Here is a 72,089-nt window from a genome sequence, read left to right as displayed (position 1 = left end):
CACCCATCACCTGAGCAGTGTACACTGTACCCGGTGGGTGGTCTTTTATACCTCAGCACCTGCCACTCTCTCCTCTGAGTCCCCAAAGTCCAATTTATCATTCTTATGCCTTTGCATCCTCACAGCTTAGCTCCCACATATGAGTGACAACATACGATGTTTAGTTTTCCATTCCTGAGTTTTTTCACTTAGAAAAATAGTCTCCAATTCCATCGCGGTTGCTGCAAATGCAACTATTTTGTTCCTTTTTATGGCAGAGTAGTATTCCATGGTGTGTGTGTGTGTGCGTGTATACATAAAATATATATATATGTGTAATATAGTTTACCACATTTTCTTTATTCACTTGTTGATTGATGGCATTGGGGCTGGTTCCATATTTTTGCAATTGCAAATTATGCTGCTATAAACATGTGTGTGCAAGTATCTTTTCTGTATAATGACTTCTTTTCCTCTGGGTAAATACCTAGTAGTAAGATTGCTGAATCAAATGAAAAATGTACTTTTAGTTTTTTAAGGAATCTCCACACAGTTTTCCATAGTGGTAGTACTAGTTTACATTCCCACCCACAGTGTAGAAGTGTTATCTTTTCATCGCTTCCATGTCAACATCTATTATTTTTTGAATTTTTGATTATGGCCATTATTGCAGGAGTGAAGTGGTTTTGCATTGTGGTTTTGATTTGCATTTCCCTGATAATTCGTGATGTTGAGCATTTTTTCATATGCTTATTTTCCATTTGTATATCTTGTTTTGAGAAATGTCTGTTTATGTCCTTAGCACACTTTTTGTTGGGATTGTTTGTTTTATTCTTGATGATTTGTTTGAGTTCTTTGTAGATTCTGGATATTAGCCCTTTGGCTAATGTATACATTGTCAAAATTTTCTCCCACTCTGTGCATTGCCTTTTAACTCTGCTTATTATTTCTTTTGCTGTGTAGAAGCTTTTCAGTTTAATTAAGTCCCATCTATTTATCTTTGCTTTTGTTGAATTTGCTTTGGAGATCTTGGTCATGAACTCTTTGTCTATGTCAACGTCTAGAAGGGTTTTTGTGATGTTATCTTCTAGAATCTTTATGGTTTCAGGCCTTAAATTTAAGTCTTTTATCCATCTTGAGCTGATTTTTTTGTAAAGTGAGAGATGAGGATCCAGTTTCATTCTTCTACATGGTGCTTGCCAATTATCCCAGCACCAGTTGTTGAGTAGGGTGTCCTTTCCCCACTTTATGTTTTTGTTTGCTTTGTCAAAGATACCCAAAATATCAAAAGCTGAGAGAGGTGGTTGCCACTAGACTAACCTGTGAGAAATGCTCAAGGTAGTCCTATAGAGTAAAATGAAAGGAAACTAGATAGTCACTCAAAGCAAAATAATTAAAAATCTCAATAAAGGTAAATACATGGACAATTATAAAAACTATTATTTTAACAGTGGTTTGTAACTCTACTTTTTGCTATGTACATGATTTAACTAAATAACACATTAAAAATATTTATCTGAAAGTTAGTATTATTGTATCTTTGGTTTATAACTTTGCAATTTGTTTTCCACATAATTTAAGAGACTAATGCATTTTAAATGATTATTAATTTATTGTTTTGGCTACACAGTGTGTAAAGATAAAATTTCATGACATCAACGGACAAAAGATTTGCAGATGGAACTGTTAAAGGAGCAGAGTTTTTGTATGTTATTGAAATTAAGCTGATATAGATTCAAATTAGAGTGTTATAACTTTAGGGCATTAAATGTAATCCCCATGGTAGCCACATATCTCAGAGATATTGTGGGTTTGATTTCAGACCACTGCAGTAAAGCAAATATCACAATAAAGTGAGTCACACAAATTTTTGGCTTCTCAATGAATATAAAAGTTATGTTAAACTATACTGTAGTTTATTAAGTGTGTAATAGAATTATGTCTTAAAGACAATGTATAGACTTCAATTTTAAAATACATTACTGTTTTAAAAAATGCTAACAATCATCTGAAACTTCAGCGAATATTTGTGCTAGTAGAAGATTTTGCCTCAATGTTGATGGCTGTTACTGAGCAGAGTGGTGGTTGCTGAAGATTGGGTTTGCTGTGCCAATTTATTAAAATGAGGCAACAATAAAGATTACCACATCAATTGATTTTTTTTTAGAGACAAGGTCTTGCTCTGTCATCCAAGCTGGAGTACAGTGCTGTGATCATAGATCACTATAGCTTTAAAGTTCTGAGCTCAAGAGATCCTCCCACCTCAGCCTCTTAAAAAACTGGGACTACTGGTGTGAGACACCACACCTGGCCAATTTTATTTATTTATTTGTAGAAATGGGGTCTCATTACATCGCCCTAGCTGGTCTTGAACTTCTGGCTATAAGCTATCTTCCTGCCTCCACCTCCCAAAGTGCTGGGATTACAGGTGTGAATCACCTCGTCCAGGCTTAATTGACTCACAAAAGATTTCTCTGTAGCAGGCAATGCTGTTTGATATCACTTGACCCACAATAGAATGTCTTTCAAATTGGAAGTTAATTCTCTCAAACCCTGCCATTTGTTTAACAACTAAGTTTTAGGGAATATTTTAAATCATTTGTTGTTGTTTTAATAATGTTCACAACCTCTTCACTAGGAGGAGATTCTATCTCAAGAAACTACTTTATTTGCTTATCCATAAGAAGCAACTCCTCATTTGTTAAAGTTTGATTATGAGAAGGCAGCAATTCAGTTATATATTCGAACTCCACTTCTAATTCTAGTTTTCTTCCTATTTCCACCACATCTACACCATGAGAATTGAAATAAACTTCCTCTAAACTCCTGTTAATGCTAATATTGTGACCTTTTCTCATAAATCATGAATGTTCATAATGACATATAGAATGGCAATTTCTTTTCAGAAGGTTTTCAATTTGCCTCACCCAGATCCATCAGAGGAATCATTATCTATGGCAGCTATTACCTTATGAAATGTATTTTTGAATAATAAAGCTTGAAAGTCAAAATCACTTCTTGATAGATGGGCTGAAGAATGAATATTGTGTTAACAGGCATGAAAACATTATTCTCCTACCACGACTACACCAGAACTCTTGGGTGACTAGGTGCATTGTCAATATTTTGAAAGGTATCTTTTTTTTTTTTCCTGAGCAGTAGATCTTAAGAGAGACTTACCATATTCAGCAAACCATGGTTTAAACAGATGTGTTGTAATTCAGGCTTTGTTCTTCCATTTATAGAGCATAGGCAGAGTAGATTTAGCATAACTCTTAAGGGTGTTAGAATTTTCAGAGTGGTAAATAACCATTGGCTTCAACTTAAAGTCAACAGCTGCATTCATCCCCTAATAAGAGAGTCAGTTGTACCTTGAAGCTTTGAAGCCAAGCATTGACTTCTCCTCTGTAGCTATGGAAGTCCTAGACAGCACTGTCTTCCAATGGAAGGCTATTTTTAAAATATGTTATTTAATGTAGCCAACTTCATCAATTATCTTAGCTATATTTTCTGGATCATTTGCTCTAATTTTTGCATCAGCACTCCTGAATTACCGTGAACTTTTATGTTATGGAGACAACTTATTTCCTTAAATTTTATAAAAGAAATTCTGCTAGCTTAAAATCTTCTTCTGCAGTCTCTTCACCTCTCTTACCCTTCATAGAATTAAACAGACTTAGGGTCTTATTCTTAATTAGGCTATAGCTTAAGGGAATGTTGTGACTGGTTTGCTCTCCTATACTGACTTCTAAAAGTTTCTTCATATCAGTAATAAGGCATTTTCACTTTCTTATTTGTGTGTTAACTGAAGTAGCAAATTTAATTTCCCTCAAGAATATTTTTCTTTGCATGCACATCTTGGCTAACCATTTAACACAAGAGGCCTAGATTTTGGCCTATCTCAGCTTTTGACCAGGCTTCCTCACTAAGCTTAATGATTTCTAGCTTTTGATTTAAAGTGAAACACACTCAACTCTTTCACTTAAACACTTAAAGTTGACTGTAGGTTTACTAATTCATCAATTTTCAATATTGTTATGTCTTAGTGAATAGGGAAGCCTGAGGAGAAGCAGAAAGATGGGAAAATGGCCAGTCAGTGGAGCAGTCAGAACACACACAACATTTATCAATTAAGTTTGCTGTCTTATATAGGTACAAACAAAAGAATTATAATAGTAACATCAAAGATCACTTATCAAAGATCACTATAGCAGATATAATAATATGAAAAAGTTTAAAATATTGTCAGAATTACCCAAATGTGATACAGAGACATGAAGTGAACACATGCTGTTGAAAAAGATGGAGCTAATAGCCTTGCTCAATACAAGATTCACAAAATTTCAATTTATAAAAAACACAATATCTGTGAAGTACCATAAAGCAAAGTGCAGTAAAATAAATTATGCCTGTAGTATAGAATATATACACAAATAAATGAGAAAAGAGTTTAATCATTTCACTATAAAAAGTTATCTAAACACAAAAGAAGACTGCAGTGCAGGAAATGAGGAACAAAAAACCTATAAGGCATATAGTAAACAAATAAGAAATGACAGGAGTAAGTTCCTCTTTATCAGCAATTACTTTAAATGTAAATGAATTAAACTCCCTAATCAAAAGATCAGATTGGTAGAATGGATTAAGAAAATATGCTCCAATTGTATGCTGTCTACAAAACACTCTCTTTAGATCCAAAGGCAAATATACATTAAAAATAAAATGAGAGAAAAAATATTTTATGCAAATAGTAACCAGAAGAGAGCAAATATGGTTGTACTAATTTCAGATGAAATAGGCTCTAAGCAAAAAAAAAATTACAAGAGACAAAGAAGGACATTATATATTAACAAAAGATTTAATGCAACAAGAAGATGTAACAATTATAAACATTTAAGCACCTAATGACATTTAAGCACCTAATATATATAAATATATATGTATGAAAAGCTGATGGAATTGAAGGGAGAAATAGGCAGTTCTACAATAATAGTTGGAGACTTCACTATCCCACTGTCAAAAATAGATAGAAAAACCAGACAAAAGATAAGTCAGAAAATAGAATACTTGAACAGCACAATGAACCAACTAGATCTATCAGACATTTACGTAACACTGTACTCAACAATAACAGCATACAGATTATTCTCAAGTGCAAGTGGGACATTTTCCAGATTAGACCACAAACTAAGTCTCAGTAGATTTAAAAATATAGATATCATACAATGTATCTGCTCTGCCCACAACAGGATGAAATTAGATATCAATAACAAAAGTAAAATTGGAAAGTGCATAAATTTGTGGATATTAAAAAACATGCTCTTAAACAATCAATGGATTAAAGAAGAAATAGGAAAGAAAATTTGAAATTACATAGCAACAATTGAAAATGGAAACAAAACATACCAAAGTTCATGGAATGGAGCTAAAGCAGTGTTAAGGAGAAAACTTCTACCTATAAACACATTAAAAAACAAGAAAAATCTCAATCAACAGTCTAACTTTACAACTTAAGGAACTAGAAAAAGAAAAACAAACAAAACTCCAAGTGAGCAGAGGAAGAAAATAATAAAGATTAGAACAGAGATCAGTGAAACAAACAATAGAAAACAATAGAGAAAATCAATAAAATTAAAAGTTGGCTTTTTGGAAATTCAACAAAATTGACACACCTTTAGCTAGATGGACTAAGAAAAAAGGAAGAAGACTCAAGTTACTAAAAATCAAACGAAAGTGGAGACATTACTACTCATTCTATAGAAATAAAAAGGATTAGAGGTACTATAAACAATTGTACATCAACAAATTGGATAACTTAAATGAAACGGTTTGTGAACACAAAATCTATCACAACTAAATTAAAAGGAAACAGAAAATCTTATTAAAGTAAGGATATTGAAGCAGTAATCAAAGATCACCCAACACAGAAAAGCTCTGGACTTGAGGCCTTCACTACATTGGTAACTTTTTAAAGAAGAACTAAAACAAATTCTTCTCAAACCTTTTCAAGAATTTGAAAAGGAGAAAACTCTTCCTACCTCCTTCTCTAAGTCCAATTTTACCCTGATAGCAAAGCCAGACAAAGACAGCAGAATAAAAGAAAACTACAAACCAATATCCTTTATTAACATTGATGCAAAAATCCTCAATAAAGTGCTTACAGACTGAAATCAGCACCATGTTATAAAGATTATACAATATGACCATGTGAGATTTGTTTCTGGAATGTATAAATGGTTTAATATGTAAAAATTGATCAACATAATACAACACATTAACAAATGAACGGAAGGAAACACAAACACCTCAATTGATGAAGAAAAAGCATTTGGTAAAATTCAACACTCTTTCATAATAAAAACTTAACAAACTATTAGCAGAAGGAAACTATCTCAACTTAATAAAATTTGTATGTAAAAAATCCACTGTAAACATTATCAATGGTAAAAGAGTGAAAACTTTTTCTCAAAGATCAGAAACAATGCAAGAATACCCACTTTTGACATATCAATTTAACATAGTACTAGAAGCCCTAGTCAGAGAAATTAAGCAACAAACAGAAACACAAGGCATCCAAATTGGAAAGAGAGAAGTAAAATTATCTCTATTCACAGACTATATAATTGTATATGTGTAAAACACTGTAGATTCCACGGAAAGCTGTCAGAACTATTAAATAAATTCTGCAAAGTAGCAGGATACAAAATCAACACAAAAAAATCAGTTACATTTCTATATACTAACAATGAATAATCTGAAAAGACAATTATAAAAACAATTTCATTTACAATACCTCAAAAAGAAAAAAATACTTAGAAATTAATTTAGCCATGGAAGTGAAAGACTTGTACAATTAAACTACATAATTTTCCTGAAAGAAATTAAGGACAGCATAAGTAAATGGAAACATATTCCATATTCACGAATTGGGAGACTTACTATTTTTAAGATGTCAGTATACCCAATGCCATCTACAGATTAAATGCATTTCCTACCAAAATTTCAATGGCATTTTTTGAAAAAGTAACAAAAATTCATTCTAAAATTTATATGAAATACTAAGGAACCCCAAATAACCTAACAATTTTGAAACAGAAGAACAAAGCTGGAGGATTTACACATACTGATTTGGAAACTATACTACAAAGCTATAATAAAGCACTGTGGTATTGACATAATTATAGGCATACAGGCAAATGGAAGAGAATAAAGAATTCAGAGAACAGCTCCAGCATATGTAGTTGAATTTTTATAAAGAGGCCAAGACCATTCATTGGGAAAAGGACAGTCTTTCCAACAGTGCCGGGAAAACTGAATTTCCACAAGCAAAACAATGAAGCTGAACCTTTACCTAACATTATATACAAAAATTAACGCAAAATGGATCAAAGACTTAAAGGCTTGGTGGCAGAAATTTCTAAGCAGCAAAGTATTCAGGAAGTAGCATGGCTGCTTCTAACAGCCTATGCTCAGATGTGGGAGCAAAAAAAGTAAGTTGGAAATTATATTTAAAGGGAAGCAGAGAGTAAAATTTGAAAAATTTGCAGCCTAGCCATGTGGCAGAGAAATAAAAAGCTTTTTCAGGAAAGGAGTTCAAACGGGCTCTAGAGAAACGACATTTTAGAGATATTTGCATAAATAAGAAGAAGCCAAGTGCTGATAGCCAAGAAAATGGGTTAAAGGACTTGAAAGGATTTTTGAAACCTTCACATCAACTCCTGCCATGAAAGACTCAGAGGCCTAGAGGGGAAAATGGTTTCATACACCAGACCCAGAGCCCTGCTGCCCTGTGCAGCCTCAAGAAACTGCTCTCCAAATCCCAGTTGCACTGTCTTCAGCATTGACTCAAAGGGCCCCAGATACAGACCCAGCTGCTGCTTTGGAGCATGAAAGCCATAAGCCTTGGCAGTTTCTATGTGGTGTTAAGCCTTTGGGTTTACAGAGTGCAAGAGTTGAGGCTTGGGAGTCTCTGCCTAGGTTTTAGAGTATGTATGAAAAAGCCTGGGTGTCCAGGCAGAAATCTGCTGCAGGGAGCCCTCATGGAGAACCTTTACCAAAACAGTGCAGAGGGGAAATGTGGGGTTGAAGCTCCCACATAGAGTTCCCACTGGGGCACTGCCTAGTGGAGGTGTGAGAAGAGGGCCATCATCTTCCAAATCCGAGAATGGTGGATACACTCACAGCTCACACCCTTCACCTGGAAAAGCCACAGGTGCTCACCTCCAGCTCATAAGAGCAGCAGTGAGGGCTGAACCTTGCAAAGATACAGGGATAAAGTTGTCCAATGCCTTAGGAGCCCATCTTATTCACCAGTGTGCCCTGGATGTGGAACATAGAGTCAAAGAAGATTATTTTGGAGCTTTAAGATTTAGTGACTGTGCTGATGGGTTTTGAACACACATAGGGCCTGTAGCCCCTTTCTTTTTTCTAATTTCTCCCTTTTGGAATGGGAATATTTACCTAATGCTTATACTTCCATTATACCTTGGAAGTAACTAACTTATTTTTTATTTTACAAGCTCATAGGTAGAAGGAACTTGCCTTGTCTAAAATAACACTTTGAATTTTTGATTTTTGAGTTAATGCTGAAATGGTTTAAGACTTTGAGGGGCTATTGGTAAAGCAATGCATTAGTCTATTCTCACACTGCTAATAAAGACATACCTGAGACTGGGTAATTTATAAAGAAAAGAGGCTTAATTGACTCACAGTTCAGCATGGCTGGGGAAGCCTCAGGAAACTTACAATTATGGTGGAAGTGGAAGCAAACATGTTCTTCTTCACATGCCAGCAGGAAGGAGAATGAGAACTGAGCAAAGTGGGAAGTCCCTTACAAAACCATCAGATCTTGTGATTTCCACCTCATTCCACACTTGATATGTGGGGATTATTACAATTCAAGATGAGATTTTGGGTGGGTACACAGCCAACTATATCAGGCAATGACTGTATTCTGAAATGTAAGGAGAACATGAGATTTGGGAGGGGTCAGGGGTGGTATGATATAGTCTGGATATTTATCAATGGCCAAATCTCATGTTGGATTGTAATCCCTAATGTTGAAGGTGGGGCTGGATAGGAAATAATTGGATCATGGATGGGTGGATTTCTCATGAATGGTTTAGTACCATCTTCTTGGTGCTCTCATTGTGATAGTGAATAAGTTCTCACAAGATCTCATTGTTTAAAAGTGTGTGGTGTCTTCTTTCTCTTTCTCTGTGTATGTGTGTGTGTGTGTGTGTATCTCTCTTGCTCCTGCCACATGGGACACCTGCTTCCCCTTCATCTTCTTCCATGATTTTAAGTGTCCTGAGGCCTCCCTAGAAGCAGATGTCTGTGTTATGCTTCCTGTACAGCCTGTGGAACCATAAGCCAATTAATGCTCTTTTCTTTATAAAATACTGAGTCTCAGGTATTTCTTTATAGCAATGGGAGAACAGCCTAATACACTCAACATCACTAAACTTTATGGAAATGCAAATAAAAACTTCAATGAGATACTATCTCACACCATTAGAATGACTATTACAAAAAAACAGAAAATAACAAATATTGGCAAAGATATAGAGAAATAGGACAATTTAGCACAGCTGGTGAGAATGTGATATGAGACACCTGTTGTAGAAAGCAGTATTAAATTTTCTTAAAATTTAAAGATAGAGTTACCATATGACACAGCAATTCCACTTCAAATTATATAACCAAAAGAATTGAAAGTAGAATCCCAAAAAAACAAATGTGCATCCATGTTTACAGCAGCATTATTCACAATAAATAAAACACTGAAGCAATAAAGTGTCCATTGGTGCATGAATGGATAAACAAAATGTGTTATAGGCATATGATGAAATATCATTCAGCCTTTAAAAGGAAGGAATTCCTCTTAAAGGAATTCCTTTAAAAGGAAATTATTATTTCCTTTTATTATTAAATTATTTTCTATTATTATTAAAATATTAATAACATGGATGAACCTTGAGGACATTAATGCTTAGTAACATAAGTAAGCCACAAAAAGGCAAATATTGTACAACTCCACTTATGTGAGGTACTTAGAGTAGTCAAAATCATTGAAACAGGAGTGGTGGTTCCCAGGAACTAGGGAAAGGAAGAAATGGAGTCATGTGGTTTGGCTGTGTCTCCACCCAAATCTCATCTTGAATTGTAGTTCCCATAATCTCCACATCCCATGGGAGGGACCCAGTAGGAGGTAATTGAATCACAGTGGAGGTCACCCTCATGCTGCTGTTCTCATGACAGTGAGTGAGTTCTCATGAGATCTGATGGTTTTATAAGGAGATTTCTCCCTTTTGCCTGGCACTTCTTTTTTGCCTGCTACCATGTAAGATGTGCCTTTGCTCCTCCTTCACCTTCAACCATGATTGTGTGGCCTCCCCAGCCATGTGGAATTGTGAATTCATTAAACCTCTTTTCCTTTATAAATTACCCAGTCTCAGGTATGTCTTTATTAGCAGTGTGAGAACAGACTAATACAGTAAATTGGTGCCAGTAGATTGGGGTGCTGCTGTAAAGATACCCAAAAATGTGGAAGCAACTTTGAAACTGGGTAACAAGCAGAGGTTGGGACAGTTTGGAGGTCTCAGGAGAAGGTAGAAAAATGTGGAAAAGTTTGGAACTTCCTAAAGACTTGTTGAATGGCTTTGACCAAAATGCTGATAGTGATATGGACAATAATATCCAGGCTGAGATGGTCTCAGATGGGGATGAGGAACTTGTTGGGAACTGCAGTAAAGGTCACTCTTGGTATGCAAAGAGACTGATGGCATTTTTTCCTTGCTCTAGAGATCTGTGGAACTTTGAGCGTGAAAGAGATGATATAAGGTGTCTGGCAGAAAAAAAAATTCTAAGCAGCAGGACATTCAAAAGAAAGCAAAAGTTTGAAAAATTTGCAACCTGACAATGCAACAAAAAATAAGAAACCATTTTCTGGGGAGAAATTCAAGCCTGCTGCAGAAATTTGCATAAAATTTGCATAAGTAACAAGGAGCCAAATGTTAGTCACCAAGACAATGGGGAAAATGTCTCCAGGGCATGTCAGAGAGCTCCATGGGAGCCCCCTCCATCACAGGCCTAGAGGCCTAGGAGGAAAAATGGTTTTGTGGGCTGGGCCCAGGACCCCTCAGCTGTGTGGAGCCTAGGGAATTGGTGGCCTTGCATCCCAGCTGCTACTGTTGTGGCTAAAAGATGCCGAGGTACAGCTCAGACCATAGCTTCGGAGGGTGCAAGCCCCAAGCCGTGGCAGCTTCCATGTGGTGTTGAGCCTGTAAATGCACAGAAGTCAAGAACTGAGGCTTGGAAACCTCTGCCTAGATTTCAGAGGATGTGTGGAAACAAGTAAATGTCCAGGCAAAAGTTTGCTGCAGGGTTGGAGACCTCATAGAGAACCTCTGCTAGGACAGTGTGAAAAAGAAATGTGGGGTTGGAGTCCCCACACAGAATCCCCACTGGGGCACTGCCTAGCGGATCTGTGAGAAGAGGCCACTGTCCTCCAGACCCCAGAATGGTAGATCCGCCAACAGCTTTTGCCACGTGTCTGGAAAAGTGCAGACACTCAAGGCCAGCCCATGAAAGCAGCCAGAAAAGAAGCTGCACCCTGCAAAGCCACAGGGGAGGAGCTGCCCAAAGCTGTGGGAGCCCACCACTTGCATCAGCACATTTTGGATGTGAGACATGAAGTCAAAGGAGATCATTTTGGAACTTTATGGTTTAATGACTGCCCTATTGGATTCTGGACTTGCATGAGGCCTGTAGTCCCTTCATTTTAGCCAATTTCTCCAATTTGGAATGAGTGTATTTACCCCATGCCTGTACCCCCATTGTGTCTAGGAAGTAACTAACTTGCTTTTGATTTTACATGCTCATAGGCAGAAGGGACTTTTATTGACTCAGATGAGACTTTGGACTTGGACTTTTGAGTTAATGCTGGAATGAGTGAAGACTTTGGGGGACTGTTGGGAAGGCATGATGGTGTTGTGAAATGTGAGGACATAGGATTTTGGAGGGGCCAGTGGTGGAATGATATGATTTGGCTCTGTGTTCCCACCTAATTATCATCTTGAATTGTAGTGTCCATAATCCGCAAGTGTTGTGGGAGGCACATGGGAGGCATAATGTGACGTAATTAAATCATGGGAGAGGTTACCCCATGCTGCTGTTCTTGTGATAGTGAGTTCTCATGAGATCTGATGGTTTTATAAGGGGTTTTTCCTCCTTCTGCTCAGCACTTCTTTGTTGCCTGCTGCCATATAAGACATGCCTTTGCTCCTCCTTCACCTTAAGCCATGATTGTGAGGCCTCCCCAGCCATGGGAAACTGTGAGTTCTTTAAACCTTTTTTTCTTTATAAATTAATCAGTCTTGAGTATGTCTTTATTAGCAGCATGTGAACAGACTAATACATGAAGAGTTATTGTTCAATGGATATAGAGATTCATTTATACAAGATGAAAAGAGTTATGGAAACAAACGATGTTTGAAAGTTACACATTTGACAATGAGTTACTATCCAAAATGTGTAGAAAACTCAAACAACTCAATAGCAAATAATAATAATGGTAATTTTTAAATGGGCAGTCTTGAATAGACATTTCTCAAAAGAATACATAAAAATGTCCAACGGGTATATGAAAAAAATGCTAATTATCACTAATCATCAGGAAAATGCAAATCAAAATCACAGTAAGATGTTATCTTATTATATTAAAATGGTTGCTATTTAAAAAGTCAGAAATGACAAGTGCTGGCAAGGATACGGAAAACAGGAAACCCTTATACACTGAGGGTGGGAATGTAAATTAGTCTGTACAACCATTAGGGAAAATAGTAGAAAGGTTCCTCAAAAAATCAAAAATAGAACTATCATGTGATACAGCAATCCCACTACTGGGCATATAATCAAAGAAAATGAAATTAGTATGTTGAAGAGATAGCTACACTACCATGTTTATTGTAGCCCTGTTCACAATAGCCAAGATATGGAATCAACTAAGTGTCCATCAATGGATAAATGGATAAAGAAAATGTGGCATATATACACAATGGAGTAGTATTCATCCATTAAAAAAAAGGAAATCCTGTTATTTGCAGCAATACAGCTGAACGTGGAAGACATTACGTTAACTAAAATGAGCCAGGTACAGAAAGACAAATGCCATATAATCATTTCTGGAATCTAAAAAAATTGATCTCACAGAAGTGGAGTGTAGAGTAGTGGCTTCCAGAGGCTGGGGAAGGTGAGCTTGAAGGGAAGATGGGTAGAGTTTGGGCAAAGGATACATAAATACAGTTAGACAGGAGGAATACATTTTAAAGATCTATTGTACAGCAAGGCAACTATAGTAATGACAATTTATTATATTCTTATATAATGCAATGAGAGAGAATGTTAAGTGTTCTCAGCACAGAAAGGATAACTGTGAGGCAATGCAACTGTTCATTAACTAAAATTACCCATTACACATGTACATATAGTTCAAAACATCATGTACAAGACAAATGCCTGCAATCTACCTGTCAAATAAAAATATTTTTAAAATTTTTAAAATTTAAACAAAAAGAGGACGTAGAAAAAGAACAAAATAAACCCAAGGTAAAATGAAATAAGATGATAATAACATGAACATTAATTTAATAAATAAATAAAAATTAAATAAACATACCTTAAAATAATCTAATAAAAATTACAACAAAAATAGGTCATGAAAAGATTATTGAAATTTAACCTTCGGTAGGTATGATGAAGAGCAAATGGCAAAAGGACCACTTACAATAAAAATAAATACTTCCCAAAAATGACATAATTAATAATACAAATAAAATTTAAAAAATTGTAAGATAATAGCATGGGAAGCTTTAAATCAATAAATTTGAAATTGTAGATTAAGGGGTTGTTTGTTTTTTTCTTGTAAATTTGTTGGAGTTCACTGTAGATTCTGGACATTAGCCCTTTGTCAGATGAGTAGATTGCAAAAATTTTCTCCCATTCTGTAGGTTGCCTGTTCACTCTGATGGTAGTTCCTTTTGCTGTGCAGAAGCTCTTTAGTTTAATTAGATCCCATTTGTCAATTTTGGCTTTTGTTGCCATTGCTTTTGGTGTTTTAGACATGAAATCCTTGCCTATGCCTATGTCCTGAATGGTAATGCCTAGGTTTTCTTCTAGGGTTTTTACGGTTTTAGGTCTAACATGTAAGTCTTTAATCCATCTTGAATTAATTTTTGTATAAGGTGTAAGGAAGGGATCCAGTTTCAGCTTTCTACATATGGCTAGCCAGTTTTCCCAGCACCATTTATTAAATAGGGAATCCTTTCCCCATTGCTTGTTTTTGTCAAGTTTGTCAAAGATCAGATAGTTGTAGATATGTGGCATTATTTCTGAGGGCTCTGTTCTGTTCCATTGATGTATATCTCTGTTTTGGTACCAGTACCATGCTGTTTTGGTTACTGTAGCTTTGTAGTATAGTTTGAAGTCAGGTAGCATGATACCTCCGGTTTTGTTCTTTTGGCTTAGGATTGACTTGGTGATGCAGGCTCTTTTTTGGTTGCATATGAACTTTAAAGTAGGTTTTTCCAATTCTATGAAGAAAGTCATTGGTAGCTTGATGGGGATGGCATTGAATCTATAAATTACCTTGGGCTGTATGGCCATTTTCATGATATTGATTCTTCCTACCCATGAGCATGGAATGTTCTTCCATTTCTTTGTATCCTCTTCTATTTCATTGAGCAGTGGTTTGTAGTTCTCCTTGAAGAGGTCCTTCACATCCCTTGTAAGTTGTATTCCTAGGTATTTTATTCTCTTTGAAGCAATTGTGAATGGGAGTTCACTCATGATTTGGCTCTCTGTTTGTCTGTTATTGGTGTATAAGAATGCTTGTGATTTTTGTACATTGATTTTGTATCCTGAGACTTTGCTAAAGTTGCCTATCAGCTTAAGGAGATTTTGGGCTGAGATGATGGGGTTTTCTAGATATACAATCATGTCATCAACAAGTAGGCAAAGGATATGAACAGACACTTCTCAAAAGAAGACATTTATGCAGCCAAAAGACACATGAAAAAATGCTCATCATCACTGGCCATCAGAGAAATGCAAATCGAAACCACAGTGAGATACCATCTCACACCAGTTAGAATGGCGACCATTAAAAAGTCAGGAAACAACAGGTGCTGGAGAGGATGTGGAGAAATAGGAACACTTTTACACTGTTGGTGGGACTGTAAACTAGTTCAACCATTGTGGAAGTCAGTGTGGCCATTCCTCAGGGATCTAGAACTAGAAATACCATTTGACCCAGCCATCCCATTACTGGGTATATACCCAAAGGATTATAAATCATGCTGCTATAAAGACACATGCACATGTATGTTTATTGTGGCACTATTCACAATAGCAAAGACTTGGAACAAACCCAAATGTCCAACAATGATAGACTGGATTAAGAAAACATGGCACATATACACCATGGAATACTATGCAGCCATAAAAAATGATGAGTTCATGTCCTTTGTAGGGACATGGCTGAAGCTGGAAACCATCATTCTCAGCAAACTATCGCAAGGACAAAAAACCAAACACCACATGTTCTCACTCATAAGTGGGAATTGAACAATGAGAACACATGGACACAGGAAGGGGAACATCACACACCAGAGCCTGTTGTGGGGTAGGGGGAGGGGGGAGGGATAGCATTAGGAGATATACCTAATGCTAAATGATGAGTTACTGGGTGCAGCACACCAACATGGCACATGTGTACATATGTAACAAACCTGCACATTGTGCACATGTACCCTAAAACTTAAAGTATAATAAAAAAAAGAAAATATAGATGAAATGTACGATTTATTTAAAATATAAATTTACTACATTGACTTGAGAATAATTAGAAAATGAACACACCAATAACCCGAAACAAATAAAAATAATAGTTAAAACATACTTTGCATACCCACTCAAGAGAAAGACACGGGAACAGATGGTTTTTCAGGCTAGTTTATCAAACCTTTCAAGAGAAAGATATGCAAATTATTTCAGGTTACACAAAAAGAGAATAATCTCCCTAACTCAAATCATAGGGACACTAGCCTCAAAAAACCTTATATTTTACCAGAAATAGGCAGTTAAAAATAAGAAATTAAATCCTATGTCACTTATAGATTGGAGCAAATATTCTAAATAAAATTTTAACTGAAGTAATCTATAGTTAAATTAAGCATGTCCAAATGTGTTTAAGCTAGAAAGACAAGGGTGACTCAACATTTAAAAATATATTAACATAATTTACTATATCAAAAATCAAAGAATAAAACACACGATTATCTCAAATGATGAAGAAACATAAAAATATTATAAACTCAACACACAATTGATTTCAAACATTTTTACCAAACAGAGACTAGAAAGGGATTTTCTTTACCTGTGAGTAGCTATCAGAAATCTAGGCCAAATATCATACTTCATGACAAAACATTTTGAGCATTCCAACTAAAGTCAGAAAAAGACAAAAATATATATATATACATGGGTAAAAAAAGACAGTATAATTTTTTTGCTACTCTTTTCTTCTATTTGATTAAAAATACAACTGCATAAAGAAATAACTACAAAGATGTGTTGATAAATTTGTATAAAGATGTTATATGTATGACAATAATTGTGCAAAGAAAGATGAGAGAATGGAGTCATATTTGAGCAGTTTTTGTACACTAAGCAAATTAATAGGAATAGGAATAAGAAATAGATTATTGTAAGGTAAAAAGTTAATTATAATCCTTGGAGCAACCACTAAGAAAATATTTAAATATTTAAATCTAGTAAAAAAGTTACTTAAAATGTGAAACTAGAAAATATCTTTTTAAATGTAAAAAAGACAATAATGGAAGACTAGAGGAGCAAAAAGGTATGACATATAGAAAACAAATGATAAAATGGTAAATGTAAATTCTACCTGTTCAGTAACTACATTAAAGAGAAATAAGTTAAATCATCCAATTAATAGGCAGAGATTGACAGAATAGATTTAAAAATATGACTCAACTGTATGTCTGTCTACAAGAGACAGACTACAGATTCAAAGACATAAACAGGTTATAAGTAAAAGGGTGGAATAAAATATGTCATGTAAACAGTCACTTAAAAAGATCTATGGCTATGTATTAATATCAGACAAAATAGATTTCAAGGCCAAAATGTTATAAGAGAAAAGAAAGATACTTTATAGTTGTAAAAGTTCAATTCATCAGGAAGACTTAACGCTTGTAAATTAAATATGCACCTAAAAATAGAGCATCAAAATACGTGAAACAAAAACTGACAGATTTGGGCTGGGCGGGATGGCTCATGCCTGTAATCCCAGCACTTTGGGAGGCTGAGGCGGGCAGATCACTTGAGGCCAGGAGTTCAAGACCAGCGTGGCCAACATGGCGAAACCCCGTCTCTACCAAAAATACAAAAATTAACTGGGGGTGGTGGCATGCACTTGTAATCCCAGCTACTCAGGAGGCTGAGGCAGGAGAAGCACTTGGACTCAGGAGACGGAGGCTGCAGTGAGCTGAGATTGCACCACTGCACTCCAGCCTAGGTGACAGAGATTCTTCCACAAAAAAAAAAAAAAAAAAAAAAAGACAAACGCTTATCTAGACTAACCAAGAAGAAAAGAGAGAAGATGCAAATCACTAAAACAAGGAATTAAAAAGAGTACATCTTAAGTTTCCTGTGTGGTTACTAAAAACAAATAAGTAAATAAATACTAAAAAGTGGACATCATCTTTAAAAAATACAAACTATGGAAATACATTTAAGAAGGAATAGAAAATCTGAATAGTCCTCTAACAGGTAAAGACATTGCATCAGTAATGAATAAGCTTCTCATAAAGATAGGTCAGGCCATGATGGCTTCACTTGCAAAGTGTAGCAACATTAAATAATTCATATAAATCCTTCATACACTCTTCCAAAAAAAAAGAGAAAATACTTCCCAACCCATCCTATGAGGCCATTATTATTTCTTGATACCAAAACCAATGACATCACAAGAAAAAAAACTGTAGATCCATATTTTTTCAGAATATAGATATAAAAACTTCAATAAAATACTAGCAAACTTAATCCAGTAACAATTCCATATTTAGGCATATATCCAAAAGAAATAAAAACATACCTCCACACAGAAAATTGCAGACAAATGTTCATAGCACATTGTAATAGCCAAAAAATGTAAACAACACAAATTTCTGACAACTGATTAATGGATAAGCAAATGTGACATATGAAAAATTATTCTGCAATAAAAAGGAACGAAATATTGATTCATGCTGCAACATGGATGAACCTTGAAAATATTATGCTAAGTGAAATAAATTAGTCACAAAGAACCATGTGTGTTATGATTCCATTTATATGAAATGTCCAGACAGGCAAATCTACAGAAACAGAAAATAGTTTAGTGTTTGTCAATGGCTGAAGGCAGGAGAGAAATGGGGGTGGCTGCTAATGGATACAGGGTGTTTTGGAGGTGGTGAAAATGTTCCGAAATTAGATAGTAGTAATAGTTATAGAACTCTGTGAATGTACTAAAAAGCACTAAATTTTGCACTTTAAAAAGGTAAATGTTATGTTAGGTGAATTACAACTCAATAAGGCTATTATTTTAAAATATCCCATTTAAATAACAACAGAACACCAGAGCATCTTATGAAAACATAACAAAAATACACTATATCGTTATGTAAAATATTATGTAACTTTAATGAAGGAGATAAATGAAGAGACATATCCATTGATGGCTTTTCTTTAAAGTAGACAAAGGCATCAACTCTTTCTGAATCAATCTACAAATTCAGTGCAACCCTAAAAAATAAACCATGTGAGATGTTGCATGAATACTAACTCTAAAATTAGTTCAGAAGTGTAAACTCATTCCTTCAACAAGTATTTGCTGAGTACTTATACTATGTCAAGCATTATTAAAGTTGTTAAGAGTACAATAATTGAAATAATAAGCTTTCATGGAACTTATATTTAGTAATGCACTAAAATAGACAAGACTTTTAGAAAAAAATTACAATGAGTTTCTTGATCTAGCAGATATCAAGATATATATAATCAATCAATATTCATTAAAGAAGCATAAAACTGGCACAAAAATAGCCAAAATAGATTTATACTACAGAATGTAACTCAAAAACAGATGTGTACACATACACTAATTTGGCATATGAGAAAGAGAAAAGGAATATGATTAAATAGACACTGCTTTGATAAGTGCAAACATGAATCTCTCTTTGAATAGATTTTTTTAAATGAACTTTTTGGCTCTGAACTCCAGTGTGCTTAGAACATGCAACTATAAAAAAAAAAATCCATCCAGTTGTTTATCTCCCTGCTCGACATTAGCAGTCCGAAGAAAGGGTCTGAATTGATTATCAGCTGATGCTATGAAGCAAAATGTAGACTCTAGTTTGCTGGTTGGAGTCAAGGAACATGAGAAAATCAGCAGGAAAACAAGTTTTGGAAAGCCCAGCTCTCACTCATATACTGAGCACTAATGGGTAAGAAATCCCCCTTAGAATCTCCTGACCCAAATCCCATTTCTTCCCCATCTTCCACTCAGGCATTCTTCTTTCTGATGCTTCTTTTAATGGGCCAAGAAATGCTCAAAGACAATAGAGGTCTGTGACCTTCTTATTAGTTTTGTTTGCTCACAACTCCCAAGAAGTGATGCTTCCTCATCCCCACTTCAAGTTTTTTGCATTTTGTTTTTCTTTTCTTTTTTTTTATTCTAAAACTGAGTGTGGTCAGTGTAAAGAGTGGGAGCATTAGTAAATACAGCTCATAGCAAGCAATACACTTAAACACTAGTCTAAGTGTGCTCAAAGAGTAGTGGGAAGATCTCTTCCAGGGGGTCTATGAGATCAAACTGTTTTCATGATAATACTGATATTACTTACCTTTTTCATTCATTCTCTCATGAGACAGGAGTTTTCCAGAGGCTACATAATATGTGATATGGCAACAGATTGGATATAGAAGCACACATAATAATCCAGCTGTCTTCTATTAAACCAGACATTAAAGAGAATTGCAAAAATGTAAAGTAGTGCCACTCTTCTAAATATTTTGTTGTTTTGGTTATTTTTCATAAAAATGTTATTTATGTTAACACATAATAGCTTCATTGTTATTTTCAAATAAATTAACAGTTTTAAAATTATCCATTTTAATTTCTACTACAGTAAAATAACATGGACAAAAGTTCATAGGGTCCCCAATAATTTTTAAGAGTTGAAAGAGTTCCCATGATCAAAATGTTGGTAGCCTTGAAGGTCTCCAACCTACTAAGAGCCAGCCGTGGCAGAGTAGCATAAACAGGTAATAAAGCCCTCAATAGACATCGCTTGGAAAACTGAGTGAATAAAATGATTAATATACTAGATTGTGGAGAATAATAGTTTAAATTAGATAATGTGTATAAAATTTCTAGCCAAGCTCTTAATGCATAGACAATAATTAATGCATAAGTGCTTTCTTCTCTGACTTTGGAATAAGAACCACCAGGCTCAGGGAGAGAGGTGGAACAAGATGGCAGAATAGGAAGCTGCACCAATCATCCCTATAGCAAGGACACCAAGTTAACAACTACCTACACAGGAAAACAACACCAAAAATAAGGTGAGCACTCATAACACCTGGTTTTAACTTCATATTGCTGAAAAAAGCACTGAAGAGATAGAAAAACAGCCCTGAATCACCTATGCCACCCCTCCCCAACCCTCGCAAGCATCTCTATGTGCTGGAGGAAGAACACAATTGTGAGGCATTGGAATCAGTGCTGTTCTGTTAGAGCAGAAGGGAAAACCAACAAACTCAGCTGACACCCATACACAGAGGGAGCATTTAAACTAGCCCTAGCCAGTAGGGAATTGCCAGTCCCAGTGGTCCGAACTATGAGTGCCTGCAAACCTCACCACCAAGGGCCAAAGTGCTCTCAGTCACTAAGTAAACTTGAAAGGCAGTTTAGATCATAAGGACTGCAACATTTAGGTGAGTCCCAGGGCTGAACTAGGCCCAGAGATAGTGGACTTGTTGTGAGGGTTGGGCATGGAATAGACTGAGAGACTAGCTAAGGAAGCCAAAGGAGTGCTGGCATCATCCCTCCCCTAACCCAAGGCTGCACAGTTCATGGCTCCAAAAGACACTCCTTTCTTCCACTTAAGGAGAAGGGAGGAAAGAGTGAGGAGGACTTTGTCTCGCATCTTGGACACCAGCTCAGCCACGGCAGGTTAGGGCACCAGTCAGTCAGGAGGCCCCTGTTTCAGACCCTAGCCCCCAGCCAACATTTCTAGACACACCCTGGTCCAGAAGGGAACCTGTTGCCTTAACGAAAAGGACCCTGTCCTGCCAGCATCCATTGACTGCTAAATAAAGAGCCCTTGGGCCCTGAATAACCAGCAGTGATACCCACGTACTACACTGAGGGCCTTAGAGAGCCTCTGAGACTTGCTGGCTTGAGGTAAAACTCAGCATGTTACTAGCTGTGGTGGCTATGGGGCAAAACTCATTCTGCTTGAGAAAACCAGAGGGAAAAGTAAAGGGGACTTTTTCTTGCACCTTAGGTAAGAACACTGCCACAAAGGGTAAAGCACCAAGTGGAATCTTGGGGGTCCTTGATTCCAGAACTGGACTTTTGGATGGCATTTCTGGACCTGCCCTGGGCCAGAGGGGAGCCCACTACCCTGAAGGGTGAGTCCCAGGCTAGACAACATTCACCACAAGCTAACTTAAGAGGTCTTAGGCCTTAAAAAAATATTGATGGTAGTCTGGCAGTACTCCTCATGGCCATGGGCGGTGGTGGCTATGGGGGTGAGATTCTTCTGCCTTTGGAAAAAGAAAGGAAGAGTGGGAAGAACTATGTCTTGTGGTTTCAGTGCCAGCTCAGCTGCAATATAATAGAATACCAGATAGTCTCCTAAGGTTTTTGACTCTAGTCCCTGACTCCTGGATGGCACTTCTGGACCCACCTGGGGCTTGAGGGACCTTGCCACCCTAAAGCAAAGGACACAGGCCTGGCTGTCTTTGCTGCCTGGTGATTATAGAGCCCCAGGGCCTTGAGTGAACATAGGCAGTAGCCAGGGACTGGCTACAGCAGGCCTTGGGCAAGCCCCAGCACCATGCTTGCTTCAAGTCTGTGCAGTCATAGTGATGGTGGCCACAGAAGTGCTTGTGTCACTACACCCCCAGCTGTAGGTGGCTCAGAAAAGAGAAAGAGACTCTGTATATTTGGGAGAAAGTAAGGGAAGAGAATAAGAATCTCTGCCTGGTAATACAGAGAATTCTGGTAATCTTACCCAAGACCATCAAGGCAATACCATAGCAACAGTCTGCAAGAACGGCAACATTATTGGGCTTAGGGTGACCCCTAAAGCAGAAACAGCTTAAATCACAACACCCAAGTCCTTTCAAATATCTGGAAAGCCTTCTCAAGAAGGATGGCTGCAAATAAGCCAAGACAGTGAAGATTACAATAAATACATTACTCTTTGATTCCCAGACACTGAAGAATATCTACTAGCATCAACCATCAACATTGTCCAGGAAAACATGAACTTACCAAATTAACTAAATAAGGCACTAGGGACCAATCCCGAAAAAACAGAGATATGTGACCTTTCAGAAACGGAATTCAAAATAGATGTGTTGAGGAAACTCAAGGAAATTCAAGATAATACAGGGAAGGAATTCAGAATTCAATCAGATATATTTAACAAAGAGATTGAAATAATTTTAAGAAACCAAGCAGAAATTCCAGTGCTGAAAAATGCAATTGGTATACTGAGGAATGCATAAGAGTCCTTCAATAGCAGAATGGATCAAAAGAAGAGAGAATTAGTGAGCTTGAAGAAAAGCTATTTGAAAATATACTGTCAGAGGAGACAAAAGAAAAAAGAATAAAAAACAATAAAGTATGCCTACAGAATCTAGAAAATAGTCTCACAAAGGCTATTTTAGAGAATTATTATTGAGAAATGGTAAGAATTACTGGCCTTAAAGAGGAGGTAAAGAAAGAGGTAGGGGTAGAATGTTTATTCAAAAGGATTATAACAGAGAACTTCCCAAACCTAGAGAAAGATATCAATAGCAAGTGCAAGAGGGTCATAGAGCATGAAGCAGATTTAACCCAAAGACTACCTCGAGGCATTTAATAATCAAACTTCCAAAGATCAATAATAAAGAAAATATACTAAAAGCAGTCAGAGAAAAAAAACAAATAACATACAATTAAGCTTCACTACATCTGGCAGTGGACTTCTCAGTGGAAACATTATAGGCCAGGAGAGAATAACATGACATATTTTAAATGTTGAAGAAAAAAAAACTGTTAAGTCTAGAATAGTATATCCAGCAAAAATATCCTTGAAATATGAAGGTAAAATGAAGACTTTTCCAGACAAGCCAAAGCTGAGAGGTTTTATTAATACCAGGTCTGTCCTGTAAGAAATTCTGGCCAGGCGCGATGGCTCATGCCTGTAATCCCAGCACTTTGGGAGGCTGAGGCGGACAGATCACAAGGTCAGGAGATTGAGACCATCCTGGCTAACACGGTGAAACCCGTCTCTACTAAAAAATACAAAAAATTAGCCGGGCATCGGGGTGGGCACCTGTAGTCCCAGCTACTCAGGAGGCTGAGGCAGGAGAATGGTGTGAACCTGGGAGGTGGAGCTTGCAGTGAGCAGAGATCATGCCACTGCACTCCAGCCTGGGCGATAGAGCGAGATTCTGTCTCAAAAAAAAAAAAAAAAAAAAAAGAAATGCTGAAGGGAGTATTTCAATCAGAAAGAAAAGAACATTAATGAGCAATAAATAATCACCTGAAAACAGAAAATTTACTGGTAATAGCAAGTAAACACAAAAACATAGAACATTGCAACACTGTAACTGTTGTGTGTAAGTAAACTAATCTTATACTAAATAGAAGGACTAAATGATGAACCAATAAAAAATAATAACTACAACAACTTTTCAAGACATAATCAGTACAATAAGATATAAATAGAAACAATGAAAAGTTAAAAAGTGGGAGGACAAAGTTAAGGCAAGTTTTTGTTAGTTTTCTTTTTGCTTGTTTGTTTGTTTATGCAAATAGTGTTAAGTTGTTATCAAGTTAAAATAATGGATTATAAGATAGCATTTGTAAGCCTCATGTAACCTCAAACCAAAAATATGCAATAGATACACAAAAAATAAAAAAGGAAGAAACTAAATTGTATCAACAGAGAAAATCATCTTTACTAAAGAAAGATAGTAATGAAAGAAAGAAGGAAGAGAAGATCACAAGACAACCTGGAAACAACAAAATGGCAAGAGTAAGTGTGCACATGTACCCTAAAACTTAAAGTATAATAATAATTAAAAAAAAGAGTAAGTTCTTACTTATCAACAATAACATTGAATGCGAATGGACTAAACTCTCCAGTGAAAATACATTGACTGACTGAACGGATGAAAAAACAAGATCCATTGATCTTTGCCTACAAAAAACACTTCACCTATAGACACACATAGAATGAAAATAAAGGGATGAAAAAAGATATTCCATCCCAATGGAAAACTAAAAAAGCAGGAGTCAATATGGTTATATAAGACAAAATAAATTTCAAGATGAAAACTATAAGAAAAGACAAAGAGTGTCACTATATAATGATAAAGTGGTCAATTCAGCAAGGGGATATAACAATTTTAAATATAAATATTTTATAAAATTTAAATATATATTTATTATATAAAATTTAAATATAAATATAAAGTACCCAATATATAAAAGATATATAAAGAAAATACTATTAGAGCTAAAGAAAAACATAGGCCCCAATACAATAAGAGCTGGAGACTTCAGTACCCCACTTTCAGCATTGGACAGATCTTCCAGACAGAAAATCCATAAAGAAACCTCAGACTTATTCTGCACTATAGACCAAATAGACCTAATAGATATTTACAGAACATTTCATACAAGAGCTGCAGAATACACATCCTTTTCCTCAGCACATGGATCATTCTGAAGGATAGACTATATATTAGGTGACAAAACAAGTCTTAAAACATTCAAAAATTTAAATAATATCAAGCATCTTCTCTGGCCAAAAGGGGATGAAACTAGAAATGAATAATCAGAAATTTTGGAAAATATACAAATACATAAAAGTTAAACAATATGTTCCTGAATGACCAGTGGGTCAATGAAATATTGAAAACTTCTTGAAACAAAGAATAATGGAACCACAACATACCAAAACCTATGGGATATAGCAAAAGCAGTACTAAGAGGGAAGTTTTTAGCTATAAGTGCCTGCACCAAAAAAAAAAAAAGAGAAAAACTTCAAAAAACAATCTAACAATGCATCTTATAGAACTAGAATAGCAAGAGCAAACCAAACCCCAAATTAGTAGAAGATAAATAATAAAGATTAGAGCATAAATAAATAAAATTAAAATTTGCAAAACACAAAAGATCAATGAAATAAAAGTTGGGTTTTTGAAAAGTTAAACAAAATTGACAAACCGTTAGCCAGACTAACAAAGAAAAAAATAGAGAAGATCTAAATAAATAAAATCAGAAATGAAGAAGGTGGCATTGAAACTGATACTGCAGAAATTCAAAGGATGATTAGTGGCTACTATGAGCAAGTATATGCCAATAAATTGGAAAACCTAGAAGAAATGAACAAATACTTAGGTACATACAACCTACCAAGATTGAACCAAGAAGAAATAAAAAACCTGAGCAGATAAATAACAAGTAATGAGATTGAAGCCATAACAAAAATTTCCAGGAAAGAAAACCCAGGACCTGATGGCTTCACTGCTGAATTCTACCAAACATTTAAAAAACTAATACCAATCATACTCAAATTATTCCAAAACATAGAAGAGGAAGGAATACATCAAACTCATTCTACAAGGCCAGCATTATCCTGATACCAAAACCAGACAAAGACACATCAAAAAAAGAAAACTACAAGCCAATATTTTTTATGAATATTGATGCATAAATCCTCAACAAAATACTAGCAAACAGAATCCAATAATACATTGGAAAGATCATTTATCATGACCAAGTGGGATTTAATCCTGGGATGCAGGAATGGTTCAACATTTGCAAATCAACCAATGTGATACATTACATCAAAATAATATAGGACAAAACCATATGATCATTTTAACTGACACTTAAAAAAGCATTTGATAAAATCCAACATCCCTTCATGATAAAACCCCTAAAAATCAGGGGATAGAAGGAACATACCAAAATGAAATAAAAGCCATATATGACAGACCTACAGCTAGTACCATACTGAATGATACTAGCTGAATGGGGAAAAACTGAAAGCCTTTCCTGTAAGATCTGCAACACAACAAGAATGCCCACTTTCATCACTGTTATTCAGTATAGTACTAGAAGTCCTAGCTAGAGCAATCAGACAAGAGAAAGAAATAAAGGGCGTCCAAATTGGAAAGGAAAAAGCCAAAGTATCCCTCTTTGCAGATGCTATGATCTTATATTTGGGGAAACCTAAAGACTTCACAAGACAACTATTAGAACTAATAAACAAATTCAGTAAACTTGCAGGATAAAAAATGAACATACAAAAATCAGTAGCATTTCTATATGCCAACAGTCAAAGATGTGAAAAACAAATTTTTCTTAAAAAATTCCATTTACAATAGCCACACATAAAATGAATTATCTAGGGATGAACTTAACCAAAGAAGTGAAAGATCTCTATAATGAAAACTATAAAACACTCATGAAAGTAATTGAAGAGGACACCAAAAAAAGGAAAAAGATTCCATGTTTATGGGTGGAAGAATCAATATTGTTAAACTATTTATAGTACCCAAAGCTGTCTACAGATTCAATGCAATCCCTATAAAAATACCAATGATATTCTCCACAGAAATAGAAAAACCAATCATAAAATTTATATGGAATCACAAAAGACTCAGAATAGCCAAAGCTAGCCTAAGCAAAAAGAACAAAACTGGAAGAATCACATTACCTGACTTCAAATTATACCACAGAGCTATAGTAACCAAAATAGCATACTAGTGTCGTAAAAACAAACACATAGATGAATTGAACAGAATAGAGAACCCACAAACAAATCCACACACCTACAATGAACTCATTTTAAACAAAGGTACCAAGAACACAAACTAGGGGAAAAGACTGTCTCTTCAATAAATGGTGCTGGGAAAACTGGGTATACATATGCACAAGGATTAAACTAGACCCCTATCTCTCACCATGCACAAAAATCAAATGAAAATGGATTAAAGACTTAAATCTAGAACCTCAAACCATGAAACTGCTACAAGAAAACACTGGGGAAAATCTCTAGGACATTATTAACCTGGGCAAAAATTTCTTGAGCAATAACCCACAAGCACAGGCAACCAAATCAAAAGTGGACAAATGGGATCACATCAAGTTAAAAAGCTTCTTCATAGTAAAGTATACATTCGACAAAGTGAAGAGACAACCCACAGAATGGAAGACAATATTCTCAAATGATCCACGTGACAAGGGATTAATAAACAAAATGTATAAGGAGCACAAACAACTCTATATGAAAACAATCTAATAATCTGATCAAAAATAGGCAAAAGATTTGAATAGACATTTCTCAAAAGAAGACATACAAATAGCATGCAGGCATACGAAAATGTGCTCAACGTCATTGATCATCAGAGAAATGCAAATCAAAACTGCAGTGAGATATCATCTCACCCCAGTTAAATGGTTTATATCCAAAAGACAAGACAATGGCAAATGCTGGCATGGATGTGGAGAAAAGGGAACACTTGCACACAGCTGGTGTGAATGTAAATTAGCACAACCATTATGGAGAACTTTTTGGAGGTTCCTCAAAAAACTAATAATTGAGCTACCATATGATCCAGCAATCCAACTGCTGGATATATACACAAAAGAAAGGAAATCAGTATACCAAAGAGATTGTACTCCTATGTTTGTGGCAGCACTGTTTGCAATAGCTAAGATTTGGAAGCAACCTAAGTGTCCATCGATAGATGAATGGATAAAGAAAATGTGGTACATATACACAATGTAGTAATGTTCAGCCATAAAAAAAGAATGCAATCCAGTCGTTTGCAACAACATAAATGGAACTGGAGATCATTACGTTAAATGAAATAAGCCAGGCACAGGAAGACAAACACTGCATGTTCTCACTTACTTGTGGGATCTAAAAATCAAAACAATTGAACTCATGGGCATAGAGAGCAACCAGAGGCTGAAAAGTATAGCTGGGGGCTTGAGGGGGAGGTGGGGATTGTAAATGGGTATCAAAAAATATAGAAAAAATAAATAAGGCCTACTATTTGATAGCACAACAGGATGACTATAGTCAAAAATAACTGTACCTTTTGAAATAACTTGAACATTCTCTTGAAAAGGCCTGAGTTGGAGAAACTGGAGGTGTTTCAGCCAGTAATAGAATTTAATGTCTTCCACCTTTTAGACAATCCAGGAATGAATACAGACTCCGGGAAAGGAACTAGGCACCTATTGTTTCCAGCATCCTTTTTCACACCCATCATCAGAATTGCAGCATAGGATTCTGCAGGTTGTGCAGTGCGCGACAGTGCCACATTTGTAAATGATACAGGAGTATCATTTACAGCTCAAACATCATAGATTTGTGATAATTTATTAGGAGAGGGCAGTAAAATTATTATGGCAGTTTTCAACAGAAATGTCTAGAGAAGATGCTTTTTTCCCCTAAAATGGGTAGACACGCTTCATAGAACAGTGACAGCCTTGCCTGTACTATCCGATGAAGACCATGATTTTTCTCAAGAAGTGTCGGCTTCATGTTACTCCATTCATTACAAAGAGCAAGTGACAATGATAAGAGAACTAGATCCAAATCCTATCACTACAACTGTCTAGTTTCGTGTGCCTGGGCAGATAAATTCTATCTATATGTGCTTTAGTACTTTCAGGTCTAAGATAGGGATGATAACATAATTGTTTCCCAGCCTACTCTATAGGGTTCATTAAGGCTCAGGTGAAATCCTATATGTGAAACTTCCTTATAAACTATAAAGCGATGTACAAACATATAGAACTTTGTTTTCAGTGTGATAAACGGTAATTCCCCGTTTTTATACCCCATGATAATGGTGGTGCAAGACATGAGGTAGCGCTATCGAGGAGAAACTGCATATACTCATGGCTCACCATGGGCTCCATAGGGTGAGGGTGATGCCTACACCAGTGAAAGAGGAACCAGTAAACTTATACCAAAGTTTGTGAACAAATAAAGACATGAGGAAAAAAGATGGATCTAAGGGGGAAATTGTACAAGGAACAACTAAATTAACACTTTCCATTTTCACCTCTGAAGTTTCCCTAGCCTCAAAATAGAATAACACATCTGAAGCTTTTTACAAGGCATCCAACATGAATCTTCCATTTTTGTGTTATTTGGCAGGACCTGTGATGACATTCCAGGAGCAGGCCCCATAGGAGGCTCCCTGGACTGTGGAGAATCACAATATTCCTGACTGCCAAAACTTTGGAGAAGTAAGCACATGAAGGGAGGCCATCACAATCTTGATACACTGGGGGTTGAAGAGTTTCCTCTTCATGGCTCTGCACAGAGCATCTTTGAGCTCCTTGTTCCTCAAGATCTACATGACAGAGTTCAGCAGGGGAGTGATAATGGTGTAGGTCACTGAGATGAGTCTGTTCTGCCCCAGGAAACTCTGGGACTTAAGCTTCAGGTAGACAATGGAAATATAGCCATAGTGGCTGATGACCACTATGAGATGGGAGGTGCAGGTGGCACAGGCCTTCTTCCTACCCTCGGTTGAAGCAATCTTAAGGATGGTGCAGATGATGAGGTCATAGGAGATAAAGATCAGGGCCATATGTAGGACAAGGACACAGACACTGACAACAAAGTTGATTATCTCATTGACAGTGGTGTCTGTGCAGGCCAGCTTCAGCAGGGGTCTCACATCACAGAAGAAATGGGAGATGACAAAGTCATCACAAAAGGGCAGGCCAAACATAGATGTTACTTGGACAATAGCCATGCCCAGGCCAATCCTCAGTGACCCAGATCCCAGCCAGACACAAGCCCTCTTACCTATGAATACCGTAAGGGGTTGCAGAAGGCCACATAGCAATCATATCCCATGGCTATGAGAAGAAAGCAGTTGTTGATGCCAAAAGTCACATAGAAGAGCTGAGTGACACAGCCTTGCATGACAATAAGCTAGTGAGGATTCAAGAGGCGAGAAAGCATATGGGGAGTAATGGCCACCATGTAGCAGGTCTCAGAGATAGACAGCAATGCTCAGGAAGAAGTACATGGGGGTGTGGAGGTGAATGTCCAGGCAAATAATGGTCACAATAATCACATTGCCAGAGACAGTCAGCAGGTACAAAGTTAGAAAGACAACAAAGAAGACAAGTCTGTGCTGTCACCTGAAGCTGGAGAAATCTTCAAAGAAGAGCTCAGTCACAGCAGTGGACTTTGACCTTGGCACTGAAGAATGTCTAAATCTGAAGGAAATGGACAAAGGAAAGACAGAGGTGAGGCTCCAACTATGTAACGGATTACACAGTTGTCTGAGCAGCATCAGTTTTTTGGATTCCTTAGATAATGTTCCAGGCACAGGGGTTATCTTTGTTCCTCTACTGATCAAGAGCTCAGCACTCTTGGGAATAAACTAAGAGATGTCTAATGACCTACTGGATTAAGGGCAGAGATCAAAGGGAAGGAAATTTCAACATAATGTGAACAACAAAATTACGAAAACAGCTACCCTACTTGACCATTAAAGAGGTGCGTCCAGGTCAGAGAGGAAGAAAATGTTGAATGGGCCAGGCACTTCAGCTTCCTCTATACTTACCCTTAATCTGAGCCTTTGATGACACAATGAGGAGGCAGAGATAGTGAAGGTTGATAAATATCTGGGGTTAATCCATTCATTTCCATCAGTATGAATTGCCAGCAAAGACTGCCCTGGGAGGATCCCAGATCAAGCATTCTTCCCAAATATCTGGAGTCCTGGGCATTACTTTCCTTAGCTCTGCTCCTTTAGATGACTAGTGCAAGGCCAGGCTGTGGGCGAGCCACCCAAACTACAATAGTGGCCATGTTTTCGGAAATAGAGGTCAATGTTTTGGTCTTTTTTTCCAGTTGTTACCATAACAAACATTTCTGCAATAGAAAACTTTGTCAGGATGTCATTTCACACATAAGTGAATAACAGGTAGTGAAAAAATGCAGAGTCAAAAGTTATGAGCATCTTCAACTTTGATAGAGTGCCATGTTTTTCTCTATAAAATTTTTACCAAGTGATCTCTCACAAAGAATGTATCAAAATGCAATTTTCCATTGTTATGGCTCAAAGAAGAAATAGAATGTAATGGGAAGCAGTATGTACTCTGAAGCCACACTGCCCAGAATTTAATTTTGGTTCCACCAGGTCGTAACTATGTAACTGTGGGCAAGTTATTTAACTTGTCTGTGTCTCAATTGCTTTATCTCTAAAATGAGCTTAATGATAGCAACTTCTTTACAGAGTCATTGTGAGGATTAAATCCATTAATATCTCAAAGTGCTTAGAAAAGTGTCTGGCACCTAGTGAATGCTATACGGTACTCTAAGTGTACATAAAATCTGAAACATTCCATCAGCAGAGATATTAAAGGAGGTGTGTTTAACCAGGTAGAATTCCAATGATGATTTTAGAAAGAATTGGAAGCTAAAGACAAAGGACAGTAATTACAGAAACTGTGCATGAATACAATCAATTTTATAACTTATTCAATGTGGTTATGCAGTTAATTCTTATATTTCTCTATGAAATCAGTGATAAAATTCACAACTGATCTTAAAGGGAGAAGAATCCCAAAGAAGAGCATTACTTAATTTATTTATTCATCAAATATTTCTTATTCCCAAACTATGTGTCAAGGTCTATGAATTCAATAGCTAGTACATTTTAGTTTCTTGTTAATTATTTACTGAGAGAATAAAGCATGGGAAAGAGTCCCTGATGTTAAATAACTCACAACATCAACAGAAAAGAAAGGTAAATGGGAGTAACAATGTAGAGAGTAAGGGGTGCTATGATAGAGCTTAGTGTAGGATGATATGGAAACATGAAGAAGGGTCCCTAACTCAGTCTTAGGGTCAAAGAATACTATAAAGGAGGTATTGTCCATGATAGTAAAGGAAAACTGAATAAGGCTTATGTTGCAGGCAGCATCAAGTATGAGGGCCCAGCATTTCTAAGATCCAGATGAAGCAGCATGAGAATCTCTGTAGCTCAGTGGTTACATATGGAGGACCCAGAAACAGAATAGCAAAGACTTGGAACCAACCCAAATGTCCAACAATGATAGACTGGATTAAGAAAATGTGGCACATATACACCATGGAATACTATGCAACCATAAAAAATGATGAGTTCATGTCCTTTGTAGGGACATGGATGAAATGGGAAATCATCATTCTCAGTAAACTATTGCAAGAACAAAAAACCAAACACCGCATATTCTCACTCATAGGTGGGAATTGAACAATGAGAACACATGGACACAGGAAGGGGAACATCCCACTCTGGGGACTGTTGTGGGGTGGGGTGAGGGGGGAGGGATAGCATTGGGAGATATACCTAATGCTAGATGACGAGTTGGTGGGTGCAGCGCACCAGCATGGCACATGTACACATATGTAACTAACCTGCACATTGTGCACATGTACCCTAAAACTTAAAGTATAATAATAAAAAAAAAGAAGGCCTGGCGATAAATTCTCATTCCACCTGGGCAAAGTCTGAACCTGTCTGTAACACAAGTTCCTCATCTATAAAATGGGTAATGTTAGTACTTAACTCATAAGAATATTGTGAGGCTCAAATGAGTCAATACATAAATCATTGAGCAAGGTGACTGACAAATAGTAACATCCCAAAAAATTTTGGCCATAATTATTATTATCATGATTAGAGAAGATTATTATGTCATGTTTAGGGAATAAAAGAGTGGTTCTGAATGGATCTAGGACTTTGTGCTTCATAGCAACATTAAAGAGGCTGAGTCCTTGGGAACTGCTATAAGGAAGAAAGAGAAACCAAGCTATGACCCTGGGATTGAAAAGCACCATGGTGTGTGGGATTTTCCAAAACACAAATGATGAATTTGATACGTCCGTCGTGTACTTCCTAGTATTGTGTGAGCTGAATGAGCCTATATTGCTCTGTGCACTCCATTCATAACTGTATTTAAATGAATCACATCCCTTCTCTGCTTCTTTTACTGTAGACTCCAGAGTCTCTTCTTATCAGATAACTTGCACACTGGAGATCTTGAGACTCTCACCAGGGCATTTCCGCAGCTATTCTCTGAATCTTCTGCAGTAGTGTGAATGAGAAATTTACCTGCGCTGCATGAAGCTGACCAAGGATTTGCATAAGGATTCTTTTCTTTTGACTGCTCACCGATTAAACCCATTTCCACTTTGTTTTTAACTTTTTATGGCTGCATAGTATTCCGTGGTGTATATGTGCCACATTTTCTTAATCCAGTCTATCATTGTTGGACATTTCGGTTGGTTCCAAGTCTTTGCTATTGTGAATAATGCCGCAATAAACATACGTGTGCATGTGTCTTTATAGCAGCATGATTTAGAGTCATTTGGGTATATACCCAGTAATGGGATGGCTGGGTCAAATGGTATTTCTAGTTCTAGATCCCTGAGGAATCGCCACACTGACTTCCACAATGGTTGAACTAGTTTACAGTCCCACCAACAGTGTAAAAGTGTTCCTATTTCTCCACATCCTCTCCAGCACCTGTTGTTTCCTGACTTTTGAATGATTGCCATTCTAACTGGTGTGAGATGATATCTCATAGTGGTTTTGATTTGCATTTCTCTGATGGCCAGTGATGATGAGCATTTTTTCATGTGTTTTTTGGCTGCATAAATGTCTTCTTTTGAGAAGTGTCTGTTCATGTCCCTCGCCCACTTTTTGATGGGGTTGTTTGTTTTTTTCTTGTAAATTTGTTTGAGTTCATTGTAGATTCTGGATATTAGCCCTTTGTCAGATGAGTAGGTTGCGAAAATTTTCTCCCATGCTGTAGGTTGCCTGTTCACCTTTGTAGGGACATGGATGAAACTGGAAACCATCATTCTCAGTAAACTATCGCAAGAACAAAAAACCAAACTCCGCATATTCTCACTCATAGGTGGGAATTGAACAATGAGATCACATGGACACAGGAAGGGGAATATCACACTCTGGGGACTGTGGTGGGGAGGGGGGAGGGGGGAGGGATAGCATTGGGAGATATACCTAATGCTAGATGACGAGTTAGTGGGTGCAGCGCACCAGCATGGCACATGTATACATATGTAACTAACCTGCACAATGTGCACATGTACCCTAAAACTTAAAGTATAATAATAATAAAAAAAAACTTTTTAGGCCTGTATACTTAGGAATAGCCTATTGTGGCATCAAATTCCACTTTCTTTTTAATTAGTAAGTCAGAACATTGTGCTTTAAGCATACTCCGTACTCTCTTTTTCTAATACATTATTTTGCAATTTCTCACTGAGACTTACCTGCTTCTTCCAACCAGCTGCAAAGAGATTTTGGTCATTCATTTCCATTGATTTTATATCTTCACAAACTTTGAGGAGTCTACCTATACATTTCCATCAAGATAATTAACCACTTAACTTTACATGTATTATCTATCTCTAATCTATCCATAACGATAAAGTCTCTCCATTATTTTAATGGCTCAAATGTTGAAGACAGCTTTTCCAATTTTTAAAAAATTATATTGAATAGGAGTGGTTAGAGAGGGCATCCCTGTCTTCTGCCAGTTTTCAAAGGGAACGCTTCCAGTTTTTGCCCATTCAGTATGATATTGGCTGTGGGTTTGTCATAGATAGCTGTTATTATTTTGAGATACGTCCCATCAATACCTAATTTATTGAGAGTTTTTAGCATGAAGTGTTGTTGAATTTTGTCAAAGGCCTTTTCTGCATCTATTGAGATAATCATGTGGTTTTTGTCTTTGATTCTGTTTATATGCTGGATTACATTTATTGATTTGTGTATATTGAACCAGCCTTGCATCCCAGGGATGAAGCCCACTTGATCATGGTGGATAAGCTTTTTGATGTGTTGCTGGATTCATTTTGCCGGTATTTTATTGAGGATTTTTGCATCAATGTTCATCAAGGATATTGGTCTAAAATTCTCTTTTTTGGTTGTGTCTCTGCCCGGCTTTGGTATCAGGATGATGCTGGCCTCATAAAATGAGTTAGGGAGGACTCCCTCTTTTTCTGTTGATTGGAATATTTTCAGAAGGAATGGTACCAGTTCCTCCTTGTACCTCTGGTAGAATTTGGCTGTGAATCCATCTGGTCCTGGACTCTTTTTGGTTGGTAAGCTATTGATTATTGCCACAATTTCAGAGCCTGTTATTGGTCTATTCAGAGATTCAACTTCTTCCTGGTTTAGTCTTGGGAGGGTGTATGCGTCAAGGAATTTATCCATTTCTTCTAGATTTTCCAGTTTATTTTCGTAGAGGTGTTTGTAGTATTCTCTGATGGTAGTTTGTATTTCTGTGGGATTGGTGGTGATATCCCCTTGATCTTTTTTTATTGCATCTATTTGATTCTCCTCTCTTTTTTTCTTTATTAGTCTTGCTAGCAGTCTATCAATTTTGTTGATCCTTTCAAAAAACCAGCTCCTGGATTCATTAATTTTTTGAAGGGTTTTTTGTGTCTCTATTTCCTTCAGTTCTTCTCTGATTTTAGTTATTTCTTGCCTTCTGCTAGCTTTTGAATGTGTTTGCTCTTGCTTTTCTAGTTCTTTTAATTGTGATGTTAGGGTGTCAATTGTCAATCTTTCTTGCTTTCTCCTGTGGGCATTTAGTGCTATAAATTTCCCTCTACACACTGCTTTGAATGTGTCCCAGAGATTCTGGTATGTTGTGTCTTTGTTCTCATTGGTTTCAAAGAACATCTTTATTTCTGCCTTCATTTCGTAATGTACCCAGTAGTCATTCAGGAGCAGGTTCTTCAGTTCCCATGTAGTTGAGCAGTTTTGAGTGAGTTTCTTAATCCTGAGTTCTAGTTTGATTGCACTGTGGTCTGAGAGACAGTTTGTTATAATTTCTGTTCTTTTACATTTGCTGAGGAGAGCTTTACTTCCAACTATGTGGTCAGTTTTGGAATAGGTGTGGTGTGGTGCTGAAAAAATGTATATTCTGTTGATTTGGGGTGGAGAGTTCTGTAGATGTCTATTAGGTTCACTTGGTGCAGAGCTGAGCTCAATTCCTGGGTATCCTTGTTAACTTTCTGTCTCATTGATCTGTTGACAGTGGGGTGTTAAAGTCTCCCATTTTTATTGTGTGGGAGTCTAAGTCTCTTTGTAGGTCTCTAAGGACTTGCTTTATGAATCTGGGTGCTCCTGTATTGGGTGCATATATATTTAGGATAGTTAGCTCTTCTTGTTGAATTGATCCCTTTACTATTATGCAGTGGCCTTCTCTGTCTCTTTTGATCTTTGTTGGTTTAAAGTCTGTTTTATCAGAGACTAGGATTGCAACCCGTGCCTTTTTTTGTTTTCCATTTGCTTGGTAGATCTTCCTCCATCCTTTTATTTTGAGCCTATATGTGTCTCTGCACATGAGATGGGCTTCCTGAATACAGCACACTGATGGGTCTTGACTCTTTATCCAATTTGCCAGTCTGTGTCTTTTAATTGGAGCATTTAGTCCATTTACATTTAAAGTTAATATTGTTATGTGTGAATCTGATCCTGTCATTGTGATGTTAGCTGGTTATTTTGCTCATTAGTTGATGCAGTTTCTTCCTAGCCTCGATGGTCTTTACATTCAACATAGTGTTGGAAGTTCTGGCCAGGGCAGTTAGGCAGGAGAAGGAAATAAAGGGTATTCAATTAGGAAAAGAGGAAGCCAAACTGTCCCTGTTTGCAGACGACATGATTGTATATCTAGAAAACCCCATTCTCTCAGCCCAAAATCTCCTTAAGCTGATAAGCAACTTCAGCAAAGTCTCAGGATAGAAAATCAATGTACAAAAATCACAAGCATTCTTATACACCAATAACAGACAAACAGAGAGCTAAATCATGAGTGAACTCCCATTCACAATTGCTTCAAAGAGAATAAAATACTTAGGAATCCATCTTACAAGGGACGTGAAGGACCTCTTCAAGGAGAACTACAAACCACTGCTCAGTGAAATAAAAGAGGATACAAAGAAATGGAAGAACATTCCATGCTCATGGGTAGGAAGAATCAATATCGTCAAAATGGCCATACTGCCCAAGGTAATTTACAGATTCAATGCCATCCCCATCAAGCTACCAATGACTTTCTTCACAGAATTGGAAAAAACTACTTTAAAGTTCATATGCAACCAAAAAGAGCCCGCATCGCCAAGTCAATCCTAAGCCAAAAGAACAAAGCTGGAGGCATCATGCTACCTGACTTCAAACTATACTACAAGGCTACAGTAACCAAAACAGCATGGTACTGGTACCAAAACAGAGATATACATCAATGGAACAGAACAGAGCCCTCAGAAATAATGCTGCACATCTACAACTATCTGATCTTTGACAAACTTGACAAAAACAAGCAATGGGGAAAGGATTCCCTATTTAATAAATGGTGCTGGGAAAACTGGCTAGCCATATGTAGAAAGCTGAAACTGGATCCCTTCCTTACACCTTACACAAAAATTAATTCAAGATGGATTAAAGACTTAAATGTTAGACCTAAAACCATAAAAACCCTAGAAGAAAACCTAGGCATTACCATTCAGGACATAGGCATGGGCAAGGACTTCATGTCTAAAACACCAAAAGCAATGGCAACAAAAGACAAAATTGACAAATGGGATCTAATTAAACTAAAGAGCTTCTGCACAGCAAAAGAAACTACCATCAGAGTGAACAGGCAACCTACAGAATGGGAGAAAATTTTCACAACCTACTCATCTGACAAAGGGCTAATATCCAGAATCGACAATGAACTCAAACAAATTTACAAGAAAAAAACAAACAACACCATCAAAAAGTGGGCAAAGGGCATGAACAGACACTTCTCAAAGGAAGACATTTATGCAGCCAGAAAAACACTTGAAAAAATGCTCACCATCACTGGCCATCTGAGAAATGCAAATCAAAACCACAATGAGATACCACCTCACACTTGTTAGAATGGCAATCAATAAAAAGTCAGGAAACAACAGGTGCTGGAGAGGATGTGGAGAAATAGGAACACTTTTACACTGTTGGTGGGACTGTAAACTAGTTCAACCATTGTGGTAGTCAGTGTGGCGATTCCTCAGGGATCTAGAACTAGAAATACCATTTGACCCAGCCATCCCATTACTGGGTATATACCCAAAGGACTATAAATCATGCTGCTATAAAGACACATGCACACGTATGTTTATTGTGGCACTATTCACAATAGCAAAGACTTGGAACCAACGGAAATGTCCAACAATGATAGACTGGATTAAGAAAATGTGGCACATATACACCATGGAATACTATGCAACCATAAAAAATGATGAGTTCATGTCCTTTGTAGGGACATGGATGAAATGGGAAATCATCATTCTCAGTAAGCTATCACAAGAACAAAAAAACAAACACCAAATGTTCTCACTCATAGGTCGGAATTGAACAATGAGAACACATGGACACAGGAAGGGGAACATCACACTCTAAGGACTGTTGTGGGGTAGGGGGATGGGGGAGGGATAGCATTAGGAGATATACCTAATGCTAAAAGACGAGTTAATGGGTGCAGCACACCAGCATGGCACATGTACACATATGTAACTAACCTGCACATTGTGCACATGTACCCTAAAACTTAAAGTATAATAATAAAATAAAATAAAAAAGTAAATAAATAAAAATAAAAAAATATATTGCTTGTTTTTATTAATCTTTCTTAAATGTATGTATAGTTCACACTTATTTCAATGGGTTTTTTAGGTTTTAAATTGGCACATAATATTTTACATATTTATGGGGTACATGTGAGTATTTGTTACATGCAGTGAATTTATAATGATCAAATCAGCGTTTTTAGGGTATCTATCACCTTCAGTATTTATCATTTCTATGTGTTGGAAACATTTCAAGTCCTCTCTTCTAGCTACTTTGAAATTTACAATACGTTGTTACTAGCTGCAGTCACCCTAACCTGCTGTGGACCATGAGAATTTACAACTTCTAACTGTATGTTTGTACCCATTGACCAACCTCTCTTCATCACCACCCTCCTACCCACACACCATTCCTAGGCTTTCGTGTCTACCGTTCTGTTCTCTACCTCGATGAAATCAACTTTTGTAGCTCCCACATATGAGAGAGGACATGTAAAATTTTTCTTTTTGTGTCTGGCTTATTTCACTTAATGACCTCCAGTTCCATCCATGTTGCTTCAAATGATGGGATTTCATTCTTTTTATGGTCAAACAGTATTCCATTGTGTTTATATACCACATTTACTTTGTACATTTGTCAGTTGATGGCCACTTAGGTGAATTCCATATCTTAGCTATTTTGAAGAGTGTTGCAATAAACATGAAAGTGTAGATATCTCTTCAATATATTGATTTCCTTTCTTTTGAATATATACCCAACAGCAGAATTGCTGGATCATATGGTAGTTCTATTTTTAGCTTTTGAGAAATGTCATACTGTTTTCTATAGCAACTGTACTAATTTACATTCCCACCAATATTGTATAAGAGTTCCCTTTTCTTGGCATCTTCTGTTATTTATTAATTTTAGTAATAGCCATTCTAACTAGGGTAAGATGATATATCTCATTGTGGTTTTGATTTGAATTTCCCTGATGATTAGTGATATTAAGCATTTTTTCATGTATGGTTGGTCATTTGTATATCTTCTTTTGAAAAATGTCTATTCTTGTCCTTTGCCCACTTTTTAATTGGATTTTTATTTTTACTGTTGAGGTGAGTTCCTTGTATATTCTGGATATTAGTCCCTTGTGGGATGAATAGTTTGCAAATATATACTCCCATTCAATGTGTTGTGTCTCAACTTTTGATTGTTTCCTTTGCTGTGAAGAAGCTATTTAGTTTAATAGAGTTCAATTTATCTGTTTGTTTTTATCTATGCTTTTGCGATCTTCATTATACATAAATCTTTGCCTGCATCAGTATTCTGAAGTGTTTTCCCTACGTTTTCTTCTAGTTATTTCATAGTTTTGGGTCTTACATTCAAGTCTTTCATCCATCTTGAGTTGATTTTTTTATATGGTGAGAGATAGAAGCCCACTTTTATTCTTCTACATCTGGACATCCAATTTTCCCAGTACCACTTATTGAAGAAGGTATCCTTTTCCCAATGCATGTTCTTAGTGCCTTTGTCTAAAATCAGTTGACTGTGAATAAATGAATGCATTTCTGAATTCTCTATTCTGTTTCACTGGCCTGTGTGTCTGTTTTTATACTAATACCATGCTATTTTGGTTATGATAGCCCTGTAACACATTTTGAAGTCAGGTCAGGTGATGCCTCGAGCTTTGTTGTTTGTGCTCAAGATTGCTTTGGCTATTCAAGCTCTTTTTTGGTTCCATACAAATTTTTGGATTGCTTTTTCTAATTCTGTGAAATATGACATTGATATTTGAATGGAGATTGCATTGGATCTATAGATCACTTTGGGCAATATGGTAATTTTAATGATATGAATATGGTCATTAATTTTAAATGATATGACTAATATTCACTTTTAGTAATATGTTAATGATATTAATTATTTTAAGAACATGAAAATATTAATGTGATTAATTATTTAATGATAATTGTTTAATTTATGAGCGAGACATCTTTTCATTTGTTGTGTCCTCTTAAATTTCTTTCATCAATGTTTTATAGTTTTTCTTGCAAAGCTCTTTCACCTCCTTTGTTAAATTTATTCCTAGTTTTTTTTCAGTTATTGTAAATGGGATTGCCTTCTTTATTAAAGAAATAAAGAATTCACTAGGTCACTATTCATGTATAAAAATGCCATTGATTTTTGTGTGTTGATTTTGTATCTTACAACTTTACTAAATTTATTTGTAGATTTAAGAGGTTTTTTTTGGTGGAGTCTTTAGGTTTTTCTAGATGTAAGATTATATCATCAGCAAAGAGGGACAATTTGACTTATTCTTATCCAATTTGAGTATCTTAGTTTTCTCTTGTTTGATTGCTCTGGCTGCGACTTCTATTACTACATCAAATAAGAACGGTGAAAGGGAGAATCCTTGTCTTGTTCCAGTTCTTAGATAAAAGGCTTTCAGGTTTTCCCCATTCAGTACAATGTTAGCTGTGGGTTTGTCATAAGTGGCCTATATTATGCTCAGGTATGATCTTTCTTTGCCTAGTTTCTTGAGACTTTTTTATCATGGGGGAATATTGCAAAATAATTTTTCTTCATCTATTGAGATGATCATATTGTTTTTGTCCTATTATTTTTTTTTGATGTGCTGTTGGTTTTGGTTTGCTAGTATTTTGTTTAGAATTTTTGTATCTGTGTTCATCAGGAGCATTTTACTGTAGTTTTCTTTTTTGTTGCATCCTTGTCTGGTTTTAGTATTAGGGTAATGCTGCCTCATACAATGAGTTAGAGAAAATTTTCTCCTTTAATTTTTTTGAAATAATTTGAGGAAATTGATGTTAGTTCTTTTTTGAAAGTTTGGTGGTATTTTTCAGTGAAGCCATCCAATTCTGGGATTTTCTTTGTTAGGAGGCCTGTTATTATTGATCCAATCTCATTACTCATTATAAGTGTGTTCAAGTTTTTTATTTCTTCCTGATTCAAGTCTTGGTAGGTGATACGAGTCTAGAAATTTATTCATTTCCTCTAGGTTTCCTATTTGTTAGTGTGTATTGCTCATAATAGTCTCCAATAATCTTTTCTAATTCTGTGGTATCAGTTGTAATGTCTCTTTTTTCATTTCTGATTTTATTTATTTGGGTCTTCTCTCTTTTTCTCTTGGTTATTCCATCTAGCAGTTTATTGATTTTGTTTACCTATTAAAAACATTTCATTTAATTGATTTTTTGTTTTTTAAGTCTCTATTTCATTTAGTTCTGCTTTGATCTTTATTATTTCTTCTACTAATTTTGAATTTGTTTTGTTCTTGTTTTTCTAGTTCATTGAAGTAAATCATTAGATTGTTTATTTAAAATCTACTTTTTTCTATATGTGTTTATTTCTATAAAATTCCCTCTTAGCACTGCTTTTGCTGTCTCCCACAAGTCTTGGTATGTTGTGTTTCCATTTTATTTGTTTCAGTAAATGTTATTTCCTCCATAATTCATTTCTTGATCAAATGGCCTTTGAGGAGTGATATGGTTTGACTCTGACCACACCCAAATCTCATCTTAAATTGTAGTTCCCATAATTCCCACACGTCATGGGAGAAACATGGTGAGAGGTAATTGAATCATGGGAGCAGGTCTTTCTCATACTCTTCTCATAATAGTGAGTAAGTCTTACGAGATCTGATGTTTTTAAAAGTGGAAGTTGTCCTGCACAAGTTTTCTCTCTTGTCTGCCGTCATGTAAGACATGCCTTTCACTTTCTGCCTCCTCAGCCACGTGGAACTATGAGTCCACTAAACTTCTTTTTCTTTATAATTAACCAGTCTCAGGCAGTCTTTACTAGCAGTGCGAGAAAAGACTAACAGTAAATTGGTACCAGGAGTAGGGTGCTGCTGTATAGATACCTAAAAATGTAAAAGCAACTTTGGAACTGGGTAACAGGCAGAGGTTGGAACAGTTTGGAGGGCTTAGAAGAAGACAGGAAAATGTGGGAAAGTTTGGAACTACCTAGAAACGTATTGACTGGTTTACCAAAATTCTTATAATGATATGGACAATGAAATCCAGGCTGTGGTGGTCTCAGATGGAGATGAGAAACCTGTTGGGAACTGGAGTAAAGGTGATTCTTGTTATATTTTAGCAAAGAGACTTGCATCATTATGCCCCTGCCCCAGAGATTTGTGGAACTTTGAACTTGAGGGAGATGATTTAGGGTATCTCGTGGAAGAAATTTCTAAGCAGCAAAGCATTCAAGAGGTGACTTTGGTGCTGTTAAAAGCATTTAGTTTTAAAAGGGAAGCAACATAAAAGTTCAGAAAATTTGCAGCCTGACAATGCAATAGAAAAGAAACTTCCATTTTCTGAGGAGAAATTCAAGCCAGCTGGAGAAGTTTTCTTAAGTAACAAGGAGCCAAATGTTAATTGCCAAGACAGTGGGGAAGATGTCTCCAGGACATGTTAGAGACCTTTGCAGCAGCCCCTCCCACCACAGGCCAGGAGGCTTAGGAGGAAAAAGGGGTTTCCTGGGCCAGCTCCAGGGACCCCTGTTAAGCACAGTCTATTGGTGCCCTGAGTCCCAGCCACCCTAGCCATGGTTAAAAGGGCCCAAGGTACAGCTCAGGTCATAGCTTCAGATGGTGCAATCCCCATACCTTGGCAGCTGCCATGTGGTGTCGAGTCTGCAGGTGAACAGAAGTCAAGAATCGAGGCTTGGGAACCTCTGCCTAGATTTCACAGGATGTACAGAAACACCTGGATATCCAGGCAAAAGTTTGCTGCAGGGGTGGGGCCTTCACAGAGAACCTCTGCTTGGGCAGTGTGGAAGGAAAATGTGTGGTTGAAGCCCCCACACAAAGTCCTTACTGTGACACTGGCTAGTGGAGCTATGAGAAGAGGGACACTGTCCTCCAGACCTCAGAATGGTAGATCTACCAACAGCTTGCACTGAGCACCTGGAAAAGCCACAGACCTTCAACACCAGCACGTGAAAACAGCTAGAAGGGAGGTTGTACCTTGCAAAGACACAGGGGTGGAGCTGCCCAAGATCATGGGAACCCACCTCTTGCATCAGTGTGACCTGGATGTGAGACATTGAGTCAAAGGAGATCATTTTGGAGCTTTAAGATTTGACTGCCCCATGGGATTTCAGACTTGCATGGGGCCTGTAGCCCCTTCATTTTGGCCAATTTATCCTATTTAGAATGAGTGTATTTACCCAATGCTTGCAACCCCATTGTACCTAGGAAGTAACTAACTTGCTTTTGATTATACAGGCTCACAGGCAAAAGGGACTTGGCTTGTCTCAGATGAGATTTTAAGCTGTGGACTTTTGAGTTAATGCTGAAATGAGTTAAGACTTTGTGGAACTGTTGGGAAGGCATGATTGGTTTTGAAATGTGAGAACATGAGATTTGGGAGGGTCCAGGGGCAGAATGATATGGTTTGACTCTGACCCTACCCAAATCTTAGCTTAAATTATAGCTCCCATAATTCCCATGTGTCATGGGAGAAACCCAGTGGGAGGTAATTGAATCATGGGGGTGGGTCTTTCCCATGCTGTTCTTGTGATAGTGAATAAGTCTCATGAGATCTGATGGTTTTATAAATGGGAGTTTGCCTGCACAAGTTTTCTGTCTTGCTTGCTGCCATGTAAGACATGCCTTTCATTTTCTGCCATGATTGTGAGGCCTCCCCAGCCACATGGAACTGTGAGTCTATTAAACCTCTTTTTCTTTATAAATTACCCAGTCTCAGGTATGCCTTTATTAGCAGTGTGAGAACATACTAACACAAGGAGCATGTTGCTTAAATTACATGTATTTGTACAGTTTACAAAGTTCCTCTTGATTTCTAGTTTTATTCCACTGTAGTCTCAGAAGACATTTGATATGATTTCAGTATTATTCAATTTGTTGAGACTTGTTTTGTGTCCTAACATATGATCTATTTTGGAGAATGTTTCTTGTGCTGATGAATGGAATGTGTATTTTGTAGTTGTTGGATGAAATGCTTTGTAAATGCCTTTTAGGTTCATTTGGTTAAATATGCAACTTAAATTCATTTTTTATTTTTACTTTTCCTTCTGGATGATCTATCTAATGATGAAAGTAGGATGTTGAAGTCTCCAACTACTATTGTATTGGAGTCTCTCTCTCTCTTTAGATGTAATAATATTTTTTGTATATGGATGCTCTGATGTTGGGTGCATATATGTTTATAATTTTTATATCCCATTGCTGAATTTCTCTGTTGTTATTATATAATGACCTTCTTTTTCTCTTTTTACTGTTTTTGACTTAAAGTCTGTTTTATCTGATATAAGTATAGTTTTTTCCTGCTCACTTTGGTTTCCATTTGCCATAGAGTATATTTTTCTATTCCCTTACTTTCAGTCTACACGCTTCTTTCCTGGTAAGATAATTTTCATAGGCAGCATATCATTGGGTCATATTGTTTATTCTACTCAGCTAGTCTATATCTTTTAAGTGGGAAGTTCAATGTATTTACATTTAAGTTTATTACGGATAGATGAGGGCATATTCCTGTAATTTTATTAATTGATTTCTGGTTGTTTTGTATATTCTTTGTTTCTTTCTTTCTCTCTTATTGTTTATTATTGTGGTTTGCTGGAATTTTGTAGTGGTAACATTTGAATATTTTCTCTTCCTTATTTGTTTGCTAAATCAGTGGTTTTTACATTTTCATGTATTTTAGTGACAGTAATCTTTCTTTTGCTACCAGGCATAGGACTCCCATAGGACTCCCTTAAGCATTTCTTGTGGGATCAGTCTAAAGGTGATAAATTTGCTTATTTGGAGAGGACTCTATTTCTCCTTTATATATGAAGGGTAACTTTGTTAGGCATAAAATCCTTGGTTAGTAGGTTTTTTTTTTCAGCACTTTGAATACATCATACTATTATGGTCTGTGTGGTTTCTGCTGAGAAATATGCTGTTAGTCTGATCAAAGTTCCTTTATAAGTGACTAGATACTTTTCTCTTGCTGTTCTTAGAATTTTGTCTTTTTCTTTGACTTTTGACATTTTGAGTGCAACGTGCCATGGAGACCTTCTTAAATTGTATCTATTTGTGAATCTTTGAGACTCCTGTATCTTGATGTTCCCAAATATCTTGCTAGACTTGGGAAGTTTTTAATCTATTATTTCATTAAATAGGTTTCTAAACCTTTTGTTTTCTTCTTGTCTTCTGAGATACCACAAATTTGAGTACTTGGTCACTTTCTGGTTCCCCATATGTCAGATAGGCTTTGTAATTCTTTTTTATTCTTTTAAAAAATTTTTGCCTGAGTTATTTCAAAAGGCCCATTTTTAAGTTTTGAGATTTTTTTGTCTGCTTGATCTAGTCTATTGCTGAAGATTTCAAATGTATTTTGTATTTTATTTAATGAATTCTTCAATTTTAGAATTTCTGTTAGGTTCTTTTTTATGTTATCTATGACTTCAGTAATTTTAAAATTCACATCCTGATTTTTTTCTGATTTTTTATATTGTTTTCAGTCATCTCTTTTATCTCACTGAGATTCTTGAGTATCAATATTTTAAATTCTTTTTTGGGGATTTGGCAAATTTCTTTTTGATTTGGATCTCTTGCTGGAGAATTTTTATGTTCCTTCAAAGGTGTTGTATTAATTTCATGTTTCCTGTGTTCTTCCATTGATATCTGCACATCTGGTGCAATAGTTGCTTTTTCCAATTTTTTGAATTTGTTCTCATGGGTGTGGAATTTTTCCTGAAGATATATCTATGGCATTGGTTGGTTAGGGCACTGTGGCTTGGATCATGGGTGCATACAGTGGTGTAGTGTCTCTATGACTTATTTTGCTGTACAATGTCAGTGGTTTCTGTGATTTCCTCAGTGGCTTATGGTGTAGTAGTTAGTAGAGGCTGTGGTGAAGTTTGGGTAGGAACTGGAATGCCAGGTGAGCTAGTCTTTGGGCCTGGGTGGTGATGGCAGTGGGATAATCATGCCTGTTCATGGCCCCATGGTGACGTATGCTGGCATTGATTTTAACTTGTGCAAGCAGGCTGATTCTTGGGGCTCCAGGTGACTTGCTTGGGTACCAGCAGTGGCAGGGAGGGTGGGCAGGTTCTTAAGCACCTGGGCGTCCGGCGTGGCATGGGCAATGACAGTAATAGTGGCAGGACAACCCTCTGGGACCCAAGCAGTCCACGGTGATGTTGGCAGTTGCTGCAATGCGCTGTACAGGCCTGCAGGTGGCACATCCATGTGATGCTATCTGTTGTAGCTGCAGGTTGAGTGGGCTTGACCTCAGACCCCAACAGTAGTGTGCTCAGGTGCCAAACACTGTTAGGCTGGGCTGGGTGATTTCCAGGCCTCAAACGGTGTGCTGAGTACTGGAGTTGGTGGATCTGGGCTGGGCAGTCTCCCCAGTGGTGCATTCAGGTATTGGCTTTTGTAGGGAGAGACAGGGTGATCCCTAGGCCCCCAGAAGAATGCTTAGATGGGGCAGCAGTGACTGCACTGTGGCCCTACTACTGAGGAGGGTGGAGTTGCTTTCAGTGGAAGCAACCTTAGGCATGTTGCTGGGAAATGTGCATGTTGCTTGTGCCTCAACCTTGCACCAGCCTGCAATGGAGGCAGCTGCGAGCTGTGGAATTTTTCCTTGGGGCACTTAAAAGTGTGCAACCATCCCTCCGCAGGTGAGATGCAGGGGTCTCTGCCCATGGTTCCCACCTTGATCCCAGGAGTAGCAGCGGTAGGTACAGAATGTCAGTGGGGCTTCAGGGATGTGGAGATGCAGAAGCTGTTAAGCCCTAGGGCAGGACAGAGACTGGTGGAGGCTGGACTCTCAAAATGATGCTGTATTGCAGCTGCACAAGACTCTGGGGGTTGTGGGACCCAGCATGAGCTCCCTCTAGAGCAGTGCCTTTGTGTAGTCCCCAGGCAGTTCCCTATGTAAGTTTCGAACCTTACTAGGGTTGAGTTCCTTTCCTGTGGCTAGAGTTGTAGGAGTCTTGGGTGAAAATGAGGACCACTGGGGGGCTTCTCGCTTACTCTTTCCCCACATTAGGGAACATCTTCAGGCTGCCAGCAGATCCCAGCTGAACAGGCTACATTGCTTCCCTCTCTTTCCTTGCTTCTGGTGCTTCCCATAACTGTTCTGTTGAATTCTAGTGTTCTCAAATGAGCTATTCAAAGTAATTATATACTCACTAATTTGGTTCCTCTCCGTGGAAGAGGTGAATACCAGATGCATCTAGTCAGCCATCTTGAAGCCCCTCTTCTATTTCAATCCTTTCCAATTTTTCGAAACCAAAAATACATTTTTTTTCTTTATACAACAGATGGTTCATGTAGCCTCTTAAAGAACGTATCTCTCTTATAAAAGCCATGCTGCTTTTCTCCTACAGGTGATGCCAATGCTTCTACACTTTATTATAGAGGCCAATATTTACCCCATCCACTGCCACACACAATATATCTTCTTTCCCTTTTAGCTTTTGGTTTACATGCTTGAATTGACTGTGACAATTCTCTGTGGGCCTCTTACATTTCTGTACATCTTGTGAGGATAGGCACTGATGATCCGTTGATCCATATGATTTCAAAGATATTTGTATAGGGAACAGCCTTGAAACACAGAGACAGTGTCTCCCTCTGGAGCAAAGAGCAGGCAGGCATACTGCATATTATAGCAGATTTAGTCTCCCTAAGCCCAGGATTGCACATTTCTAATATAACTCACTGTACTTCCCATATTCAAGTAAAATACTGCAGATTTACATTTTCCAGAAGGGTTTGAAAGTTGGAGAAGAAGTGCAGTGTAGACAATGAGGAGATTAAGAAAATTCTACAAACCATGCGGAGAGACTTTCCTCCAGTCTCCTTTTCCTTCTTTGACTCCCACAATTCTGGCAACAAGGTTTACAACCACCAGAAAGAACATTAAAGGAATTCTTCCTAGGGAAATGAAGAATTCTGAGAGAATAAACTTATAGATACTGATATCTGGGTGCTTCCTAATGAAAACTACTTGCCATTGTATTGCTGTCAATACAAGAAACACACCCAGAACTTTCAATTGGCTTATTAGAGCTTTTTTATTAGATATGAATGGACAGCCAAGGTGGTTTCTAACATTAAAAGCCACACTACTTCTGTAATCCCAGCAGTTTGGGAGGCTGAGGCGAGTGGGTCACTAGGTCAGGAGTTCAAGACCAGCCTGGCCAAGATGGTGAAATCCCATCTCTAATAAAAATACAAAAAATTAGCCGGGTGAGGTGGCAGGTGCCCGTAATCCCAGCTACTCAGGAGGCTGAGGCAGGAGAATCGCTTGAATCCAGGAGACGGAGGTTGTAGTGAGCAGAGATCATGCCACTGCACTCTAGCATGGGTGACAGAGCAAGACTCCATCTCCAAAAAAAAAAAAAAGCCACACTGGAACAAGCAAACAGAAAAAATTTAAAAATTGGAAAAAAATAGAGATAATGCATTAAAGAGGAAATAATTTAATATTTATATATGTGTTAATATGCACATACATATGATTTAAATGCATGTAAATATGCATATATGTATATGTGCATATATGTGTATACATGTACATGAATATACATATATTCAAATTAAGTATGTATTATATATAAATATGTCAATATATAATATAAATATATAAGTATACATATATGCATATTGAAATACATGTATGTGTGTGTATATATACATAGGATGTGTATGCACACATGTTTAATATCCTCAATGAGATGAAAGAACTGAGTGTGTCCGTGAAATAAAAACAGGCTTCTACAAAAAGAAAACTTTGGAAAATAAGACAATTTCTTTCAATGATACATTAACAAATTGGAAGATAATTTTGAGGAAGCCTTACAGAAAATGTAATAAAAAGATTCAAAAGTTAGGAAATAAGAGACAAAACAATGTGAAGATTGATAGAAGAGGTAGAATGTCCAACAAATATGAGTTCCAAACAAAAAAATAGAGGAAGAACAGCATCAAGGAAAACAGTATTTCAAAATACTTGAAAAATATAAATTGCCAGATTGAGTAACTAACATAGCAAGAAAGAAAATAAGAAAGGAACACACATTGAAGAGTGCCATCATGTCACATCAAAATTCTAGGGATAAAGAAAAATGCTAAGAGTTTCCAGACAAAGAAAGGGAGAAAAACACATCGTGTTAAAAGACTGAGACTTTAAATGAAATTAGACTTTTCAACAATTACACTAGAATTTGGTAAACAATGAAACAATGCCTTCAAAATTGTGATATAAAATTATTTCTAAAATAGATTAATACATCCAACAAAATACAACATATGTGGATACAATAAACATATTTTTAGAGAAGTGGACGTTTCAAAAAATTTACATCCCATGTTCTTGTTCTCAGATAGCTATTGAAGAGGTTCTCCATCAAAATGAGGGATCTAGCAAGCAGGGAAACTAACACAGGTGAGAGACAAGAAAATCCCAGCATTTTGGTGAGGAAAAGCTCCAGCACTATAATCATGCAGCAGTCCTAAAGAACAATCAAATTCAGATTTCAGGAGAGTAAAGAACTTCAGAATGGTGGTATTAGGCCAAAAAGAAACAAAATAACTAGAAGGCTAAATAAATAACTAAATAAATATGACCTGGGGAGATTATCTCATGTATTTGACTGTATCTAACTGTATCTATAGAGAAAAGGCTTTATAGTTCTGATGGAGAGTTTGAGAATTGATTCAAGATACTCGAAAACTTAATAACAGAGTTCAATTACAAAAAATTAGCAAGAAAAAAATTGCAAAGAAAGAGATAGGAACTTATAGTAAGCTGCATGGCTCAGTTGTGAAAAATATGTTCATATCATAATAATGTATGTTCTGAAAATAGATTTAATTTTTACTGAAAGGATGACAGGAGAAGTATATGGGTGTGTTTGTGTTCATGTACACAGAGATGGTGTTGTAAATGAGCTAGGAAGTCAAGAGAGAATGCCTAACATTTAGAAATCAAGAAATATCATTATGTGCATATTTTATACAATATAACAGAAACATAAAGATGCATAACATAAGAAACAGGTAAAAGAACTGAAAGTGGCTGCCTCCAAAAGGCAAGAATTATGTGTGAATAATAACTAACTTTTAAAATAATGTAGTGCTATTTCACATCTTAAATTCTATATTTGGATTATTTAGCGAAAATAAAATTAAACTGTAAAAATTAAGGATGAATGCTGGAGAAATAGAAATGGTGGATATCTAACTGCATAGTGTGCATAGTAAACAATGGAAACAAATTTTAAAAAACAATTAACCAAAAGGCTGGCTAAGAAACAAGTAGATATTAGGAAAACCTAGTAAATAAAAAATATAAAATATGGTGTAAGTAATATTCAAAAATTTATTTAATTACAATAAATGTGAATGGATTAAGCTAATTAATGGAAACACAGAGGCTCTCAGACTGAATTTTAATAATCTACCACTTCAATTTTTTTAAATGTATATTAAAATGACAAAAAGTTGGAAAATAAAGAGGCTGAAAATGGTATTTGAGCAAATGAAAACAAAAAGAAAATTGTTGTAATATTGCTCATAACAAACAAAATATCATTTAAAGTGAAAACAACTAAGGAACTTATGATGTTGATAAAATAATTCACCAGGAAGATACTCCATTTATGAATGTATAAGGCCCTAACAACTTAGTTTTAAAATGTACTATGCAAAAACTGATAAAACTACTAAGATAAATTGACAAACACACAATCATAGCTGGAGACAACATTTTTTTTTTGAAACTAACAAAACATTCAATGGTTTAGTAGGACTTAAAAGAGTTGTAGCAATAATTAACAGGCCTAATCTAAAGCTCAAACCTTCATAAAGAGAATGTTCACTCTTTTGATCCCAAAGGATGTCTCAATATTGATATTATGTAAATATTTTTTTCATGGACCACAATGCAATAAAATAAGAAATCAACCAAAAAAGAAGTAGCCAAACTCTTCCCCATTAACCTTCAAAGATCTATATACATCATAGATATTTAATAAACACATGTATAGCACTTACTATATGTTAACCATTATTCTAAGCACTTTGAAATATTTACTCATTCAGTCTTTAATACTGCTTGAGATAGGTAGTATTATTCCTCTCAGTATACAAATAAAATTGAAGCACAGAGAGACTGAGCAATATATCTAAGGTTATGTAGTTAGTGAGTGGCAGAGAGAGACAAGTGCTCTTGACTCCTGTATTAAGCTTTTTCTCTTAACATAAGCATTTAAATAAACTATGAGTTAAAGAAGAAACAAAAATAAAATTTTAAAATATATACTACTATGGCTTCACAAAAAGACTACAAAACTAATGACTTACATCCAAAGCAGTTCTCAGAACTGCTTTATATATTTACTGGAAAATAATAAATGAATATTTAAATTCAAAAAGTTTCCAAAAGAGTAGCAAATCTAGAGAAGGAAAAAACAAATAATTATGATGAATTTAAATGCAAAAATAAAGAAAACTAAAAAAATAGATATTTTATTTTTTAAGTTTGGATAGTTGAAGAGATTAATTAGAAATGAAACCCCAACAGCCATGATCAACAAAAATCAAAGAGACACAAGAAACATTATCAAGTAGGATACAAGGACAGATACGGAGGAACAAAATACTTATAAAAGCATATTTTGAACAACTTTATACTAATTTATTTTTAAAAGGCATATAAAATGGGCAGATTTGGAGAAAAGGATATATTACCATAATTAGACAAGAAATAGAAAATGTCCTAGAATAAAAACCCCATAAAACAGGAAACGCTAGTAGTGAAAAACCTACTCTTTCCAAAAAACAAAGACACAAAAAACAACATCATGCTCAGAGGATAGAAAGGTGTGAGATTTAGCCAGCATTTAAAGAGGCTGCTAATTGCAAACCTTTCATACCAAAAATAGCCAAGTCGGAAAAGATAATTATCGGCCAATAATGGATAGATGAAAAAATAGTAAACTGAATTCAGCAGTATATACATAGAGATCAAGTAGGGGTTTCCGTTAAAACATATGAATGAGCCAATATTTTAAAAATCTCTTAATGTAATTCACCCCTAACAACTTAGAGAATAAAAAGCATATGATTATGTCAATGAATGCAGAAAAGAAACTAGCTGAAAATTTAACAGACCATTTATGATAAACTTGCAAACAAACCAGGAATAGAAGGGAACTTCCTTATATCTGCCAGAGATCTATAGCAAGCATCATGTTTAATGGTTAATAAAACATGAAAAACATTTAAAGTCTGAAAAAAAGACAAAAATGTATCTATAAGTGTTAGTATTGAATATTATATTTCATAACCAAATGCAATGTGAAGAGAAATAAATAAGAGAGATAAAAATCAGAACAGAAAAGAGAAAACTGTCAAAATGTGCAGATGATGTAGTCGTCAATACATTTTTCTCCTTTGTCAGAAAAAAACCTACATTCATCCTAGATTTTCTTAGCCTTTTTCCCCTAAACCCATCTTTCTTCAGATAAACACACAATAAAACTTATATTTTAAAAAGCCAGTCACTTTCCTGTTCACAATTTCAGTATCGGGGTTTCCTTTTCTTTCTCATAGGTTTCAATTCCATTCTATTTCTAATTTCAAAGAGCTACATATTTAAATAGCTACCAGGAGAACTATAAAGAAGAGACATTGACAAAAAAGGCCCAAGATTAACTGATTATTTCAAGGTCTTGGTAAGACTTGCTGCCCAACTTTAAGCCTTCCTTTAGCTGCTCCCTAAAGGATTTCAAACAGTCCTAACGAAGTTATGCACTGGCCATTCTCAAGCAGTGATAAATATGCCGTAAATTCATCTCTTGCCTGTGGGACTTTGGATCTTAATAGCTTATGAGCTCAAGTATTTCCAGTTTCTGTTGGGTAAATGTTTGAGGGCCTTAAGAAAGATTATGTGGAATTGAACTGAATGTCTGGCAACTCTTCCATGCTTGTCAGTCTCTCCCAGCTTACTTGGCTTGTCAAAGACACCACAATAAACTGTCCTGCTTTCAAATATTTATTTCTCAGTATGCTGGTACTTAGAGAATCTCTAAGAGAAAGATACAAACTGGGCACCAGAACTAGGAATTACTGAAGAGCCCAAGTCTTAGGGTATCCTGGGGGATTTGATATCCAATTCTCTTCCAACCTTCAGAAAGGCCCATCTTGGGCTCACCTTCTAAAAGGAAAGCAAGGTTGGGTCAGTTGATGGACTAAGTGCTGGAGAGAGAAAGAGGGGGCTACATAAATTACTTTAGTAAAGCTCTTCCTTCTGATCTCCTCAAGGAGAAGGTGCTCAGCTTTTTGTGGGTAACACACAGGGGTAGCCAGGTACTGCAAAGCAGGCAAAACTGGCTTACACTACAGGTGTAGTGTTCCCAGTTTCTGCTGTATTCCATGTTCCTAGCATGTGAGAGACATTCTTTGAGTATTTGCTGAAGAAATCAGTAAATGAATGAGTCATGGTTCCCACAACATTCAAACTGAAGAGACCTCAGAGGTAGGTCCTTCAGCAGTTAGGACAGAGAGACCCTGGAGTGTGAGTGATTTGTCTCACGACACTGCATCCTTAAACATGATTGGTTCTGAGGCCCTCCCCATAATGCGATCATGAGGCTTGAGTCCTCTTCAACCACAGAGCAGTCCAGGACCTTATGCTGATGCAAAGACTTCATTCCTGTGGGAAAAACCAAGATTGTCGAAGTACTAGCTGTATGATTGTTGATGAGCCACTTTTATAATGAGTTCCCCAGACATCAGAGTGTTTGGATTGCGCTATTGCTGCCTTGCAGACAGTCACTGTGGTTTTGGGGAGAGGGACCCCAGAGTCCTAGGGCACAGGAGAATGGTCCTGTTGGTTAGCCAGCAATTCAGACTTAAAGGGACAGGGCAATGGGGAGGTGCAGGAGAGCCTGGTGCTGCTTTCTGTATGTTTGTTACTCCCAGATCTGACTGATCAGGGAGATAAATTAACTGAAAGGTCCTGGTAGGTTCTGTTTTATTTCTAGTCCTCCAGTTCGGAAGATTCTCTGTGTGCTGTGTCTGCCACAGTACAATGGGAGTCCTGGAAATTCTAGTTTCAAGCCTCACTCTCCTGAATCCTGAATAAGCCTCCGTCCTGCCCAGTGATATGTAAGTCACATTTCAGGACTTGATGCAGGGATTCTTGTTCTGTAACTAAATGTGACCTCGTGGCCCTCATCTCATAACCTCATGACCCTCATCTCTCTCTTTTATCTCCTGAGATAATTATCAAGTGGAAAAAATGAATATACAGCTGTGTCACAAAACTTAGGAATCAAAAGCATAAATAGTGAAAAAAAATCACCCAGAAAGGATAATCTGGGTACCAGCCTTAAGGAAGGCAAAGCTTCCAAAGCCTAAATGCCTTATCCAGCATATTCTCATTGAAATGCTGTCCAGTCTCCGCAGCCCTCAACAAACCATCTCCATCCCAGATTGTGACACTCAGCATTTCTTCATAGCAGTCTCTGAGATAGATATTAGCACAGTCTTCATCTTACAAGTGAAGAAATTGAGGCCTAGAGAGGTGATAACTGTTTCCAAGGTCATATATGAGTAAGTGGGGCTTGGGTTTGATCACAGAGGTATTTAACTCCAGACTACCCTGCCCCCAATTCCCACACATTTCAAAATCTAGAGTTGGAAGAGAAGTGAGTATGGAAAGTAAAGACCGGACCTTTCAACAGGGATTGAAGAAATTAATGACAACAACCATCCAGGAACATGAAAAAAAGAAAGAAAGCAAAAAAAATTATGATGTGTGTGTGTGTGTGCGCGCGCATGTTTGGGTGGCCAAGCATACAAATGGAACCCAGAGTTATGGGGGGTGGGGATGGGAAGGACAGAAGAAGGGAGGAAAGCAGAAATTTAATGTAGTATTTGCCTGCTATGTATCAGGAACTGCACTTGGCAATTTACATACAGTAATTCATATGGTCTCCATAGCGACACTATGAAGTAGATATTATTATTCTATTTTGTAGATGAGCACATGGAGACAAATGAAACGAGCAAAGAAAATCAGGCATCCCTCCATTTACACTGGGGTTAAAGCCAGAGATTATTATGAACTTAAATATTTTGTTGTTTCTATTGCTGTTGTCTTATAGTTACTAGTGTTTTAAATCTATAAAAAACCTTCCAAGCCTACATTGTGTTCAGAGACTAAAAAATAGAAGCAGAAGCTACCCTCCACACGGAACGGGGAGACTCGGGTGTTAAACGCGTAATATTTGGGGATATTGGAAGAAAGCAGGACTGAAAAGAGAAGTGGCTACGCACCACAGAATGTTCTAGGTCAGCACACTGGACTATCCACATGGGAGAAAAGGAGTGTCTCCTCTCACTTCCTTATTCCAGACACTGGCCACTGTGAATTTGAACCTTGAGAGAAGGCAGTGCTTTCTACCTTGACTTACCAAATGGAAGCCCTTCTGAACAGAGATGGAGCAAGTTTTGAGGAGAGGGACTCCAGAGTCCTGGGACACAGGAGAATGGTCCTCTCTTGACTTCCCAGGAGTGCACCTCACACAGCCATCTGTCCTTGGCTTGAACTCATTCACTCTTTAGGTATGTCCCTTTGCACTGGCCTTTGACGAGCAATGTGCCATTGGTGATTTAAACCAGGTGAGTCTGAGTAGAGTTTCAGGCCTGGGCACAGGTATTCAGTACTTTCTCTGGTCTACATCTACTTCTAGTCAAACCAGTTAGGGGTCTCCAGTACATACAGTCTCTGATTGTATAATAGTGTGAGAATGATATGCATACAGAAGAATTCATACTTCAAGTACCTATACAACCGTTTGGTTTTTCACTTTCAGTACAATATTCAAAAATTACCTATGATATTCAACACTTCATCATAAAATAGACTTTGTTTTAGGTGATTTGCCCAGTTGTAGGCTAATGCAAGTGTTCTGAATACATTTAAGGTAGGCTAGGATAAGCTATGATGTTCAGTCAGGTGTATTAAATGCATTTTTAACATGATATTTTCAACGTATGATGGGTTTATCAGGATGTAGCCTCATCATACATTGAAGGGCATCTGTACTCCCTTTACACATTTACTTCCTGTCAACAGACACATACTACGTCTGTCCCCCAGTCTCAGGGCCCAGAGAACCTTGATGGGTCCTTCAGTACTTGCCTGTGTCTGAATGTTGAGAGCATCTGAAACCCAGAGCTACACGCCATTTCAGTGCCTGCACATGGCTGATGACGATCCTGGACCAGCCTACTGTTTCCAGCCTGGATGCTCAACATTCCCACTTCATCTCTTTCAGACTCAGATTCTCCTTAATGCCAAGGCCCAATTTCATGGCTGTGACAGAGTTTACATTTGAGGGTTTCTCCATTTGTGAGTGGCATCACAGACTCATCCTTTTTGTGGTCTTTTTGGTCTTATACCTTTTGACCCTTGCCAGCAATGCTATCATCTTGACAGTTATCCGCCTTAACCATCAACTTCACACACCCATGTATTTCTTCCTGAGTGTGCTGTCTATTTCTGAGACCTATTATACTGTGGCCATCAACCCCCAAATGCTGTCCGGTCTCCTCAGTCCTCAACAAACCATCTCTATCCCAGGCTGTGCCGCTCAGCTCTTTTTCTATCTCACTTTTGGTGTCTATAAATGCTTCCTGCTCACAGCCATGGGGTATGACCGCTATGTGGCCATCTGCAACCCCTTGCAGTATTCAGTCATCATGGGCAAAAAGGCTTGTATACAACTGGTCAGTGGATCCTGGAACATTGGCCTGAGCACAGCTATTATTCAGGTGTCTTCTGTATTCAGCCTTCCTTTCTGTGATGCTAATCTCATCTCCCACTTCTTTTGTGATATCCGGCCCATAATGAAGCTCGCCTGTGCAGACACTACTATCAAGGAGTTTATTACTTTGCTCATCAGTCTCTGTGTCCTTGTTCTGCCCATGGTCTTGATCTTCATCTCCTATGTCCTAATTGTCACCACCATCCTCAAGATTGCATCAGCTGAGGGCCGGAGAAAGGCCTTTGCTACTTGTGCCTCACACCTCACAGTGGTCATTGTCCACTATGGCTGTACTTCTTTCATCTGCCTAAAACCCAAATCCCAAAATTCCGTGCAGGACAGACTTATCTCTGTGACATACACTGTTATTACTCCTCTGCTGAACCCTGTTGTATACAGCCTGAGGAAAAAAGAGGTCAAGGATGCCTTGCTCAGGGCTTTGGGCAGAAAGCCTCTCTCTTAGGTGCTGGTCAGTTCAATAACAATCAAAGAAAAAGAGTTTGATGAGGTGTCACAGTGAGAGGGACAATAAGATGAGAGATACTGTGAAAGCACCAGGTGGCTGATCTAGGCAGCATCTAGGAATCTATTCCCCTCATAGATTGAAAAAAGGAAGAAAAATATTAATGAAAAAAGAAATAGATGGATTTGCCAAGTCAGATATATGGGTTTACCAAGCTCGATGAAAATCAAATAAGATAAAGCATATCCATGCACTGCACTATAATGTTAGACATTATTCCTGTTACTCTTGTCATAAGGTATTATAAACCAGCAGGGAGAATAGGAAGAATATATACTATCATATCATAGGAGTTTATGTAAGCTGAACTTGACTTCATGAATGACACAAAGGGTACAAAAGGCCACCACCACCCCTTGTCTGAAGATGGGACCAACGCTAGGGCACAATTCTAGATCCCTTCATTAGATCAGGCTGAAGTTATGCTCCAGCTAAGACTGTGTTCTTGCATAGTGATTCCCCTGCCCCATCCTGCTTCTCTCATTCCCTTTCCTCTGAGGGCACTCCTTAGTCAATCACTGTACCCAAGACCTTATTTCAGGCTCTGCTTCTGTGGAACCTGACCTAAGCAAGGTGGTACCTATGTCTATGGGGCAATTATTCAGACTTCACTGTGAGTGCTCTTTTTGCATCTGTTGCACGTAGAACAGTGTCTGGTGCATAGTAGATGTTAGATATTTATTAAAAGGAAGAAAGAAGGAAGGAAGGAAAGAAAAAGCAAGGAAGACTGCTGTGAGAAGCTAAAATACATTAGAAGGTAGCTCTTCTCTCATTTTCCTTCTATTATTTTAACACTTTCAGGCTGTTTGTCCCTCTTTGTGACATCTCCTTTTGGTACATTTATTGAATGCATCCTAGATAGTAGTCATTATTTTAAGTATGTTATTAATTTAATCTTCACTATAAATCTATGAGATAGATATTTTATTATTCTTTTTTATGGATGAGGAAACTGAGACCTCAGATAAGTTAATTCCTCAAGGCAGAATCAGGATTTAAACACGTGCAACCCAGCCCTGAAGTCTGTAGTTGCATTGTAAGCTCATGATATTCATTTTAACCAGCTTTCTCCTCCATAATAACTAACTTATACTGCTCCATACTCCTAGGAAAAGGAGAAGCCTCCACCCCATCCCAAATTGTGGATTTACACATATCTCAGATCCCATTCGTGATATCTTGGACTTTGGAATCAGTCTGGAAGTTTAGAAATAGTGTATTATAATACACTCCTTTTCATAAAATACTTTGGTGCATCCCTTTTTCACTCAGCACAACCCCAAAGAGAAAAATAGGAAAGGAAGTCTAAAGTGGGCCAACAACTACTGAAGAACAGTTATTGTTTACCCTGAACCCCAACTCTAAGAACCAATGACCTTGAGTAGGATATGCTAAAACAGTATGATATTGTAGATAGAGTACAGGCTTTGAACAGAGAGGCATGCATTCCCAATCATAGATCCGCCATTACAAGCATGTGTCCTGTTATGATACTTAACCTCCCTGGTTTTTGTTTCCTATCTGCATGGTGAGTCTGACAATATCAACTCCCAGGGTTGCTGTGAGAACTCGACAATGTTATGGACATACCATTCCCTGGCACATGGAAAGCTCTCAGTGCCTTCTCCACCACCACCCTACAACAGACATTGCTCCCTGGGTCACTCTGAGGTCAACATCAAGTCACTCTTGATATGGACACAGAGCCCTAGCTTTAACAATAGGATTCTCATTTGTTCTTTGTCAATAGAATTCCCTTTTACCTAGGAGGTCTTGACTTTGTAACTGGGCTTCTCTTATAGTCCCTGATCCTATGTTCCAGTAAAAGGAAACTAACTATTCTCCGAGGGTCTTTCAAGTGTTACTTCCTGGATATACCCAGGACATTATTTCAGGCTCTGCTTATGTGGAACTAGACCTAAGCAAAGTGGTATCTATGTCTATCGGGCAATCACTCAGATTTCACTCCGAGTGTTCTTTTTGTGGTTAATAAACCACTAAGAGCACCTGTCTGCATTTCTCCTCCAGATTCCCTTTATTTATGCCCTCCTTACTAACCTGCCAAATACATCTCACAACATCATTCTCTCTTCTCTCCTAGTTGCCTCAGAGTCACTGCAAGAAGTCTCAGGGTTCCTGTGTGCATCAATTCTCACATGCAGTCTGAATAAATACTGACAAAAGCATCTACAAGTATTTTTTAAAGTACCATAATTCATTTGAAAGCACCAATTACTAATTCATAGTTCTCCTTTTCAGAACTTATTTTTCCTATCAATAGGCACAAATAGTACAACTGTTATTATCCAAATATTATCAATTTGGAGATCCAAGAAATATTTGAATGTAAAAAGGGGTTTTCATACACAGACAGTTTGGACACGCCAGCTCTAGGTGACAGAAATAGTGTGGAAGACGGTGTGAGAGTAGATCTAACTTTAGGAACCTCAGTTAAATCTGTTTTGAGCCCTATCCGGGGCCCTGAAAGACGCCCATTGACAATTCCAAAGCCTTCTTAAGAGGTCTAGACCCAGGATCCTAAACTAAATTGAATGCCATAAACAAACTATAATAAGAACTACTGAAATCTGTTCCCCAAATAAAGCAGTCTGCAGAACTAGAAGATTTTGCATTAGGTTCTTTTGGCTGTTTTGCCAGCTTTGTTTCTATAGTCACTCCACATGTGTTCATTTTTTTTCTAGCATAAAATCCCAATATATTTGCTATTGGTGGCAGATTGGACTTTCTGTACATCCCTAATCTGTAAAATTAGATACTGCTACTGACTTCGGAGGGTTATTTGGAGGCCTATGTGAGACAAAAATCTGTGAAAGTGTTTGATAAATATTAATTGCTACTGAAGTGGTATACCTGTCCTTTTTGCCAGATACCACATTTTTATATCATCAACCCAGTTCACCATTTCTACAGTCTTCCTAATTTGTCCCAAAGCAATAGTATCATAAAGACTTGAGCTCTTTTGCCCAATTCCACTCCTTTCCTGTTGAGATCTCATAGCCACCAATGATATCTGATCATGAACCGTTAATATGGAGATCATTTTCTTTGCTTCATCTGTTACAAGAAGAAGCTATGTATATTTGTAAATAATCAGAGAGTTGGCATGAATGAACCTGATGAGAGCAGTTTATGAAATTATTGGTTCTTTCCTCTCCTTTGAGCCACACATTGATTCAGTTACAAGCCCTATTGATTTTCCTCAAATGTCTCTCACATGTGTCCCTCCCCTCTGGGCCAATTGCCACCCCTCTAGATCAATCCCAATTATCTCTGTTACATCAGCAGCCTAGCTGGTTTTTCTTCCTCTTTTTGCCAACTTCAAATCCATCTTCACACCACTCACAGGTCAATGTACCAAATCCCAGTGCAGGGTATGGTTTTTTTTTTTTTCAACAAGGAAGGAAAATCACCAGAAAGACCGGAAAAGGGAAAAAAACGGTTAGCGGTTTAAAAAAAAAAAAAAAAGTATCACTTCCTTAAGAGGCCACTTGCTAAGGAACTTTAGAGTCTAAGAACAGGAGAGATAAGTGAGAATCACTTGAGAGGCTCTTAAAAGTGATACATTCAAATACTCTTTTGTAATCTGTTCTCACTTTACCTATACAATGTAATTTTTCATAATCAACCTGAGTCTAATCAAGGACTGTCTCCTCCCTGTCTCACTTACAGTTACATTTCAGTTATTATGATTGTCTATCACCTGCAACTAAACCCTGAGCTCCTGGAGGGTTGGTGCAGCACCTCGTCCATTTCTGTATTTCCAGCAACTAGCACAGGGCCTGACATATGCTAAGTGCTTAAAGAATGAATGGATGCAGATAAATAAATATCACATGAAAGACTAAGAAATTTTTAAAGAAGTAGTAAACAACTCATGGAAAGTATTCAGTGAGAAGTAAGTTTGGAGTTGGGTCTTGACAGACAGTTAGAAGCTTACCAAATAAAGGGAAGAAAAATCCGGGTAAAGAGAACAGTGTTCAAAAGCTAATTTGTTTCCTAGCCTCCAGGAGAGAATCTTTGGATCTAAAGATGGTGTACTTCCAATCCTGAATGCCACAGGGCAAGGACAGGCAGCATGAACTGCCCTCTGCAGAATGACGTCCATATTTAAATACTTCTTTTCCAAAAAGAAAACCAGATTCTGATACTAGATAGAGTTCCTGCCTATAAGCAAAAGGCCCTAAACTTCCTGAAATCCAAGGTGGTATGGCTCTAAGCTTGAGCTGCTTAGATTTTTCAATATGGATTTCTAAGATACATCTGTAAAAAAATAAAAAATAAAAAATAAACCACATGCACATATACACACTCACAATGTGCTTATTCAAACAATTAAAAATCAACTAAATAAACCAGCTTCCTCAAATGTTATTTCAACTTGAAGCAAAAACTTTCCCCAGGCTCCCCAAGCGCTAGCCTGGAATTGAGTAAATCAGCCCTATACATAATGAGACCTCCAGGTGCCTGATACCTGCATTCTCCCAGCCCCAGGGGGTGGCTCTCAGAATGTCTTCAGGGAGTGACCCCCAGAAGCCCAGCTGCCTGATCCTGGGAGAGCATCTCCTCTGGCTTCAAAGACTTTTCCACACAGAGGGGTTATCAAGAATGCCTATGACTCTCAAACCTGACTATATTCCTACTAGTGTGTGTTTATGCCCTGCCTGCTCAGCCTCAGGTCCTGCCGTAGGCACTCTTGGTCACCTTGCTCACCTTGGTCACCCTATGCCTATCCATTGTGGCCAAGGGAGCCTGACATTTCAATCTTTACTTCTCGGCCTCCTCCAGCCCAGCTTTCCCGTTGTGCCTCAGTGCTAAGCAGAGTCATGTGAGTGGTCTTTAGAAGAAGGACTGAAGTGGGGCTCATTACATATGAGCTGACTTTAATTTATTGTAGTATTTCAGGTCCTATCACAGCTGGACAGGTCTTCATAAGCTATGTTTGCTCTTCCTTCCATTTCCTTTGAAGAATTATAGACTTCCAAGAGTGGGGAGGATGCTAACCAAATCATAATAGCCATTCTTCTACCTCAAGACAGACAAGTTTTAGCCAGATAAGATGATATTTTAGCTGTGTGTTTCTCAATGGGAACTTTATTGGTATTTGGAAGAAGGCAATTCTTCCTTGGGCAGAATCACCACAAGTTTTGCAGGACATTTCACATCGTGAATGGCCAAGAGCTTCTGTGCTCATTATTGTAACAGTTAAAAGCTCTGCCAAGCATTTCTGATTTCACCATAGAGGCACCATACCATTCCGTGGCTGGACTACTACACAGTTTTTGCTCAGAAGCCTCACAGAAGACAAATGTCTTTAGACATATATTTTAGTATCAAATGATTTTCTTTATTGGAAAATATTCTCTATTGCAGCTTTACTTTCTTTTTAGCATTCTTAGTGTAAATGATTAATAGCTGGTCATCAACTTCTTTTAAATAGATTTTTATGAACTTGAAGAAAGTCTCCATGCATACTAACCTTCATCATTGATGTGATTTACTTTATGCAAAACTTCTCTTTCTGAATATGCATAAGCAAATCAGAATATAATTTAAATACCCTAGAGAAGCTTACTGTTTAAAGAGATAAAAATGTGAAATATTACATAAATTGAACTGATCCCCTTCCTTCAACAAAATGATGTATCTTTGGTGTAGCTGTTTTTTTATATTCAGGGTCTGCTTTTGCTTTAGGTGAGGGACACTTAAATTTGCTGTATCTTTCCTGATACAATTGTTTATCTCTGCAGAGTGGGTGTAGGCTTACTCACAAAGTTGTATTGGCTATAAATTTGCCTTCTAGTTTAGGGGAGGTAAAGATGTAGCATAGTTTATAACATACGTGAATCAGTGCTCTGAACTGTCAGCAGACTTCCATCACTCAGACAGAAGTGGGGAGAGGCTGGTGGTTAGCTAAGATTTTCCTTTTTCTTCCTGAAGACAAGATGAACCTTTCTACTTTGCTTCTACTTCTTAAAGGGTGTGCAAGGGGGATGATTCATAGTCTTGAAAGAAAAGACATCACTAGTCCATCCCTAAACAAATTATTTTCAAGCACCCAATCCATGCATAATTTGGAGCTAGTAAAATATGAAAAGATGTAAAAGGTATTATAAAGTTGCTAAGTGTTTGTGTGAGGTGAGGCAGCAATAATGGGGTAAAAATAATCCAAATAAACATGAGAACCTCCGAGTGTAATACAGTTTTATGAAGGCCTGAAAATGTGCACTCGTCTCTGAAGAGTAGGAAAGAAATAAGAGGAGAAAAGAGAAGCCATTCCAGATGTCAGGGAGGAAGAGTAGAAATGAAGTAGGAGCATGTATGGTTATACAGTGAAAAAGTGAGACTATATGATTCTGTGATGCATGGAAAATTATAACAGATGGTCACAGAGTAAAAATATTTTAAGTAAAGATAAGTAAACCCAGGGATTAACTTAATCCACTAGGAAATATATCACCAGATTTGTAACTGAGAACTATTGAACTTCAATCAATTTCAGAAATGTGCTTCTACTGCTTTACTGAGACTATGTGACTTTTATGCTTTTATGTTTCAGATTTGGGAACCAATCAATGAAAAGAGAGAACTTTACTCTCATCACTGACTTTGTTTTCCAAGGTTTCTCTAGCTTCCATGAGCAGCAGATCACCCTTTTTGGCATGTTCCTTGCACTATACATCTTAACCTTAGCAGGCAATATCATCATTGTGACCATCATCTGAATTGATCTTCATCTTCACACACCCATGTACTTCTTCCTGAGCATGCTGTCCACTTCAGAGACTGTATATACATTGGTCATTCTCCCAAGAATGCTCTCCAGCCTCGTAGGTATGAGCCAGCCCATATCATTGGCAGGGTGTGCCACACAGATGTTCTTTTTTGTAACCTTTGGCATCACTAACTGCTTCCTGCTCACAGCAATGGGATATGACCGCTATGTGGCCATCTGCAACCCCCTGAGATACATGGTTATTATGAACAAGAGGCTGTGTATCCAGCTTGTCCTGGGGGCCTGCAGCATTGGGCTGATTGTAGCAATAACACAAGTGACATCTGTATTCAGGTTACCCTTCTGTGCTAGAAAGGTGCCCCACTTCTTCTGTGACATCCGCCCTGTGATGAAGCTCTCCTGCATTGACACCACTGTCAATGAAATCCTGACTTTGATTATCAGTGTGCTGGTGCTTGTTGTACCTATGGGTCTGGTTTTCATTTCTTATGTTCTCATTATCTCTACAATCCTCAAGATTGCTTCAGTTGAGGGCCGGAAGAAGGCTTTTGCCACCTGTGCATCCCACCTCACTGTGGTCATTGTCCACTACGGCTGTGCCTCCATTGCCTACCTCAAGCCCAAGTCAGAGAACACCAGAGAACATGACCAGCTGATCTCGGTGACCTACACTGTCATCACTCCCCTACTGAACCCTGTGGTATACACCCTGAGAAACAAAGAGGTCAAAGATGCTCTGTGCAGGGCTGTTGGTGGGAAGTTTTCCTGACCATTTAGGAAGAGTTCTCCTGAGGCTGTCAACATCCACACTAGGCAGGAATATGAGGTGTAAACTCACAAACGCTTGGCTCCTAGAGACCTGCCCCTTAAATAAGAGGCAAAAGAGGAATAGCAGTTTCATACAACTGGGAGTCTGAAGCTTTAAATAAAGTTACTGGATGGAGTGTTATCCCTATTTTTGGGGATAAATAGACAAACAAGTATAAGATATGCCTAAATAAAAGGTCAGAAAGTAGTGTGGGCTGAGAATTTTTTACTGACTTTTTGGTTTCTTTGTGAATCTCCACCTAATGAAGGCAATAGAAAGCCCCTTGAGAAAATAGAATCCAAGACACACTTAAAATCTTTTTCCTATAATTCCTTTCTTCCTATACTAGAGCACCAGGGCTTCTGAAACTGGATTCCCTATTGGAGTATGTTTATGACATGTCAAGTAATAAGTTACTGTATGGGGAGGGAAAGTGGCCTCAGGATTAGATAGCCCAGGAGAAATAGATGTTCTCTCCTGGATGTGTTAATTTATCCCAGATTCTAGCAAAACTGCTTATTAAAGATGGTGAGCATATACAGTTTAATTAGAGATGCTGGCAATTCTACAGTCATTATGACAGTGTTTTGAGGGCACAATCTGAGATACTCCTGGATCCTTTCAAATTTGGTTAAATCAGAAAACACATAATGGGCAAGAGCTATGAACTAGCCTCTGTGCTAGGTCCTGGAGAAATAAAGATTAAAAAAGCTTTCTTGTCTGGCTTCAGGAAGCTACAAGCCTAGTGGTAAAAACAAGCATTTGACAGTATGGTTTCAGTTCTTTATGATAAGTGGCATTTACAAACAATTAAAGAAGAACTCAGAAAAAGAAACAAAGGGAAAGGGGAAGAGAGAGAGACTGTTGGAGATGTTAGGGAAGTCTTTAAAGAGGAGGGGACCTGTGACGTAAACTGTTTTTAAAACACAAGAGATTGTCTGAATGATAAGAAAGAATTCCAAAGAGAAGAAACAATGTAGCTACAGGTATGAAAGCAAAAGGACTGATCAGGTAACGAAAAATGATTCAGTTGTGCTGACTCCAGGACATGGAGGAGGTGGGGATTGAAGGAGATAAAACCAGAAGGGTAGGTTGGGGTCATATTCCGAAGGCCTCGTATGCCAAATTAAGGAATTTCAGCTTTAACTTTTTTTTTTTTTTAAAACAGAGTCTTGCTCTGTTGCCCAGGCTGGAGTGCAGTGGCACAATCTCAGCTCTCTGCAACCTCCACCTCCTGGGTTCAAGTGATTCTCCTGTCTCAGCCTCCTGAGTAGCTGGGATTACAGGCATGCGTCACCACATCCAGCTAATTTTTGTATTTTTAGTAGAGACAGGGTTTCTCCATGTTGGCCAGGCTGATCTCAAACTCCTGACCTCAGGTGATCCACCCACCTTGGCCTCCTAAAGTGCTGGGATTGCAGGCGTGAACCACTGCACCCGGACAGTTTTTACTTTTAAACATGGGAACTACCCAGGACTTAGGAGAACTAGGATTCAGTTTGTGAAGCATCTATATGAATTCTTAACATCTTTATCATACTTAGCTCCCCTGAGATATCTAAAAAGCCATATGGGGGGAGAGAGACTTTGGACTGCAAGCCAAAAAGCTCATGAGTAAAAAGAAAATGTGACTAAGGTATTGGGGAGAATACACAGAAATAATTATGTACTTAAGATGAGGCTGAATCAGACTGTCATAGAGAACATGGAGTGGAGGCTGTCCCAGGACTGTCATGCAGATTTGGGGTTTGAGATACAGATGAGCACCAAGGGAAGAATAAGGATTTGCTGTCAAATCAGTGACTAGGCTGGGCCTCAGACCTGGTGGCAGTATGGTCTCAGGGCACACTTTCTACTAGGCTGAAAGTGTGGACTCTTTAATCAGAAAAGCCTTTGAACGAACAAACAAACAAAACAGCAGAGATCCAAAGGACACATGTATCTGCATTCCAGACCATAATAGAACTACTAGGGCATTTTTCAGGATTAACAAGGTCAATGGCAAAAATAAAACCATATCTAAAGTTCTCTAAGAACATCATAAGGTGGCTAAAAGTAACTAAGACAAGTTGTTAACTGACAAGAAAAAAAACTGAAAAAAGCAAAACATTGCTGGTAAAGATTTTGACAGGCATTCAGTAAACATTCATGAAATGTTTACCAGTCATTCAATAAACATTCATAAAGTATTTACTATGTGCCAGATACTATGCTAGACATAAAAAAATCTTGAAATAAGCCCTGTACTATCCCTTAAAGAGTTTCCAGTCTTGAAAGGGAGATGGGTTTATGCAGAACTCACCATAATTCAATGTGATGGAGAAATGAACAAAGTATGCTTAATATTTAATGACAAAAATGTAAGCCTCGGGATATTTTTTCCTGATCTATATAAAGCTAAATCTCATCAAGCTAAGAATGGACTTTGCACGTTGAAGTTCAGTGAAATAAATGCCTGTTACCTGGACAGTAAGGTTGCCTTGATCTGTGTGTAGTGCTATCTCCTGGGGCCAAAGGCTATGCAGCTCCTGCTGGGCATCACTCAGAACATTTCATCACCATGGAATTTTAGAACATTTATCACTCAGGTTTTTCAGAAATCTTGTTTGAACAGAATAGCTTAACAGTCAGACATTATGGAATCAAATGTTTTCAACAATCCCTTTTTTTGGAATTATTTTAGTCATCATTCATGCTCGGTATCACTGCTTTCATACTGTAGCCCCTTGCCACAAGACAATTTCCCAACCATTATCTCACTAGGTCCTCAGAACAATCTCAAGGGAGACAAGGATAAGGCTCTCATTATACAGATAATAAGATTGAGATAGAAAAAGGAGTGAAGGCTGAACTTGAACTTGCACCAGTTGGCTGGCATTTTCTGTTTTCCTAGAATAAATCCTCACCCAAGGGCGACTCACAATGGAGATAGTGATGTACTAGAGAAATCAAACTAGGCAAAATTTACATTCTCCGGGGCCTCAAACATTCCAAGTAAATCAAAACCTCATCCCCAAGGCTTTTCCAAGAGAGGTCCTATATAAAAGGGCCACCTGGGACCCTTACTCTAGCCAGTGGGGACTTGCGAGGAAGAGCATCTCAAGCACAGCACAAGCTGTAAAGTCTTATTCATGCAGAACCAGCTAAGAATTTAGGGAACATGAGTATCCATTTTCTCCAATATTAAAACAAATCATAGAAAAGCATTTAGAGCTCCACAAGCAAACCTAACCCTTACTTAAACAGATTCAAGAATTCAGTAGACACTGTGTTGCGTTAGATCTGGAGCCAGGTGCTGGGAATAACTGGTCAATTATGCCAAGTGTCTGGCCTGTGGACAGAGAGACTGAAAGCATATATATTAACATAGCATATATATATATATATTTGGTAGACTAATGAATGCTAAACTAGAGCACAGAAGGAAGAAAGCTTTAGTTCCAATTGATGTTTTTAAATTATAAATAAAGAATAATAAACGCAGGTTCTTGGCCAGTCAACCAGCTCACCTCTCTTCAAGCACATACTAAACACCATTAGCAATAAAGGGACAGATCATGCAATAGAGGGATTTGAGATCTTTACGGTGGTGCAGGACTCTTTTTTGTAAGGAAACTTCCAGCAACTCAAACTTTAAACTCTTATTTCTGTGGATGCCATCGAAGACTTTAGAAAGCATGAGTACCTCACTCACTCACTGCCTAGTAGAACTGAGGCTAGGATACGTTAAATGCCTTTGCAATATTTCTGTTGGACACACACTCCCTCCTCCCCAGCAATCTACAGACATATATTTCTGAGACATCTGTAAGCCCAAAGGAAAGCCTATGCACTTGTACTGGGTGGGGGTAGGGAGACACAATATAAACCTGAAGGCCACTGAACTGAGATAGAAGTTAATGATTCACCCACAAAGACCTCTTGAAATTGAGAGTCACAACATTTAAGCAACTCAACCAGGAATAGAGAGTTAATGAATGAGAGAGCTAAGGCTTGAATTCAGTCTGCTGACTTCAAGCCTTCCCATTCCTTATGTTGTAGCTGTGAGAAGTGACTGGTAAAAATGGGCTCTTAACCAAAGTCCACCACGGGATCCCAGTATTCACTAAAAGAAAACTTTCATACTTTAAACAAAGTAGATTAGATTAAGTAAATAGGAAGATCTATTCAATAGGGTTGGGAAAACAGAGAAAGAGTATGCAGAAAGAGTATGCATTTTTCTTTGGCGATAGACTTTTCTTATCAAAGACTAGAAGTGGATGTTGCAGTTTCTAGATGTCACTCTTGAGGCTTTCAAGGATCCTCAAAATAGCTTCAGAATAGGCTGTGCTCCCACCAGAGTCGGGACTTTCTTCCTGTCTTCTCATTTGCCATCTATAAGCCATCTTATTTTTTCCTCATTTGGCTTCTGGACCCCTAGCCTCAATAGCTCCTTCACTCTTGCCCTGGAAATGAGCTTACTCTAGCTTCTTATGGCCTGTGGACCCTTAATGTAATGTGTTAGCAGCACCAGCATATAGTTTATAAAGCATTTTCATTTGACCCTCACCACATGTCTGTGGTATTGGTAGAGATAATATCATCGGCACTTTATCTGTTAGGAAACTAAGGCTCAGAGGAGAGATGGGTAACTCTAATAGGTAGTCAAAGTCATATAGCTGGTGATTGTCAGAATTACTTAAACCCAGGTAGTTGCTCCAATCCTCCTTATTACACTATTCTTCTTTGCTTAAGAGAAGTTCCTTTCATTTACTGTGTAGCAACTGAGGTTTAGCTCCAGCATTCCTCCATCCTGATAACCGAACACATCTGTATTTAAACATTTTCTGCCTTCTTTGGAAATGACAGCAAAACATGCCCTCAGGCATGCTGTGTTGTTGCATTATTGTGGCTCAGAGGAGAGTTTTCTAGCTGGTTCCATATTGCCTCAACTTGCCTAAATATAAGGGCTTAATTTTTTACCCCCCACTGTACCCCCAATTTCTCTCTAATGTTCCCGTCTTCTCTTGTACTATTTCTACCTCTTCTTCTTCTTCTATTCTAGAGGCTTTTATCTTTTTTCTTTGCTCTTTCATGAGGGACTATCTACAAAGGTATTTTGGGTGGGAGAATTGCTAAGCCACTTCTGGATGATCAATAAACTTCCAGCTGATTGCTGTCAACAAACCTCACTAAACTGCAACAAGATGGACATTGCATCTTGGTTCTAAACTCTCAGAAAGTTTCCTGCATTGTTCAGACAAGACTGGTCAGTGTTTCACTGCTAATTTCACTCCTGTGTGGTTCCTTCCTTTGAATTTGACCAGCCCAAAGCTATATCTAGTTTAAGAAATTAAAAAATCTGCTCTCCAAGTGTGCATGCAAATATTTCTATTGTATACCTTTTGGAACTTAAAAGTCAAGAATTTTTCACTTTCGTTTCTCGAGCTTTTTAATTATCTCAATTTTTTCAAAGGAATTGAGGAACTGAGTGACCAGAGTTTAATTCTGTGGACTGGAGATAGGAGGTGGGGAGAGGAAAGGCCTTTAGGATGAAAGTAAAATATAAGATGAAATGGGGGAAGGAAGGAAAACAATGGAAATATTTTTCAAATTTATTTCTCTAGTCTTTCATTGGATTTGTTGATTTCTTGATTTAGAATGTTTATCCCACAGAACAATTTAGACTCTAGGCTTTCTGTTACTGGGCAATTTTAGCTAAGTTTCTTATTTCTAACCAAACTAGGAATGAATGGATGCTACTGTTAGTGTTCAATCTGTACATGTCTTTTTAAGGTTTAATCAGAGCAAAAGGAGTTTAGAAGTTGTCATTCCATCCTTAGAATCAGAAAAAGCTGGACGAACTAAAAGCCAATAACTTTTTTGGACCCATTAGAGAACTGAGGTTGCAAGTCAAGTTGCCACCTGGATATCTGAAGAGATATTACAGCTAAGACACAGCTGAGATCTGCCTCCTTTCAGGAGGCACTGGAGCCATAAACTAGAGTACTCGAATGGCAATTTTGATGAACTGCTGGGAGCTGAGTATGGACTAGCTTGACAGTGAGAAATTCCTAGGGGTCACGGTCTTATAGGAGCTCCCACACTTTCATGGATTTTGCATACAGGAACCTCACCAGATTCTCATGGTGAAGATTCAAAAAGGATCTCCTCTTGGCTCTGGCAGGGGGAAGGGAAAATTAATCATTGTGAAATACCCTCACATC

The 72,089-nt window shown here is 37.5% G+C and overlaps 2 protein-coding genes and 1 pseudogene across 2 annotated transcripts; 2 read left to right on the top strand and 1 right to left on the bottom strand.

Moving 5' to 3' along the window:
- Nucleotides 1-21,690: 21,690 nt before the first annotated feature.
- LOC112205604 (olfactory receptor 10J1) lies at nt 21,691-66,029 on the top strand. Its single transcript, XM_054687413.1, has 4 exons — nt 21,691-21,738; nt 29,514-29,605; nt 30,456-30,622; nt 64,899-66,029. Exon 4 carries the CDS (start codon nt 65,089-65,091, stop codon nt 65,842-65,844), a length of 756 nt encoding a protein of 251 aa, XP_054543388.1. The 5' UTR covers nt 21,691-21,738; nt 29,514-29,605; nt 30,456-30,622; nt 64,899-65,088; the 3' UTR covers nt 65,845-66,029.
- Nucleotides 29,438-30,732, bottom strand: LOC107973749 (olfactory receptor 10J3-like; annotated as a pseudogene).
- Nucleotides 57,326-58,261, top strand: LOC469540 (olfactory receptor, family 10, subfamily J, member 4-like). The gene has a single exon (XM_524923.5). The coding sequence runs from the start codon at nt 57,326-57,328 to the stop codon at nt 58,259-58,261; it is 936 nt and encodes a 311-aa protein (XP_524923.5).
- Nucleotides 66,030-72,089: the final 6,060 nt, after the last annotated feature.

This window comes from Pan troglodytes, chromosome 1 (assembly GCF_028858775.2).
Source record: "Pan troglodytes isolate AG18354 chromosome 1, NHGRI_mPanTro3-v2.0_pri, whole genome shotgun sequence".
NCBI lineage: Eukaryota > Metazoa > Chordata > Mammalia > Primates > Hominidae > Pan > Pan troglodytes.
This window is presented reverse-complemented; position numbering and strand designations above follow the sequence as displayed.

Coding starts and splice junctions, on each gene's coding strand:
- LOC469540 (XM_524923.5), top strand. CDS start 57,326: ATGCCAAGGCCCAATTTCATGGCTGTGACAGAGTTTACATTTGAGGGT.
- LOC112205604 (XM_054687413.1), top strand. CDS start 65,089: ATGTACTTCTTCCTGAGCATGCTGTCCACTTCAGAGACTGTATATACA.